The 72,089-nt window shown below is 41.2% G+C and overlaps 1 pseudogene; it reads left to right on the forward strand.

The window, feature by feature from the left end:
- Positions 1-25,191: 25,191 nt before the first annotated feature.
- On the forward strand, positions 25,192-26,052 carry LOC147431228 (homeobox-leucine zipper protein HDG2 pseudogene; annotated as a pseudogene).
- Positions 26,053-72,089: the final 46,037 nt, after the last annotated feature.

The raw sequence follows: 72,089 nt of genomic DNA on the forward strand, positions 1-72,089 counted from the left end.
CTCTCTCTCTCTCTCTCTCTCTCTCTCTCTCTCTGTGTGTGTGTGTGTGTGTGTGTGTGTGTGTGTGTGTGTGTGTGTGTGTGTGTGTGTGTGTGTGTGTGTGTGTGACTTACTCAAACATGATATGTGCAGTCTTGGATTGCTGACAAGGATGACTTCCTTCGACGGCGGACACAAGAGTATTGTGGAAGGGATGCGGCCCTAGCACAGTACCTTTCGAAGCTTTGCGAGGCACCAATAATAGTTTTTCACAATGGAATGTCACAAGGGTGTACAACAACAACTTACACATTAAAGACACTATCACGCTTCTTGGGTGGATCCGTGATGCCCAAAAGTGCAAATAAAGTCATTCGCTCTTGGCAGATAAAACCCGGATGAACTGTTAGAGTATGGCAAACATCTCATGATTCGTTACAAGGGTGATGTGCCAAAAAACAAAATTGAACCTTCAAAATCTTGATACACTTCAAGTAGCAATTGTATTAAGAGCATGTATTACAGAAATATTGAAGTTTTGTACAATGTTATCCACTCAAAGTATCTATCTCCACTTGTGGTTCACATACACCATTGTCTCTCTCCACGTTCGTTGACCTTCACGAGCACTGGAGTTTTTGTATGCCATTGATCTTTTAATTTTATTTTGTTGTAAATGTCTGATGGCTTGTGCTGTTCCTGAAGAGTCCAAGACTTCTTTTGCCTGCATTTGATGAATGATTCTATGATAGAACCATTCAAATAGTTCTCTCAAACTATTAGCCTTGATTAAAGAGCCGCCATGTCGTGTGTGCCTGAAATAGGCATTTCTGGCCATGTAATGAGACTTTTCCATCCCTTGGGTATTCCATATGGCCGGGTTCCCATACTTTTATATAAAATATGGTAAATGATTGAAAATGCTTTGCTGGATATGAAAACAGATTACTTAGAATGTTTTACACTCACATAATTACACATAAAAGAGAATCAAAATACACAACAACACCATGTAGTGAGTAATCTGGGTATCTGTCCATGCTGTCTTGAATGATTTCTTGAGAAGGTTGAGATTCTCCTTGAACTTGTTCATATCACCTTGTGACCAGTCATCTTTGTCGCACATCAAAAATAGCATGTCTATCGATCGCCAAACCTCAGCCTTCACGTTACGAGTAGTTGGTTCTTGATCTTTGACTGCAATATGTAGCTTTTTCCAGCTCTAATACTCTACCTTGCTAACATAAGATGTGTTATGTATTTTTCCATGCTTTGTTAGCTTTGGATCTCGTATTCCTTGGGGTTTAGATAAAAACCACCGTGCCTTCACCCCACCGATGGATGGTTTGCATGGGACATCCTTCTCAGCAGTTGATCTCTTTTCATCCCGCTGGATTTTCACATCGCCACCATGAAGCCCCATATCCGACAGTACCAATTCTAAGCAGTGCAAGGCCATTTGTTGCTCTGTTGCATTCTTGATTTTCCAAGCAAACCCGATATATAAGTAGACCAATTTCTCCACAATTCTACAAAGGGCATGCATTGTACAGATGTGGACATTCACAAGTGGTATTTTCAAAACCGGTCAAAAAGCAGGGTCCTCAATGTGATGTGTTGGAGCTTTTCTCCACCACTTTGGGTCCATGAGCTTTGCAGGCTCCATGCGAACAAACATGGTGACTTTTCCATTGCACCCATTCCACAATTATACATGCACTTTAATGTTTTGAGGTCACCTGCAAGATGCCACTGAACTTGAAAGTCTCCCCTTCCATCAAGGCATAGTACCTCTCCCTAGTTAGTCTGTTGATCAATCACCTCTGGAACATTAGTTTGATGGAACACCCAATATAGAATGTCATGATCTTCTTTCTTTACCTGCAACACAAAATAAATGACAGTTAAGTAGATGTGAACATTTGAGCTCAGCTGAGAATCTCACTTACCTCAAAAGCACCAAGCCACCATATGTTAGATTCTGATTGAACACTAAAATACAAAGGATCATCAGTGGGACACTTTGAGAGGGCTCTATTCATTAAATTAATAGTAACACGCTCTAGCTTCTTGTCTTTAACAATCTCACACTCGTCTAGTTTCAACACAAAATGTAATAACCCTCATGACTCTTCAAATGTGATGTTGTAAAACTCCACCATTCTCTTTTGCAACATCTGCAGGTCCATAAAAATATTATTGAACTCATCATATGTTATGTTTGCTCCACGGCCACTATAAGTTGCTTTAATATGAAACGGATGTCCAAGATATTCTCCCTGTGCGTCGTTAAGTTGAAGCCTCTCTTTCCAAACACTTGAGGCTAATGGTAAAAGTTTGGACTTTATTCCCTTCTTAACAAAGATGGATGAGACAGATTTCTATATAGCCGAATTTCCTCTTTTGCTTACACCAAGCGAATCAAGTGTGCCTTGTATCTCTTTTGGAGGCACTGAGTTCTCTGAAATAAAGCGGTCCACTACATTTTGTTGTAGAACCTTAAACTTCTTGTCATGTACTATATCTGCTGTTGCAAGGCTTCTACTTATAAGTGGCTTCCATCTCTTTCCTATATTGGCTTTGGGGTCAATGTTTTCCTTGTCAGGATAGATTGAATCTCTACATGAAGACAATGCATAAGTAAATAACAAAAAATTTACTTAACTAACACTCTTTAGACACATGAAAACAATGCATAACTAGAAAAACAAAATATTTACTTAACTAAGACTATTTAGTCAACCAAGAAGCATCACCTTATTGCTCGGATTCTTTTCTTAAGACCTCCAGATGCAACCTGCAATGTTTCAAGATTACACAATTTCTTCTTTCGGATACGACCACCCAAGATGGTGTCCTTCATTTGACAACTTCGTACCTTTCCTTTCAATTCCTGTACCTCTATTTTGTGTTGCAAAATGGTAACCTGATCTGTAGAATGCAAATGTGAAAGACAAACAATCTCACATTGTTGAGCTGGGAGAATGCCCTTATAAGTTTTAGCTTGCCTTGTAAGAGATTTACAATAATCCAGAAGGCTGTTTTCTCCATCCAGTAAAGGTCAATAAGCTTGTAGGATTGACAAATGCTGGAGACGCATTAGTCATTGGATTCTTAGGATAGAGAGAGTTTCTCATCCAGATATCTATGTGTTTAGCTCCCTGAGCTCTGAGCGTGTCTATGGATGCGCGAGGTATATGTGTGTTTGTTTTACTCCGCTTAATCAATGGTTGGTACTCGTTGTCCAAATCAATGTAAAGGTGATATTTGGCTCGTTTTTGCATAATATTTGTGCCATTTGAGGAGTGTGCCATTAGCCAAAGGTGCAGGTTTAATGAAAATTGTGTAGTTGCTGTGACTTCGTCCCTCCATGTTGACGAGGTTCATTCAATGCAACTAAAAAAATGATTATCCCTCAATCATTACAGAAGAATGTTCAGAAGGGTAAAGAATCTACTAAAAGTACACTTTTTGAACTTTTACCATGATAGACCCGCCTCTATTATTCACCATATTTTCTAGAGAGAAAGTGCGAAAAATACATTTTCTTAGAAGGACCTCCAAATGACCTCCAAAATTTTCTAATGGCATGCCATAGCATATGAGAGACGAAGGCTCAATACCAGTGATGAGTCTTGGGCATTTATGAGAAAGAGATTTTAGTTTTTCTACATGCCCTAGACACATGGAAGCACTATTTATTGGGGACTCCATTTATTTTATGAACACACCACCAAAGTCTCAAATATTTCATGACGCAAACCAAGATTTCCGACAAACAAATGAGGTGGGAAAATTTTCTTTTGCAATTTAATTTCCATATTGTTCACATTGCTGGTAAGCACAATCAAGCGGCTGATGCACTTTCACACGATGGCCAAAAGTTAATGTGGTGTCTATAGCTACTCACAATGATCTATCCTCTATGATAGATGAGTATGCTATTGACCCTGACTTTAGAGACATAATGTCAGCCCTTGCTTTGAAGAAGAAAGAGGAACTGTTCACCTTGCAGGATGGTTATATTCTCCACGGCAATAGGCTATGTGTTACCCATTCCCTTCATGAAAAATTTATGTATGAATCCCATGCTCCTCCCTGTGGTATTCAACCTACTCTTCAAGGAGTAGAGACGTATTTCTATTGGCCTACCGTGAAAGTGGACATACAAGAGTATGTTTCAAAATGTGTAGTATGCCAAAAGATCAAGGATGATAGAGGGAAGCAACCTGGATTACTCCATCCATTGCCTATCCCAAATGCACCATGGGAGAGTATATCCATAGATTTCATCTTTGGATTGCCCAAGTCTATCCATAGGAATACGGGAATATGGAAAATAGTTGACAAGTTTAGCAAGCCAGCACACTCTATTCCTGTCAAAAAGACTAATAAATCACACCAAATGGCAACTCTCTTCATATCTCAGATTTTCAAACACCATGGATTACCAACATCCATCATGTCAGCTAGAGATCCTAGAATGACCAGTAATTTTTGGAAAGGTCTCTTTGAAAATCTAGGAACAAGATTGAATTTCTCTTCGGCCTATCACCCACAAACAGATGGTCAAAGTGAGATAGCCAATCTTACGATACTCGATCTACTCAAGACTTATGTTATCGAAGTAGATCAATGCTCACAATCAAAAAAGTACTTAATTCTTGTAGAGTATGACTACAATAATAATGTACATACCTCTATAGGAAAAGCACCTTTTGAGATCATTGAAGGAAGACCTAAAATTCCCTTGCTACTCAAAGTACCCGAGAAGCCGTGAGTATAGCCGTGACCTCTACAATAATCTTTTCAAAATATTAAGGAGGCTATATCCATCTCTCAACAAAGGCAAAAAGCTGTTGCTGACAAGCACAAAAGGGCCTTAACGTTCAAAGAAAATAATTGGGTCTTGCTGAAGCTTCCTAAGGCTCGATTGAGGCAAACCACAGGCAAAAATTCTACCATCCATCAAAAGTAGTATGCTAAGCTAGCAAAAAGATACCAATGGTTCTTTCCAAATTTTGAAGCCTATCATTGAGACGGCCTACCAACTCAAGTTGCCCAGCCATTGGCTCATACACAATGCTTTTCATGTGAGCCTACTCAAGCCCTACGAAGGAGAGCCACCAAGTGAACCAATTATTGAAGACCCTTCCGAATTTGAAGACCAAGAAGAGGTACTACAACCCGAAGCTATCCATTGGCATGAAGACAAGCTACTACAACATGGTAAGATGTTCCAATGGTATTTTATCAAGTTCAAAAATTATCCTTTTGAAGATGCTAGATGGATGCAAGGAATATAGCTTAAGGATAGTATGAACCTTGTCAATGCTTACAATGCTACATTAGAGTAAGAAAATGTACAGATTTCTTTTAAATGACCCATGGTTTTGTCTTATAAGACTATTTCTCTGTTTAATTGTGCACAAATTTAAATAGTATGCATGCTTAGACTCATGTTTGTGATGACGACGTCTCTCAAACACCAAGTAGAATTTGTCACTCTACTTTGGGAGAATGAAATGGACTAAACAGTATACATGCTTGCAAGACCTATGTCTCCCACACCAAATGGATTAGTCATCCATCTTGGAAAGATGTCATAGGGTAAAAAGGGATCCTCTACCTCCTAAGTAAGATTGACTAATGACTAAGGCTTTATCTCTTCTAGCTCATAGTCGAGGAGGACGACTATGATTTCAGAGAGAGGTAATGTCATAAAATCTAATATCTAACCAACCCAAATGATTTTACTATATTAAACTGATCATTTAATTGTGGGAGAATAAACGGGGACAAGGGTTAAGATATAGATATGTGCTTATAGATGTATCTCAACACGAGGCCAATGGTAGAGGGGCCCGAATGAGAGATGGTCTATCAAAGAGGAAAGCTAACCAATGGAGCATAAGACCCTAGGGTTAGCTTCATTGAAGACCTCCAATAGTTAGTGTAAAAGTCCTTTGACCTTAGGTAAGCTAGGGCTGAGCTTGAGGTGGGAACCCAGCCCAAGCTTAAGGTGCTTGAGGTGCTTGTCCTACTTAATGACTAAGCTGCTTGTCGTGCTTGATGATTGAGATGCTTGAGGTGCTTGATGACTGGGATGCTTGAGGTGCTTATCATGCTTGAGATGCTAGGGTTTTACTTGAGGTAGGAACACGGTCCAAGCTGGAGGGGCTTAAGGGCCAAGCTTGTGGTGGGAACCAAGCCCAAGGTTGAGTGGATTGAGGTGTGCAAAATCAATGCCAATCCCTACAAGGAGGGGGCGAGTCCGACATGAGGGGGGATGATAGAGAACACACACACACACACACACTCACACAAGGCATGCATAGTACAAAGAAAGAAAAAGGGACACTTGTCAAGTTCCTCCTCATGTTGCCCTCATGGTGTGCCTGAAGCCTATTGGTTGGCCACCCAAGGGGTCCAATGATAATTTAAGAGATTTACTTAATTTTCTTTGCATTTATCAAGTCCTCTCCCTCAAAGGGAAAAGGGGGACAATTGTCCCGAGGGTACCCTTGTTGCTTGGTATGACTCCTGCTTATGATTGGCTAGGCCTGAAGGGGTCCAATGTGCTTCAAGCATGAGCTACAAGGGGGGGTCGACCAAAGCTAGTAGGCGGCTTGATTTGGGGGTATACTCTCCCACACACACTGACACACACTCTCATTGTGTGAAGTTCAAAGTGCAAGAGCTCCCTCTCCTTCTCCTAGCAAGTAGAGAGGTTGAGAGCCTACACCAACACTCTTGGCTATGGAGTGAAAATCCAACCAAGAGCCATGATTCAATGCTTAAGCTTTCCATCTTCTCCATCTTCATTACTATGCTATTATTTATGCTAGTAAGAAGAGTGATGATAAGTGAGAAACTAATTCTTTCTCCTATGCAATGTTTCTTCTTCCTCTTCCCTACCCTCATTCCCCACTAGCTCTCTCCACCTTCGAAGGTGTTTGAGGTCTTGGGACTGAGGCTTGGGATAGTTAATGCTTTCCACAAATTTTATGTTATGCTTGTGATGCATGAAGCTTTCCATCTTCATTGCATCGCCTACATCATAAGGAACACAAAGATTGTATTGTAACAAGTCTCGCTTAATGGGAAAAATCATAATACAAAGCCTATTGGAGGGGGGACCGGGGCTCCACATAAATCCGGTCCTCAATTGTTGTCATGTTCTCTAAATTCTCTCTCTTGCAAAAGTATTGTTCATGCCAAGTTAACTAATTGCTATGTTTATGCTGTTATCTTCAATTATGATCACCCGCTATGCTCACAAAGTAATTTTTAAAAAGTACTCTCATTAAATTTTTCTATTCTCAAGTTAATAGGCCAATTCCATTACAGAAACTTTTAAGTAACCTTTCAGTTTTACACTTACTTGATTGAGTTTTGTAGATCCTAACCAAGGGGCCTAAATCCTAGGAGAAGACGAAGAAAAGAAATTCTTTACCAACTTATAGAACTTGGCTTGGCCTAAAAATTGAATGTGTTAGGATTAAAATCCTAGCCACCAACAACTTACACAACTTTGGTTGATGGGGCTATCCTTGAAATAAAGTAACACACAGACACACGCAGCCACATCATGTGGAGATGATGATGTAGCATATTGTATGGACCAGCTCACAAAATGCAGAAGCTACTGATGACATCGTAGTGTGAATAGACAACCCTTTTGGCTACTTTCTTTTGGAACCAAATGCTTTTGAAACCTTTTCTTTTCATTTACTACTTTTGGATGTGAGGCCCAAGGCCTTTAAATAAACAAGGATCTCTCTCTCTCTCTCTCTCTCTCTCTCTCTCTCTCTCTCTCTCTCTCTCTCTCTCTCTCTCTCTCTCTCTCTCTCTCTCTCTCTCTCTCTCTCTCTCTCTCTCTCTCTCTCTCTCTCTCATGTTGCATGGAGAAGCAAAGAAAAGACACTTTCAGTTGTACCTTGTTGAAGCAATACAAATAAATACCATGAGGGGTGCCACAATTCGGGGCCAGTGTCATATGAGGGTGGAAATCCGCCACTTCATGTCTCTCACATGGATTCTCTATCTTGTATAGTTGGAAGGCAAGGAACTCTCGGATCTTTGAGAACACAATGGAAACCGATAAGTTTGTTGAGATAATCCAAGAAAGCAGGGGAGCGATCCACACCATTGGGAAACAAATGAACTCAGATGAATGGAACAGGGCTATAAGAACCTCAAAGAAGGACTCACATAGGTAAAGGTATCGGCTCCGGCGTTGTCGTGGGCAATGTATCTAGGATCCCTAGAAGATGTCATGGCTCGATACGAGCATGGCTAGAATCTGTAATTTATTGGTTATGATAATATAATCTACTCACCATTGTGAGTTTTGAAATATATATATATATATATATATATATATATATATATATATATATATGGCTAACATTTATAAGAGTTAAGAGGGAAGCATTAAGACCTAAAGACCAAGATCTAACTCACCATCAACGCTCAGGAAAAGATAGGTTCGCTTTATCCAAAGCCTGTTCAAAATGAAAAATGGCCGGTTCATTTGGGCAAGCAGGTTCTCAAGCCGATTCAAATTATGGAATTTTTAGTTACAATATGAGATTTTTAGTGTGGTTATCCCTCTCAAATTTAGATTTATCCTGCTCACCATCCTTGGGGATATTGCTGATGGAGTCTCTTCAACCTCAAATTGGAATGGGTATCCAAGACCTTCCAACTCTGTAGGAAGACTATTTATCTCCCACATGTTGCCTCTAAAACACGTAATGTCTTGAGTAACACATGCCCTAAAAAGCATTTCTTTATGAAAAGAGAATTGAATGAGGCATGTTGCAACTTTTTACTAAAATTGGAGCTTACATACAGCCACATAATATATGATGAAATCATACCATGCAGGCTATAGCATCCTTCCAACGTAGTTGTTCTGCTCAAACTCTGGATCCACTTTGTGAAGGAGTACGAGCGGAAGTGCGACGCGAGAGAGAGTGCGAGAAGAAGAGCACGACGATATGGTGAACTCTCTCTACTATAATGTGTAGAGCATAGTGAGTTCTTATTAGGTTTTAACAAAAGAATATGTGTACATACCTGGCGGCCCGCCCACTTACCTGGGCGACCACATTGGGCTTTATACCCCAACAACCTCCCACTTAAAGTCCAATGTGGTATTTTAAGTGTGAGAGAAGCTACTATACAAGCTAATATACAAGAGATGTAGAGAAGTGATGTACTACCCTACACCTAACTGCTTGCGAAAATGCGCAAAGCTCTCTGAGGGAAGTCCTTTTGTAAGTAGATCAGCAGGATTTTCTGTGGTGTGAACTTTGACAAGCTGAAGTTGCTTATCCTCGAGCATTTCCCTAATGAAATGATACTTCACATCCACATGCTTTGTCTTTGAGTGATAAACTTGGATTGCGAGCCAATTGTACAGCACTTTGACTATCACAATATAACACAGGCATCTCTTCTTTGATTCCCAAATCTGTTACTAGTCGATTAATCCAAATTGATTCTTTGCATGCCTCTGATGCTGCAACATACTCAGCCTCTATAGTAGACTAAGTAACACAATCTTGTAATCTAGAACGCCATGATACTGCTCCACCAGCCAATGTAAAGACATACCCTGACGTAGACCTTCGGTTGTCTAAGTCACCTGCATAATCTGAGTCTGTAAAACCCTTTACACTTAGCTCCTAACTCCCATAGCATATACGCATACTCTTTGTAGCTTTCACGTATCTCAATATTCCTTTCACTGCCTCCCAATGTTTCTTGCCTGGGTTTGACATGTATCGACTTACTACTCCCACTGCAAATGCAATGTCTGGGCGAGTAGCAATCATTGCATACATCAAACTACCCACTGCAGACGCATATGGAATCTTATCCATTTCAGCCTGTTCTTCCTCAGACACAGGACAATCTTGTTTGCTAAGTTTCACATATGGTGGCAATGGAACACTCAATGCCTTTCCCTTCTCCATATTGAAACGTTGCAAAACCTTGTCAATATACTCTGTTTGAGATAACCAAATCAACTTCTTTGATCTGTCTCTCTCAATGCGCATACCAAGTATATGACTTGCCTCACCCATGTCTTTCATGTCAAACGATTTTGCCATCTTTGACTTCAAAGCTGAAATTTCTTCCAAGTGCTTGCCAGTAATCAACATGTCATCCACATACAAAATGAGGATCAGCCAACTGCCATCCTTAGCCTTCTTTGTATATAGACAGTGATCGAACTCACTACGTTTGTAGCCTTGAGAAAGCATAAACTTGTGGAACTTATGGTACCATGCCCTTGGTGATTGTTTTAAGCCATAAAGACTCTTTAACAACTGGCATACCAAATCTTCCTTGCCTTGCTCAACAAACCCTTCTGGCTGCTGCATGTAAATTTCCACATCTAAATCACCATGCAAGAACGCTGTCTTGACATCCATTTGGTGCAACACCAAATCTAATATGGCAACCAATGCAAGAAAGCATCTCAATGTAGTCATCTTGACCACCGGAGAGAAGACTTCATCAAAGTCAATGCCTTGTTCTTGCTTAAAGCCCTTGGCAACAAGCCTTGCTTTGTACTTTGGCTGACTATCATGAGCGATGATCTTATACCTATAAACCCATTTACAAGGTAGAGCCTTTTTGCCCTGTGGTAATTTAACTAGCTTCCATGTATGGTTTTTATGCAGAGCTATCATCTCTGACTGCATGGCCAATTGCCAATTCCCGGAGTCCTTCATTTGCACTGCTTCCTTGTAACATGAAGGCTCATTGCAATCAGTCAACATGACATAGTTCATAGAAGGAACAAACCTATCAGGAGGTTGCGTGATACGTCCAGATCTACGCAAAATAGGTGGCTCAAGCTCAGCCACAACCTGTGGTTCCACTCTATCCTTTCCTTGCTCCTCTTGAGCCCTGACATTTTGTCTTGCACGTGCAGGTCCATCTTCTTGGAAGACAACTCTTCTAATCTCCTCAACCCTCTCTCGTTTAGAATGATATTTGGCTTCATTAAAGTGAAAATCATTGCTGCAGATAACCTTTCTGGATTCGGGATCCCAAAGTCTGTACCCCATCTCACCAGAATTACCATAGCCTAGAAAGATGCACTTTCTACTCTTTGGCTCAAGTTTGTTCCTAAATTCCTTTGGAACATGAGTATATGCCTCACAGCCAAAGACTCTAAGATGCTTGTATGAGGGCATTTTGCTTGACCATACCATCTTTTCCACTGAATCCTTCTGCAAAACCTTGCTAGGAGATCTATTTATAAGATGAACAGTTGTTGATACAGCTTTAGCCCAAAACCCATTTGGCAGTTGTGCATTAGAAAACATACTTCTGACCTTCTCTTGTATGGCCCTATTCATCCTCTCAGCAACACCATTTTGAGGAGGATTGTAAGGAGCAGTAAGTTCACGTTTTATACCTTTTGACTCACAAAAGTCTTGAAAGGCCTTTGAAACATACTCTCCACCATTGTCAGTGCGTAAGCATTTAAGCTTCTTGCCACTCTGATTCTCCACAAGTGTCACAAACGTTATAAAAACACTAAATGCTTCATCCTTGTGCTTGAGAAAGTAAACCCATACTTTCCTCGAGTAATCATCTATAAATGTCATAAAGTAAGAATCTCCCCCTAGAGATAGGTTAGGCATAGGTCCACACAAATCACTATGAACAGGTGCCAACTGTGTATCTCTTCTACTACTTCTATGCTTATGTAGCTGCTGTGTTTTCTTACCATACAGACAATGTTCACAGAATTCAAAATCATTAAATGACAAGCCAGTCAAATAACCAGAACGAGACAAGATTTCCATTCCCTTCTTGGACATATGTCCTAACCGGCTATGCCACAAAGAAACGTTCGGCTGCTCGGTTACATTGATTACATTTTTAGAGACATTTGATACATAAATCATGTAAATTCCTCCAAACTTTACTCCATGTGCTATTGTCATAGAACCCTTGGATATCTTCCACATGTTCTGTCCAAAAGTGGTGACGTAGCCAGCATCATCAAGTAAACCTGTGCTGATCAAGCTCTTTGTAATTGTGGGAACATGTCTCACATTCTTTAGCGTGAAAGAAGAGCCATTCTGAAACTTCAATTGAACATCTCCAACACTTAACATCTCACATGTCTGCCCATTGCCTAGCCGAACATGATCTTTAGTGGTCACATAAGAGGTAAACCACTCCTTGTTTGGAGACACATGAAGTGATGCCCCTGAGTCTATAATCCAGTCACTCAGTGAATTTCCATCAGATGCTGTAAGAAGAGCAGACTCCATTGTATTCTTCAAGAGGTAGATGTCTCCTGACACTAGACTGTCATCCTCTGCAACAGTGTTTGTCACATTTATTTCTTGAATCTTCACTGAGGACTTGTTCTTCTCACCATGGTCTTCAGATTTCTCTTTGCCTTTTTCTGCTTTCCATTCTCTGCAGTCTCTTTTCATGTGACCCTTCTTACCACAATGGTAGCATTCTATGTCACTCTTGCCTTTAGCACTGCGGGACTTGCTATGAGACTGATCCCTCTTTCCACCTTTGTACTTTTCTTTGGTCCTTCCTCTGACAACTAAGGTTGTTCCTTTGCCTTTGTCCATTGTCTTTCCGTTGGTTTCTTCAGTAAGCAGACTGCCTTCTACACCTACTATGGTCAAACCATCTGGAGGTGCAGAATTACTCAAAGCTGTGCAAAAAGTGTCCCAACTTTCCGGCAATGTGATCAACAGGAACATAGCTCTAACAGGTTCATCAAACTTGACACCTTGAGCTGACAACTGACTGTAGATGGTGTTGAATTCATTCAGATGATTGGACATAGGGGTCCCTTCTTTCATCTTCAAGTCAACAAGCTTCTTAAGCCAGTATACCTGTGAAGCTGCACTCTGCTTCTCATTAAGATCACTCATCTTTGTCCATGCTTGATAAGCCGACATCTCGTCTGCTACATTGAAGTAAAGGCTTTCTACCAAAGTCAGCATAATGGTAGAAAGTGTCAATTCATCCATTTCGCTCCATTCATCTTCGTCCATATCTTCTGGTTTTATCCCCTTGAGCTTTATAGGTTTTATCTGCTTCTTTTGTACCAACACGTGCCAAATCTGCTTCTTCCACAATGGGAAATTGGTTCCATCCAGCTTCTTGATATTGTAAAGAGCAGTGTCATGTGATCCAGCCATAACTACGCTTCACAGTAGTTTACTTTCTTGGGAAAAATTCGACAGAGTTTCCCTTGTAAACTGTCCTCTAAACCAATATCAACCTGTCAAATGAACCAAGAAAGCTTCAGATTCTGCAAAAATTTCGGCAGAGTCTCCTTTGTAAAATGGCTCTGGTGTACTCAAAAACAGACCAAAAACAACTCAAAAAACCACTGTCTCTCTAACACTATAAGCTGTGGGTAAACCTGTCCTGCACCTGTATTGTCTCTCACTGTCATGTCACTGTCTTGTAAGCATAGACTGCGACAATGCCTTAACGGCAGTAAAGCAAAGATGCAATCCCAACTGTCTAACTCACAGTCAATACATCCTAGCTGCCTATCTAAGGGTACTCGAGGGATCGCTCCAAGACCTGTATCACCGAAAGGATCTCAACATTCGAGAATCCCCCAGCTCAATAAAACCTCACTCGACCCTCAACAAAGGCTGCAGTAAATCTGACACTACATAGACTTCCCACAAAATCATACATCCACAAATTTCCCACTATATGCTGTAACCACTGCGGCGGTTGTTTGCTGCGTGACTCACAGCCAGCAAACCCTCAACAGACATACATCATCTCTGACAATACATCCCATGTGGAAGTACTTGCAATGTCAGGATGAAATCTGGAATATCAAGCAGCAAACACAAGCTACCTGATGAACTAGTGGATGTCGCCTACAGTCTGTGTGTAGGTGCGCCCGTGTCGTATGTGACACGCCTCCAAGAAGTGTAAGCCGTCCTTAGTTGTGTAGATAGCCACAAATCAGCACTCTGGAAGTGCAGATATCCTCAGCACTTGCAATCGTAGGCCGAAACCCCAAATTTGCAGAGTCGGATCTGCACCCGCCAAGACCACGTAGTCGAAAATGGCCTGCGTAGATCTTTGTCGAAGCCGAAAGGTGGCCGATATGACCTCATAATGAAATTCTGAGAACACCGAGCCCTTCGGGCGCACCCACAGGAATTGGGGCCATGTCTTCGCCTGTCGAATCTCACTTCAATCTGAGCAGGTGACTCTGGCTACGTGCAAATGCTGCCCCGAGCCTCGATCTGAGCTCTGATACCAGTTGAAGGAGTACGAGCGGAAGTGCGACGCGAGAGAGAGTGCGAAAAGAAGAGCACGACGATATGGTGAACTCGCTCTACTGTAATGTGTAGAACATAGTGAGTTCTTATTAGGTTTTAACAAAAGAATATATGTACATACCTGGCGGTCCGCCCACTTACCTGGGCGACCACCTTGGGCTTTATACCCCAACACTTTGTTCACATCCTCGTTACAAATCCTTGGGCTTGGCTGGCATTGCTTACAATCAAGGTCCAAACCAAATTCTTCAACAAGAAGAAGAGAAACTTCATGCATGCCCATGAAGAGGTAGGACACACCAAGTATAGCCCAAAAGACATCCATGTCAAGAAATCAAGTTGATGTATGAGCTGTAAGGTAGGATTACCTACTTCTCAAATATAAACACTTCCTCTTAATCTCTTTTTGTACCAAAATTTGTATCCAAATCAGCATCGAACAAAACACAATGCTGAAATTTATCACAAATGTGTTGTTGAGAAATCCGAGGTGACTTTACTACCACTATACAATGTCGCTTACAAGGCCATAATCCTCAATGCTATAACTTATATACACTCCACTTGGAAGAGGACCTGTTGACTTCCTCATGTTTCCCTAGTGCTCCTTAGCAACTCTTCAAACTTAATTGATACAACACGCATTGCCCATAGCTCCGTTAGATACACTATCAAAAATTGTCGGGCATGAGAAAATTAATAAACAATATTATAAGCATTAACAATTGTATCCAACTATTTCTACATTAATGTATGGCACCAAAGGTACACATGATCATCATTATTCACAAGACTAAAAGGAAAGTTGACCACCAACATGTATCTGCAAATTTTGAGTTTGGTTCTATTGTCCACCTCATTCATGTGATTGGCTCCGAAACCACAAGAAGTTTTGGACAGATTCTCACAATAATTCCCACATTATGACTTACCTCAACATCATGAGCTTCTGTGAGGGAGGCACCACATACCTAGCTAGGTACGATTGGGGGCAGGGGACCACCGGCCCCCCCAAAGGCTAATGATGTTATGTATTGTATGAAAAACACTGAAAAGGGATCCCTTTTCCTACATGAGAAAATTTCTAAATATTCTTGTGAACGATTCCATGGAGGCCAGCAGACTTGATCCAATGAGGTAAGATTCTTATGCTTGTCAAGCCAAATATGTGTTCCTAGATGGAAGCAATTACATCTCACGGGTAACACAAAAGCAATTTCTCTACAAGAGCGATCTCTAAGGAAAACTACCCAAGAAAGGCTTTCATCTTCACATGAGGTTGAGCCTCGAGGCATGTAAATTGGCAAGCTGAAAAAGACACAAAATTCAACATATTCAAAATTCGTCTTTGTTTGCATCTTTCAAGCATGATTAAGATTGTAGAGGCAAGCTTTTTTTTTTCTTCGTCTCCTATACAATTAACACGTTTCAATTGAAGAAATCTTAGAGAAGATGCCCATCAACAACTAAAAGCAACAACATCTGACATATCAACCTAAAGAAATGACATGTTTGTTCAACAGCCACTACCACTAAGTAGCTATCTCATTGTAAAGTCTCTCATCTACGTGAACGTCTTTCGTAAGGCCACAAGCCTTGAAGATGAAAGCATAAGCTGCTATAGATAGAGTGATGCCTTCCCTTTGCCAAATAGCCCAATGTTTCAAATATCGGATTAACATCTCAACAATGTAGAGTTCTTGATCACGGCCAGTGGCATTTATGTGGGTGAGAGTAACGAGGAACCATGCAGATTCCATACTAAAGAAGAGAGACAGAGAGAGAAAAAATCATGAAAACAAAACTGTATATGGCTTGTTGCTTTGTTTTTTCCAGAGCATGCCTTATAATCACTATTGGTAGCACATTAGCCTATGCTAGTCTTTGCTACCTAATGTTTTAAGTAGTTTCTTTTCAGAATCCGACCAAGGGGTTTAGATTTCCAAGGCAACACCAAGGGTTACCAATGAAATATTTGTTTATCTTTATTAATGTCTACTTTTATGGTTTAACAGGTCAAAGAAAATGATCGGGCCTTTTGAGACTGAAATTTTGGTAATGTACCTTTGAGGCTTGAAAATTGCCCTTCACTTCCGAGTAAGTATACGGTACTTTTTCACCCCATAGTGTTTCTGTAATTTGATTTGATTCCTTTCGGAATATTCTTTGATTGAGCTTTGCAAGTGGGATGCATATGCTACAATTCTTTCATCCACTTAGCTAGGCACATGACAAGGTCATGTATGAGCAAAAGATTCTGGGAAAGTAGTGTACCAGGTTCCATCTCTACATCTTATTACTCTCCCTATTAATTGTTAATTCTAATGAAATTAAGGGTTCACTCCCTGTTGAAACGGTTATAGGCCTACAAGGTAGAGCTCCACTTGGCACATGTCGTCACGAGGTGTGAAACATGGTCTAGGAACTCATGGAGTTCGATTCAACCGATGTGAACTAAGATTTATAAGGATCTTGCTCACTCATATTGCTGATTGTTTACAGTTACCTCCACACAAGCACTTTCTGTACTTGATTGGTGTCTTATTTCCTGACATCACTATAAGAAAGATATTTCGCATGTCGAGAATATGAGTCTCTGGGACTAACAATGGTGCTTCTTTCTTCAATTATGTGTCGTGATTTAGTCCCTAGGTGCTGGTCAAATCCATCTATTTAGAGCAATTCAAGCACAACATAATAAGAACAATTTTAGTGGCAAGAAATTGTCACCCAGTAAGACTTGTGAATGTAACAGGTACTATAAACAACATTAACAGATGGTTCTTTCAAGCTTTTTAGGCAGCACCTTTGCAAGCCTATTACGTATATAGCAAAGCTATGTCTTGTTAATAAAAATGTTTCATTATTTGCATTTAGATGTGAGTTATCTTCACATTCTATTATGGTCCAAATATTTTAGCAAGGCTATCGAGTAATTTCAGTGGGAACTATTTAATTTCTTTTAGAACATCTATTTACATCTTTATTTCCCTCATATTTCATGTATTCTATATCCTCCATAAGCATTGGCAAGACTTAGTACAAATTGTTAGTCATGGAAATGTAGGCTTGGATAGGTTTCTACTAAATGCATGCACACTAGGTGTTTTGGGCCCTAGTGTTTGGCAAAGGCATATTAGAGTGGAACGCAACTTCATGAATATGATCGCTTATGGATCTTTTAGCACCACAAGTGTAGTATCTCTATGGGGTTTATTGTGGATCTACCAACCACCATACGAGGTCAATGGTGTTGGAATTAGGGTTGCAGAGAAACGCACACATCTTGGAGAAGATGAAGGAAGCTCAAGGCACACAATAGAGAGTGTGTTACTTAGTGTGCAATAGAAAGATAGATAGCCCTAGAGTGATGGGCGTATATACAATGCACGGGGGAAAAAACCTCCTAAAGAGGGAAAAAATGCCCCGGCGGTCCTCGTGTGTTCACACACATCACTACCACATGTATATGGTAACAAATCCCCCCTGGAGTGATGCGGTGAATGAGAGCTGGCACATGAGTAAAGGGAAGTGCCATGCCCTAAGGACATGATCAGTCCACAAAGGGGATTAAGCCCAAAGCTTTGCGGAAAGCTTCAAGCTTCTCACAAGACAATGCCTTTGTGAAAAGATCTGCAAGGTTGTCCTGTGTTGGCAGCCAAGCTAATCTCTCCTGCTGAGATCCTGTCCCTGACATAGTGGTAATGCACCTCAATGTGCTTTGTGCGAGCATGAAAAACTGGGTTCCTCGGAACTGCCAATGCGCTCTGACTGTCAGTGTAGATAGTGTTGGCAGTGTCCTATCCAACACCCAAATCAGCCCCATAAGGCGTCTGAGCCATACACACTCAACCGTAGCTGTGAAGACTGCCCTCTCAGCCTCAAAACTCGAAGTGTCCACAATAGGTTTCTTCTTGCTCAACCATGATATACATGAACTTCCAAGCATGAAACAAAAACCACTTGTGGACACTCTTGTGTCAAAACAACCAGCCCAATCTGAGTCCGAAAAAGCATGTAAGACTGGCGGCAATGATCCCCCCTTGGGATAAAACAAGCCAAGATGTAAAGTGCCACTAAGGTAGTGGAAAATCCTCTTAACAGCCTGCCAATGCTTAGACCCTGGGCTATGCATAAATCGACTGACCTGTGAGACTGCAAACTGAATATCTAGCCTTGTGTTGCATACATAAATCAGGCAGCCAACAGCAGTTTGATAAAGAGTGACATCAGCAGGATCGCCAGCATCATGTAGACTCAACTTCAAACCTGTTTCCATGGGAGTGGCAATAGGTTTGCAATCCTCAAGTCCAAACTTACATAGCAATGTCTCTATGTAACTTTTCTGACACAAGGCAATACCACCATCACACTGCTTAAACTGTATACCCAAGTAATGATGCAACAGACCCAAATCTTTCATCTTGAAAGTAGCATTTAAATCAGCCTTAAATTCAGCAATATGTCTTTCATTTGGTCCAGTGATCAGCAAATCATCAACATAAAGAACCACAATGAGAAGTGCATCACCCTCACACTTTACATACAATGTGCTTTCTGTTGGACTGTTACGAAAGCCTTGTTTGACCAAATGAGTGTCAGCTTTCTCATACCAAGCACGAGGAGATTGCTTCAACCCATACAAAGCCTTCTTACATCTGCACACTTTGTCCTCTTGTCCTTTTATGACAAAATTGCGAGGCTGTGTTACATAAACTTCCTCAAAAAGGTCACCATTCAAGTAAGCAGTAACAATGTCTGATTGATGTACATCCCAACCAAAATGATCTGACAATGCACATATAAAATGCAGAGTAGTCATATGACAAGTGGGAGCAAAAGTCTCTTCATAATCTATGCCTTTTTGCTATGCATAACCCTTTGTAACAAGTCAAGCCTTATGGTGATCGATCTCACCATTCGTCTTGCGTTTCAACTCGTACACCCACTTCGTACCAATGGCCTTTTTTTCCAGGAGGCAAATCACATAAAGTCCATGTGTCATTTTCTCTAAGTGCATCATATTCTGATTGCATGGCAGCCATCCAATTTTTTGAATTCTGTGCTTCATCAAAAGATAGAGGCTCTTCAACATCATGTAAGCTAGACAGCCAAAGCATAACAATCTGATGTATAAGATGCATGGTGAGAGCCTGAATGAGTAGCACTAGACAGAGGTGCATCCAATTTAGTGTCACGCAAAGTGTGCACCAGCTATTTTGGCATACTCCTACAAATAGAAGAGTGGAGAGCCCTGCAAAATACCCAAAAATAGTACATTGCAAGCCATCAACAAGAAAAACTGTATTCCTGGCAACCATCTATGCACATACTTCCAGCCGTACACGTAAGAGAGAGACAGAGAGCGGGAGAGAGAGAAAGAAAGCGTGCAGGCGCACCTCCTAGATCGGAGTGCTACACCGGCACGGCGAGAGAGAAGAGAGAAGAGGAGAGAAGAAGGACACAAGCACTGGGTACAATCTCCCCCCGTGCAAGAGTGACCATTTTCCTCTTGCACGTATTTCATTTATAGATTTCTTAAATGGTCAAATTAAGTACAAACTGGCCGGCCGGTCATAAATGGCCAAAGCTCATAAAGATCACTTGAATAATAAAATGTACATAAAATATGATATCCTTTTGCAATAGCTTAGCTCGGTCAAGCCTTTTCCACCTGTCACAACTGCAATAAATAATAAGATATCAATTCCATAACATACCTCTCCATTGGAAAGCAACTATCCTCAGTTGCGAAGATAAAAATCTGCAAACAATACTTGTCAAAAATAGTGATTAGTATGTTGTGTCAAAACATCACATAATAAAAGAAAAATTTATGAAACTAAACAACATTAGCTTATGCCTATCGTCATCCACATACTACCTATTCTAGTGTCCCATACCACTAGAATAAGCAGTATATGTCATACCCTGATGAATCAGGATATCATTGGTCACACTCGTCATCAATCTCATAATGTCAAATCTCATCACATAAACATTTCCATAATAATCACCAGATATCAACTCCCAATCCAATTCCAATTCCACAGTATAAGTCCAAATCCAAATCACTTTCATTATGTACCCGGGTAACAAAATCATACCAGTTACAGTGGTGGCCAACCACTGCAGCATGATTTTGTGATTGGTATTGCCTAAATCGGCGAATCTACACCAATAAGACGTGCTGCCTAAATCGGCGAATCTGCACTAATGCTGCCTAAATCGGCGTATCTGCATTTAATATTGCTTAAAAATCATGAATTTGTTATTTATCAATGTGCTGCCTAAATCGGCGGATCTACACCAAGATGAGTATCTACACACTGCCCAAATCGACGAATCTGTGTGTCTGTGACCAATGGACTAGGCTAGGCATAGAAAAAAGTGAAAAAATAAATGACCTGTTTGATATGAAATGGAAATAGATTGGAATGTGGAAGCATGTTCCAAATCTTAGCAATCATCGCACACCAACTGAGCTCATGTAAGTAGTGGTATGACAAGTCATCTCAGTAAAGAGTCCAATCAAAGAAAGTAGAAGCCATGACATTAGAAACAATGGATTTTGCAACATAATGTAAACAAGTAAAGGAGCATTTGAAAAAAAAAATCTTGCCTGTGCTGTAGATATCTATAGGGGTATGAGAATATCTGGGGCTTGATATGAGAACATTGTATGTAGATTTATCTGCAAAACTTTTCTCAAAAAACAAAGCACTAAAAACAACCTTGTGTTAAATTCAACAACAATCTAATCATACACTGAATTTACTTGGCCAAAATCCGGAATATCTGGAGTCGATTGATGGTAAAACTGATAATTCGGGAGAGAATTTGTACAAAATGGGAACATTCATAGTGATAGACATACAGGGGACATGCCATGTTAACAGTGAGAAGTCGACATGAATGTGTGATATATCTGCTTACCATTGGCATGAAGAGTGGAAATATAGTGCACAAAGAGTGTGTGTAATTTAAAACTTAGGTAGACTTATTTGAAAAGAATGCTAAATAAATATAGAACACAATTATGAACATTTTAATAGCAATAGCAAGAACTTATCGAGTGTATGAGTAATTGCAGGGCAACTTGTGCTCAAAGAGTTCTGAGGCACTTAATTATTTTTGAAAGTTTTAATCAAAAAATTACTTTCAACTCAGTGACCATGTTCGACTAGAACGCTCTGGATAAGCTACAATTCTGAGGGTGGTTAGTGTATGACACTAGCATCCAAATGATATATGAGCCCTGCTTGTTGCATTGTTCAAATACCAGGTAGATGTGTGTTCTCTGATGTTTTTTTTTTTTAATTAATAAATTTATATATATATACATATATATATTTAATGCAATTAGTGGATTATTATACATTGCATAATAGTGACTCGAATTGTGACAATATAACATGATGGACTTCAATTATCATAACAGTAGAGGGGGTGGCGGGGGGTTGTGAAGAGAGAGAAATGAAATGAAATGTTATAGTAACCGTCTGTAAAATACCAAAATTACCTATGAAAATAAAGTGAGAAAATCCTTGTGGATCTAATCCAATACCTGGGTACAAAAATAAAATGAATGACTATGAAAAACTAAAACTAAAAAGTTTGAAATCATCACAAGAAAATGCAACATCGTCATCCTGAATGCCCGACAGAAGATGTTGTCCGAAAAGCTATTGCATCGGTCGCTGAAGAGCTTCGCCTATGTCCATTGCTATAAGGAGAGGGAAGATACAGAGAGAAATTAAAGGAATTGTTACATTATTCGTGTTCCAAAGGCGTATGGGACGAAATTGATACAATCCGTATGGATCTACTACAATGTCTGGGTACAAAATGAAATGAAGTAAAGCGAAAGATTAAATTAAAAGACTAGAGCTAAACGATTGAAATCGTCAGACTGAAACTCATGATTATCGTCGTCGTCCCGTGGATACCCGTAGTAGCAGCCATTGTGTGTCAAAGTATGGCAGTGGCCACGGAAGAGCTTCTGCAACGTCTGCCATCGGTACCCCTGTCGTCACTTCCTGTTGTTGACACCGCTAACAACCTGCAAGCGCCACCGTCGAGCGCTCTAACACCTTGTCCTCCATCACTTCTCGTTGCTATCCATTGTTTGATGCTACCGTTGCTATTGTTGGGACAGCCCTCATACTGGTGGTACTGGTGGCAACTAGCTGGTTGCGCGAGTATGTGCCTACGAAAAAATGTAATGAATTGGATCAGAATAGGTTTATTATTTGATTTGAGGGTTGGCTTTCTATAGGAACACCTCTCACTCTTGCACGGGGGGAGATTTCACCCAGTGCCTATGTACTTCTTCTTTCCTCTCCCCTCTTCTCTCTCGCCGTGCAGGCGTAGCACTCCGCTCTAGGAGGTGCACCTACACGCGTTCTGTCACTCTCTCCTGCTCTCTATCTCTCTTTGTCCGTGTATATTGTCGATTATGTGTCAATGTGGCTGCCAGGTATGTCGATTAGTCTATTCTATGGTTTGTGGTATGCTATTCGGGTATTTTGCAGGGAACTCCATGCTTTCGGCTGTAGCAGTGGTATCAGAGCATAGGCTACGGTCGGATGTCTACAGTAATCATCACAACTACCAGAGCTAAGTCTTTTTGTTTTCTTCTTGATATTTATACTTGTATATGAGATGCACAAGCATGGCTTGATTGTTTAGATCTTTTTGTACTAATAATTGCATGTGTAATTATGTTAATTAGTTTTAATCATTTTAACCATATTGTAAATTACATATATAATAGAGAAAATAGATCCTTTAGAGTGAAAGTGCTATCAAACGCACAATAGGTGGTGAACTTAAAATTTTGTGGCTGCTTCTCGTCGTAAGAAACAATCGCTTGAGAATCTTAATAAACATGTTTTACGAATAGTCAAAAGAGATCTTTGACGTCAAATCATTGAAAAAACTTATCTTGGTGAGAAACTACGCCAGTAAATTATTTGTGGCTCAAGTTTGCTGTGTCAAGGGATCAATGTTGGTATGGTCCAAGTAGACGATGTTGACCAAGAACGATTGCCGTGATGGGTGACGACATTGTGCATACCTGCAATGGCAAGAATAAGTGCCGAGTTTCCTTTTTGCATGTGCATCACCTTCAAGAAGTGGTGATGAAGGTGCCAAATCAATAGGATGAGAAGCATCCAGATAGTGGATATACTCGTCTGCATGACTGAACTGAGCTTCGAGGCCATATATCGAGTGTATTGTGACCGAGTGATTGAGTGAGAAATCGCTGCGAGTGAGAACCATTTAGTACTGGAAGAAATCAGTCCTATCCAAAAGGGCAAGCTCAACCACGACTAAATGCGTGTGAGACTTTCCGATGCATGTACTGAGAAGGTCATTCTGCTTACAGACGAAGCTAAGCTAGTGATAAAGGCATAGCATGACAAACCGCTAAGCTAGTGATGCAGCACAGAACCAAGGAGGAGTGCCAGTTACAAGATTAGTTGAGGGCGGCATGCATCAGCTCAGCCTCACACACATTCTTTAAATATATACATATATATAGTGTTCTCAGCCAGTTATTCCGACAAGCTGCACCTGCATATCTCTCTCTCTCTCTCTCTCTCTCTCTCTCTCTCTCTCTCTCTCTCTCTCTCTCTCTCTCTCTCTCTCTCTCTCTCTCTCTCTCTCGCAAGATGGTGCCAATCTGTTGTAAATCATTGCTACCCACACCTTTCTGGACGCAACTCCCCAGCCTTACCAACTCATGCCGCCAGAGCACGCTTTAGCTGCCTTCGTGACCATGAGCTTCGGGGCACCCACAGCCGTACACCACTTTCAGTCCTCCAACTGCCCCCTCCATCCCTTGCGCATGCAGAACAGTAGCCTCACTCTCTCCCTCTCCTCGGCTAGTTACCATGCAGCATGCAGCTATGGCCGTGCGTTAACAAGCAACTCTGGTCACCTCACAGCCACACGTAGGCGCATTCAAACTCTCTCTCTCTCTCTCTCTCTCTCTCTCTCTCTCTCTCTCTCTCTCTCTCTCTCTCTCTCTCTCTCTCTCTCTCTCTCTCTCTCTCTCTCTCTCTCTCTCTCTCTCTCTCTCTCTCTCTCGGTCGCGTCCTCAGCCTGTAACCTCTCTCTGTCTCGGTTGTTGGACACACCGGCACCCCACGTTACTCTCTCCCTCCTCAGTTGTTGGATGCCAACACTGGGCTGTGCATCACCCCGCCATCATCCAAACTGAGGTCTGCACCCTGCTTTGCTCATGGCACCCACAACCACACACCCACAAAGGGCATGCAGGCGGCTAGTTGCCATTTTTTTTTGTCTCTCACACACTCTCTCTTTTGCTACGGCCGCCACACGCTTTCAGCTCTTGACCCCTTCTGCCAGCTTTTCCTTTGACAACCACCAGTTCTCCCTCTCTCTCTCTCTCATGTGTGCGCATGGAGCCATCCATCTTTCTTCCTCTCATCTTCAACCATCCCGCGCCCCACTTCTCATCACTCGGTGGCCGCATGCAGTCTCCAACCACTCCATTGCGCCTGTGATCGTCTGCCAACCCACCCTTATCGTCCCGCTTCTCTCCCTCACTTGATGCAACCACTCTCTCTCTGAACGAATCAGCCAGATCCACATGAGCTCTCTGCTCTCCTTGTTGGCAACAAGGAATGGGAAGCACCACTATTGCTAGTTCCTACCATCGAAAAACAGACGAACTCCTTACAATATTGTTATCACTGTGGCAGCAAGCCTTCCATGGCGCGCGCTGATCAGCTATAAGATCGAGGTTGCGTAAGTACGTGTGACCACCAGAGATGTAGCACCAAGCTAGTGCACCTCAGATTCGCACGCCTCGTCCACTAGCAGCTAGTGCTCATTTGACAGCTCCGACAGTAAAACCATGGCCTGGACCACTCTCTATTACTGCAAAATGCATGTCTTGGTGCTCCAAGGGTTTCTTGTACATGCAGCAGTGTGGGCTCCGAATCTCGATCTAATTTTTTCTTTGAGAAGCCCTTTGTTGTTGAGCTTGCTCTCGAAGAACTTTTACAAGTTGCCCAAGCTTCTGAATCCTTTTGGGTTCCTCATCCTTCCTATTCCACCACAGGTGATCCTCTCGAATGTATTGATCATGATGTTTATGTCCAGCGATTTCCTTGTGGCAATTGGCCCTACACCTACGGGGCTACACTCCGAGAGTACTTGCCACACTGGCCTTGTCATCATGAATTCTCCCTCCCTTGTTGAGACCCTATGGATGTGGAACGCTGGGTAGAAATGTTCCCTTCCATTATCTCTCGAGTTCACCCTGTTGAGATCCTTTCTACTTATGGCGCCATTCAGCTGATGTACTCAGAGTTTCAGCTGCATACCCAATTGGTTCCCACTCGGGAAAACTACTTCTTGAGATATTCGAAGCGCGTAGGCCATCTATGGGTTGTTGCAGATGTTTTGATCGATAGTCTACGTGGGAACCCACCCACGATGCAGAAAGCGCCCTTCTGGCTGTGTTATTGAGGAGATGCCCAGTGGATATTCCAAGGTCACGTGGGTAGAGCATGTGGAAGCTGATTCTAGAGGGGCTCACAATTTGTACCAATCGTTTGTTAACTGCAGTATGGGATTTGGTGCTCAATAGTGGCTATGCACATTGCAAAGGCAATATGAGAGAATTGGAAGTATCTTAGCAAATAATGTACCAACTGGATATATCAATGGCCATGTGTGGAATACACTAGTCATAACTGCTTCACTTATTTAAGAATGTGTTCATTGACTAACAATCGAGGTATTTCTATAAGCACTCTGAAACCTATTGCTAAAAATTTCGTGCAACTACTTCTTGCGCAATCAAAACAATACCGCTCACAAAAGAAAAATATCATTCTATCAGCAGTATCGGTCAGTGTTTCATTTAAATTGAATGATTTTTGAAACTGGATAAGCAAAACCAAGGGTGTTTGATGTTGACGCTTCTGCATTTTCCTACGATGTCCCATCTTTTCCCCTATTCTCTAAATTTACACCGTGTCTCACAAAATATTGAACGACATTATTGGTTTGTCCTAGCTAATATATATTCTTTGTAAAATCATCTACAAATGCACCCACATTCACTACTCTATTCACTCCAAGTCCTTACAAGGACACGATACTTCATAAGAAGCTAATAATTAGCCTGCTATCATGTTTGCAAGAATTTTATAGATATGTAGGTCAGTTGTTGTCACTCTTCCTGTTGTAATTTTTCAACCGTTGTATAAGGCTTGCAACGCTAACAATTGACAGCTAGGTATTCTCATTTAGGATCTTCATTATTCGCCTTTTTGTAGTTAAACTCTCCCACTTTCAATCCTAACTTTGCATCCGTTTTACCATTATCAACTTTGACAATTTGAATGTGCGGTTTACTTATTTTTGGCACCTTGTCTTTTAGTAATACTTTTGTAGATAACGTTCAACTACATTGCTACAATCAGAGAACCTCAAGGTATGAATTATGACTACATCCCTCTAGATAAATTCTCCCTGATAAGTAAGCTCCCTCCCTATATAACTTTCATTTGAATGCAATATTACCTAATTCCCCACCCTAGTCCTTACTCCACGTACTTTCTTATTCAGGCATCAAAAATAATAATAATAATAATAATAAATTTTAAAAAAATCACCTTTTCCTACATCTCCTTATCTAACAATCCTCCAGTATAATTTAGATTGAACAAAATTAATACTTTTTCAAGTTAATGTCTTTTGAGGGATCACTTTTACAGATATTCTCATACCCACCCACCTTTACAACAAGTAACTTGGGTATCATCAGACAATTTTCGACAATAGAGCCCTTCACTTCTTTCAATTCTGTTACAAGTTGTCAATGTACTTATATTCATTGAAACGTCATATATTGACATAACTGATTAGACAGCTACTTAAATCAGTCCTGTTGTTTTGGGATATTGTTTTCAATTGGTTTAAACACTACAGTCTACTCCAATTTGATATCAAGCAGGTAATTTATGATGTTGTTTTTTTATGCTTGGTCTAGTCCATTGGTCACGTACACACAGATCCGCCGATTGAGGCAGTGTGAAAATGCTCATCCTAGTGCAGATTCGCCGATCTAGGCAGCACAACAAAAAACTACAGATTTACACCTTTTAAGCAATACCAAATGCAGATTCGCCGATTTAGGCAGCATTAGTGCAGATTCGCCGATTTAGGCAGCACGTCCTATTGGTGTAGATTCGCCGATTTAGGCAACACCAATCACAAAATCATACTGCAGTGGCTGGCCACCACTGAAACTGGTACGATTTTGTTACCCGGGTACATAATGAAAATGCTTTTGGATTTGGATATTTGGATTTTGGATTTGAAACGGATGTATGTTGGTGAATATTTGGACTTGAATTTTTGTGGATTTTCGTGACAATATTTATGGAATTGGATTGAGATTGATGCGAATTGATTAGGATGAGTGTGATCAATGATATCCCGATTCATCAGGGTATGACATATATTGCTTATTCTAGTGGTATGGGACACTAGAATAGGTAGTATGTGGATGACGACAGGCATAAGCTAATGTTGTTTAGTTTCATAAATTTTTCTTTTATTATGTGATGTTTTTGACACAACATACTAATCACTGTTTTTTACAAGTATTTTTTGCAGATTTTTATCTTCGCAACTGAGGACAGTTTCTTTCCAACGGAGAGGTATGTTATAGAATTGACATTTTACTATTTATTGTAGCTGACAGGTGGAAAAGACTAGACCCAGCTTGGCCTATGCAAATGTATTTGTATATCATGTATATTTTATTATTCAAGTGCTCTTTTATGAGTTTTGGCCATTTATGACCGGCCAGCCAGTTTGTACTCACTTTGACCATTCAAGAATCTATAAATTAAATACGTGCAAGAGGGAAATGGTCACTCTTGCACGGGGGGAGATTGCACCCAGTGCCTGTGTACTTCTTCTTTCCTCTCCCCTCTTCTCTCTCGCCGTGCCGGCGTAGCACTCCGCTCTAGGAGGTGCGTCTACACGCGTTCTGTCACTCTCTCCTGCTCTATATCTCTCTTTGTCCGTGTATATTGTCGATTATGTGTCTATGTGGCTGCCAGGTATGTCAATTAGTCTATTCTATGGTTTGTGGTATGCTATTTGGGTATTTTGCAGGGAACTCCATGCTTCCGGCTATAGCAGAGGTAACAAAATCATACCACCTACAGTGGTGGCCAACCACTGCAGCATGATTTTGTGATTGGTATTGCCTAAATCGACAAATCTACACCAATAAGACGTGCTGCCTAAATCAGCGAATCTGCACTAATGCTGCCTAAATCGGTGTATCTGCATTTGATATTGCTTAAAAATCATGAATTTGTTATTTATCAATGTGCTGCCTAAATCGGCGGATCTGCACCAAGATGAGTATCTACACACTGCCTAAATCGACGAATCTGTGTGTCCGTGACCAATGGACTAGGCTAGGCATAGAAAAAAGTGAAAAAATAAATGACTTGTTTGATATGAAATGGAAATAGATTGGAATGTGGAAGCATGTTCCAAATCTTTGCAATCATCGCACACCAACTGAGCTCATGTAAGTAATGGTATGACAAGTCATCTCAGTAAAGAGTCCAATCAAAGAAAGTAGAAGCCATGACATTAGAAACAATGGATTTTGCAACATAATGTAAACAAGTAAAGGAGCATTTGAAAAAAAAAATCTTGCCTGTGCTGTAGATATCTATAGGGGTATGAGAATATCTGGGGCTTGATATGAGAACATTGTATGTAGATTTATCTGCAAAACTTTTCTCAAAAAACAAAGCACTAAAAACAACCTTGTGTTAAATTCAACAACAATCTAATCATACACTGAATTTACTTGGCCAAAATCCGGAATATCTGGAGTCGATTGATGGTAAAACTGATAATTCGGGAGAGAATTTGTACAAAATGGGAACATTCATAGTGATAGACATACAGGGGACATGTCATGTTAACAGTGAGAAGTCGACATGAATGTGTGATATATCTGCTTACCATTGGCATGAAGAGTGGAAATATAGTGCACAAAGAGTGTGTGTAATTTAAAACTTAGGTAGACTTATTTGAAAAGAATGCTAAATAAATATAGAACACAATTATGAACATTTTAATAGCAATAGCAAGAACTTATCGAGTGTATGAGTAATTGCAGGGCAACTTGTGCTCAAAGAGTTCTGAGGCACTTAATTTTTTTTGAAAGTTTTAATCAAAAAATTACTTTCAACTCAGTGACCATGTTCGACTAGAACGCTCTGGATAAGCTACAATTCTGAGGGTGGTTAGTGTATGACACTAGCATCCAAATGATATATGAGCCCTGCTTGTTGCATTGTTCAAATACCAGGTAGATGTGTGTTCTCTGATGTTTTTTTTTTAAAATTAATAAATTTATATATATATACATATATATATTTAATGCAATTAGTGGATTATTATACATTGCATAATAGTGACTCGAATTGTGACAATATAACATGATGGACTTCAATTATCATAATAGTAGAGGGGGTGGCCTGCAACGTCTGCCATCGGTACCCCTGTCGTCACTTCCTGTTGTTGACACCGCCAACAACCTGCAAGCGCCACCGTCGAGCGCTCTAACACCCTGCCCTCCATCACTTCTCGTTGCTATCCATTGTTTGATGCTACCGTTGCTATTGTTGGGACAGCCCTCCCAGCTCGTTTGTTGTCGACGCCTACTAGAAAATCCTCATACTGGTGGTACTGGTGGCAACTAGCTGGTTGCGCGAGTATGTGCCTACGAAAAAATGTAATGAATTGGATCAGAATAGGTATTCTTTGATTTAAGGGTTGGCTTTCTATAGGAACACCTCTCCCAACGAGTCTTAGCCTACACTGTCCGCGAGAGAGCCGGATTCAGGAATGTATTTTGCAGCTGTTGTGATCAACATCCTCACAAGCATTTATGGCCTGTTTTGCGCTATTTGGGAAGGCGGAGGAAATAGTACGCTGTGGGATTTTTCCACCCTTATACAAATGATGGTGAGAGAACGAGAAAGGTCAAGTACTGCAGGGTATGTCGAGGCTTGAGACGGGGTGGAACCTGTGGTGGGAGAGCTTGTGCAGCTTGCCACTTGGCTTGAAAGTCAAGAAGAATTTCTGTGATGCCGTAATGAAGGTGATTACTGTGGGTGTAAGGCAGGTATGGAAACTAGGGGAGTTGAGTGCATAGAGGCCGGCTCATGGAATATGAGAGCTGCAGCCATATGTGATCAGCAGCCGAGGTGCATGCAAAGGGGAATGTAAGGAGGGTGAGGACTAGAGTTGGCTATGTGGACAAGGTCCGCCGCAAGTTATGCATGGGTGTGAGCAACATCAGTTGCATGCCAAAGCAAAGGTGAGGAGCTATGAAATGTTAGATGTGCACTTGGGGGCCGCACTTTTCATTGTGGCGGCTCTGGTGTCTATGACGGCCACCTCCCCTCGAGGTTCAATGCTAGCCTCAGGAGGAGTGTTAGTTCCCTCATGCAACCTTTAAAGGTGATGGCCTTGGTACGCATGCAACCAGGTGTGGGTGGTTGAGAACTATAGAGAGAGAAATAGGGATAAAGAGATTCAACCTGTTTTATTCGTGCAGCCACCAAAATTCGAAAGGTGTGGTAGGGGTAAGGCGCTAGAGACCATGAGTGGTTGAAGGAAAGGAGTGCCCACAATTGTTTTTGCATGCGCAACACTGCAGTCCGTGGGCTTGAAATGGGGTTCAGTGCATGCCTCGTGGCTCGTCTGATCACCGTGCCGATGCGTGTGGTTGTTGAGATCAGATTGGATAAAATGGGAACGCCACGCTAGGCTGCATGAACAGACGTGCTAGCTAAGGGTGGTTGAGCAAGGGGTGGGAAGCCGCCGAAAGTTGGTAGCTAATCTATGTACTGAGGTGTAGAACAAATGGGTGGGAGAGAAAAGCCGCATGGCAACATCTAGTGTGAATGGGAGCTAGAGTTTCTCTGGCTGCAGAGTAACCACAAACCATGCATGTCAACGTAGGTTCAAGTCAACCTTGGAGGGTTGCATCGGCGCCTTGGCATAGCTTGCTAGATTTCAATTTACTGCATAGTCAGGTAGAAATTGGGAAACCCTTTGCGTTGTTGATGGTTTCTCCTTCAGACCTTCAAGGGAGAGCTTGATAAGAGTTTCTGCTCTTTCATCGCGGACTGGGTCTATGCAGGGACGCAATGTGGTGCAGCACACTAGTAAGAAAGACCTCTGATGCCTTGCCAGGCTTCGTATCGTTTACGACGATGCAACTAGCTGTCTCAAAAGCCATTCACCCACCTGCTTTGCTTCACACCGGGCCCGGCTCAGCAGACATTTCCTTTAGTTTTTTTTTATTAAAAAAATCCTACAAATATTTAAAGTCTTCTTGAGGTGTTTTTATTTATTTATTTCATTTATAAGGTCTCCAGAGATCGTTCCTATGGTCGTATAGAGTTTCCTCTATACCATTTCGCAACCATGTATAAAAGTGGTTATTCCCTTTTTTCGCTTAACTAACAACGTTTGAGTTAAAATCGCATTGGAGAAACTACGGAGGCCCCTTTGGATATTTCCTACAATGCAAAAGCTTCTCTACTTGTTCTTCTTATCTTCTTGCACTTGTTAAAAGCTCTTCTATTATCGAGCTTTCTACCATGGTCATTCATGTGCAAGGTATTGAAATTGCAACTAAGCGTATGCATAAACAAATTAATCCTAATATTCAATCAGTAGGAGTTTTGCCTTGCATGCATATACTACAAAGTAATTAATTTCTCTATCACGCGGTGGACAGAGCTACATCTAGCTATGGGTTGATCTTAAATCAATCAAGTATATAGCAATCAAAGTATAATCATAAAATTTAGAAAAGAAAAAAAAAGTGGCAACACTTATCTTTGACAGTTGTTCATGAAGTTTATTATACTCATAATTGTTGCATAGCCAAGAGCGTAGCCACAGCTCTGATACCACTGCTACAAATAGAAGAGCGGAGAGCCCTGCAAAATACCCAAAAATAGTACATTGCAAGCCATCAACAAGAAAAACTGTATACCTGGCAACTATCTATGCACATACTTCCAGCCGTACGCGTAAGAGAGAGACAGAGAGCGGGAGAGAGAGAAAGAAAGCGTGCAGGCGCACCTCCTAGATCGGAGTGCTACACCGGCACGGCGAGAGAGAAGAGAGAAGCGGAGAGAAGAAGGACACAAGCACTGGGTACTATCTCCCCCCGTACAAGAGTGACCATTTCCCTCTTGCACGTATTTCATTTCTAGATTTCTTAAATGGTCAAATTAAGTACAAACTGGCCGGCCGGTCATAAATGGCCAAAGCTCATAAAGAGCACTTGAATAATAAAATGTACATAAAATATGATATCCTTTTGCAATAGCTTAGCTCGGTCAAGCCTTTTCCACCTGTCACAACTGCAATAAATAATAAGATATCAATTCCATAACATCTGCTACAAGCGGGAGAACGTGGCTGCCCTGCGAAATACCCAAAATAACACAATAAACAGCATAAAACAGACTAATCGGCATACCTGGCACAATCACGTGGTCGCATGATCGCAAGATACACAAACAGAGAGAGACTGAGAGCGAGAGAGATTGAGAGAGCACGTGCAGGCGCACCTCCTAGAGCGGAGTGCTATGCCGGCACGGCGAGAGAGAAGAGAGGAGAGATGAGAAGAGCAACGCAGACACTGGGTGCAATCTCCCCCCGTGCAAGAGTGAGCATGTCCCTCTTGCACGTATTTAATTTATAGAAAAGTTCATGCTCAAAAATGAGTTACATCCAATTCACACTTGGGCATAAAATAGTCCTGGCTCATAAAGAGCTCAATGTAACAATTAATAGTTGTCTACATCTTGACTTATAATTAAACCATAAATACTAAGTCTTGCCAAAGAAATCCAATGGTGGCAGTTTTATTCCGAATAACTGCCATCGCTTTATTGTCTAGCACGTGCCAATCACTGATCTGCTCACACAACACCCAACAAGTGATCATATTCCACAATTCAAATCAACAATGCAATGCTTCATCAAAATATCAAATATTCCACAAATATATCATCAAAATATCAATTTCATTACATACCCCGGGGTTGAAAAGCAATTGTCCTCAATTGTTACCAAAACCAAACTAGCGACAGTGGTGGCCAGCCACTGGTAGAGTGGTCTAGTAATTTGGTGTTGCCTAGATCGGCGGATCTACACCAATGGTTGTGCTGCCTAAATCGGAGGATCTGCATTTTGAATTCGTGTTGCCTAAATCGGCGAATCTACACTAGTGCTGCCTAAATCGGCGGATCTGCACTTTTAAAATTCATGTTGCCTAAATCGGTGAATCTACACTAGACGAGAGGCACTGCCTAAATCGGCGAATCTGTGTCTCTAGGTGTGTGGTATGCAAGTATCAAGTGATGGTAGTGCGGACTTAGCGATTGTTAAGAAATCCATTGACACTCTTCCAAAGAATGGTTTTTGTATTTTACCAAATATCTTCTGTACTAGTTTCCTCTGTGGGTAGTGGTCATGTCATGATCTAAAATTATTTCTGGAGTCAGAATTTCTTCATCGTCCTCAATGAAGGGGGGGTCAGCTATGGTAGGGGTGTCGGGAATAGGTCCCTTGTGTGGTCTCAACAAACTGACATGGAAGGAGTTGTGTATTTTCCAATGTGAGGGAATGCCCAAGCGGAACGCATTTTCATTTATTTTATGAAGAATTGTGAGTGATGTGCAATCTTTTCATTCTATGCCTAACACATATGCTCACGATCCACATTTTGCACGTGCTTGGTTTGAAATAACTCACAACAATGGTCTTCCTTATGAACACTACACAGTGGCAAATGGTTATCTCTATTTTCAGCAAAAGCTATGCATCACAACACCCTTCAAGGAACTAGCAATGACTGAAATGCATGCACCACCATATATGGGTCACCGAGGAATTCAATCCACACTCACTGCATGTCAAGATCTTTTTTTTTGGCCTGGAATGAAGCATGATATCACAAAATTTGTTTCAGAATGTTTGATATGTCAAAGAGTTAAACGTCATCATGGTAAGTCTTATGGTCTATTAATGCCTCTCCCCATCCCTGCTGGCCCTTGGAAACAAATCTCCATGGATTTCATCACAGGACTCCCTACCACATCCTCACACAATGACATGATATGGACCATAGTTGACCGTTTTAGCAAACAAGCATACTTTGTACCCTGCAAAAAGACATTGTCTGCACCACAGGATGCAAAGCTTTTCCTCCAAACCATCTTCCCTTATCACGGCTTCCCCAAGTGTTAGGAAATAAGACGTAGCTAAATAGATAATTGAGTAGATTACTTAATGGAGAGAGACAGATTTATATACACGAGATTATACAGTAGAGAGAGAGAGAGAGTACACACGATATACGTGGTTCACCCAATGTGGGCTACGTCCACGGGAAAGCAGCAACTCAATGGCTTTAGTATTTCAAAACAAGAAGTAGTTTACAAAGGGATTATACCCTTAATGGAGCTCCCGCCTTGCTTCACTCTCACCACCTCACACTCACCTTGTTGCATCAACTTCACACTATGAAATGTGTGTAGAAATGGCCTCCTTTTATAGGCCAAAAGGGCTGCCCTCTCTTATGAGAGACAGTCATGTGTAGCCGCCCTTGTGCGAATAAGTCCAAATCGGACCCTCCAATCCGCCCATGTGTGGCCGCCCTTGAGAAGACAAGTCCGCTTTTGAATTCGGCCACCGGCCACCGGCCATTGACTTCCGACCACCGGCCATTGACTTCCGGCCACCGGCCAACCGACCGGTTGTTTTCCGACCACTTTTCGGCCGCCGTCCGGCCATAATATTCCGGCGAAAAAGAATATTCCGGCAAAAATAAAGTCTCGGGGGCGGAGGCCCCCGAGGCCTTTAAAGTTTCCCCTGATTCTTGTCCGTTAAAATTTTGGTTTCCAGTGAGTGATTTTCCTTCACGCACGATGGCTTCTCCTCATAATGGGGGCCTTACAATTGTGCGCTTTAACCACAAAAAATTACAAGGGTAAATCAGGCTCCATACTTAACAATCTCCCACTTGGAGACTGATCTCCAAACCAAACCTGTGACTGCTTTCCATTCTCGCTTCTTATCCTTGAATGCCGATTGAAGATGAGCAAAAGCTCAACTTCTCCTTGTTGACCACCTTTGTAAACATGTCTACAGGATTTTCACTTGTATGCACCTTTCATAGCTTTAGTTGTCCCTCTTCCAAAAGAGTGCGTATGAAGTGATATCGCACCTCAATGTGCTTTGTCCTTGAATGAAAGGCTGAGTTCTTCGCAAGATCGATAGCGCTTTGGCTATCACTGTACAAGACACAATTGTCTTGTTTGAATCCAAGATCTTCTAAGAATCTGTGAAGCCACATAATTTCTTTGCTTGCCTCCGTCATTGCTACATACTCTGCTTCCATGGTAGAAAGTGAAACCACTTTCTGCAGCTTTGAAGCCCAGCTTACTGCTATGCCTCCAACCGTGAACACATAGCCAGTAGTGCTCCTTCGAGTATCTTTGTCACCTGCCATATCTGCATCAGCATACCCTTCTAGAAAAATATCAGTTCCTCCAAAATACAAATTATTTGTTGTTGTCCCTTTTAGATACCTAAGTATCCACTTCACAGCTTGCCAATGCTCTTTACCTGGGTTGTCCATGAACCTACTCACAACTCCCACTGCATGTGCAATGTCTGGCCTTGTCCATACCATAGCATACATTAGAGAACCTACCGTTGCAGCATATGGAACTTTAGACATATAGGCTATCTCCTCTTGTGTCTTTGGACACATATCCTTCGTTAGTTTAAAATGACCAGCCAAAGGTGTAGAAACTGGTTTTGCATTTTGCATTGCAAACCTTTCTAGTACCTTCTTGATGTAATCTTCTTGAGATAGCTTTATTGTCTTCTTCGTCCTGTCCCTTTATATTTTCATACCAAGTATCCTCTTTGCAGCACCTAAATCTTTCATTGAAAAAGATTTAGACAGCTCCTCTTTTAGGTCTTTGATGTCCTGCATGTTAGCACTTGCAATCAGCATGTCATCAACATACAACATTAGGATGATGAACTTCCCATCTCCCAAATTCTTCGTGTAGACACAGTGATCCGAGTTGCATCTTGTGAATCCATGATCCAACATCCATCGATCAAACTTCAAGTACCATTGTCTTGATGCTTGCTTTAAACCATACAAGCTCTTCTTTAATCTGCAAACCATTTTCTCCTTACCTTTTACTTCATACCCGTTTGGTTGAAGCATGTAGATTTCCTCCTCTAAGTCACCGTGAGGGAATGTCGTATTTACATCCATTTGCTCGATATTTAAATCATGAGCAGCCACAAGGCTTAAGACAAGCCTAATTGAGTTCATTTTTACAACAGGAGAAAATATTGCATTGAAGTCAATACCTTTCTTTTGAGAAAACCCTTTTACCACAAGCCTAGACTTGTACCTTTTCTTCCCACCTTCTTCTTCCTTGATCTTGTACACCCATTTGTTTTGAAGTCCCCACTTACCTTTAGGCAACTCAACCAACTCCCATGTTTGGTTGCGATGTAGTGAGTCCATCTCCACTTGCATGCTCTTCGTCCATTCTTCTTTGGATTCATGTTGCATAGCTTCTTCATATGATTCCGGATCTCCAGAATCTGAGATCAAGAGATGGTTGAAGGAAGGAACAAACCTTTCTGGAGGTCTACTTGCTCTTGTAGATCTTCGGGGAATAGGTTGAGGCTCCTCATTTGGTTGACGTTGTTGCACATTGTCACCGTTTGTAGTCCTTGAGTCTTCACCGTCCTCAAGCTCCATGTACTCATCACGTGTTTCTTTTGTTTGTTTTCTTTCCAAGTAATCTTTGTACATATTTTGTTCGTTAAAAATTACATCCCTACTCCTTAAGATTTTACCATCTTCAGGATTCCATAGGTGATACCCAAAGTCTCCTTCTCCATAGCCAATGAAGAAACACTTTTTGGACTTTGCATCTAACTTTGATCTTAGGCTTCTATCTATGTGCATGAAAGCCTCACACCCAAACACTTTGAGAAATGCATAATTCACCGGTTTACCTGTCCATGCCTCTTCTGGAACTCCCCCATCCAATGCCGTTGAGGGTGACCGATTGATTAAGTACACAGACGTACTTACAGCTTCCGCCCAAAGCTCAAGCGGTAGGCCTGCATGTAGCCGCATGCTTCGTGCTCGTTCCATGATTGTCCTGTTCATCCTTTCCAAAATCCCATTTTGTTGAGGTGTCCTTGGGGTTGTCCTTTGCCTCCGAATGCCATTGCTAGCACAAAAGCTTTCAAAAGCTTGGCTGCAATATTCGCCTCCATTGTCGGATCTGATGCATTTAACCTTGGTACCTGTTTCATTCTCCACAAAGGCTTTCCACCTTTGAAATATGGAAAATACATCGGATTTATTCTTCATGACATAAACCCATGTTTTTCTAGTCGCATCGTCTATGAATGTTACATAGTACAATGAGCGAGCAAGTGATGGTGTACTTGCAGGACCCCAAACATCAGAATGAACCAACTCAAGTTTTTTATTTTTTCTTTCATTTCGTGATTTTTGAAATTTTACCCTCTTTTGTTTACCATAAACACAATCTTCACAGAACTCTAAGTCCACTTCTTTCAAACCTGGTAGAAGCTTCTTTGTTTGAAGGATTTGCATTCCTTTGGCACTCATATGCCCAAGTCGGTAGTGCCACACCGCACTGTCAACTTCTGTAGTTGTTGCACAAGCTGAAGGTTGCGTGCTAACAGTACAAAAGTAAAGTGTACCGACTTTTTCACCCTTGGCAACCACCAAAGATCCCTTTGAGATCTTCCACCGTTTGTTTCCGAATGCAATGTTGTGACCTTCATCGTCCAATTGTCCTGTAGAGATCAAATTTTTGCGAAGAGAAGGAACATGCCTAACATCTTTAAGCTTCCATTCATTTCCGTTAGCAGTTTTGACAGAAATTGTACCTTTGTCGACAATCTCACAAGCTTCATCATCTCCCAAGTATACATACCCAAAATTACCTTTGGTGTAGTCTTGGAAATGTTGCTTGTGTGGTGTCGCATGGAATGAAGCCCCGGAATCTACTATCCAGGAATTAGACACATTGTCTAATGAGAGAATTAGAGCATCTTGCTCTACTTTACCTGCCACATTGGCCTCCGATGTTGGCTTGTTGTCTTGAGACTCTGTCTCCTTCTTCTTCTTGGACCAGCAATCCTTCTTGACGTGGCCCCTCTTGCCGCAGTTCCAACATTCAAGAACTGACTTTGTGCGTGACTTGCTCCGCCTTGAGCGATCACGACCCTTTTGGTTTTTGAACCTCTCCTTAAGCCTTCCTCTTGTTTCCACTGATAGTGCAGCACTTGATGATTCTCATGTGCTTCTCCTTCGCATTTCCTCGCTTAGGAGAACACCCACAACATCATCAAACTTAAGAGTATTTGTGCCAGAGATAGAATTACTTACAGCCATCACAAGGCTGTCCCAACTATCCGGTAGAGATGATAGTATAAGGAGAGCTCGCACTTCATCATCGAAATTGATTTTCACTGATCGAAGTTGACTTATGTTTGTGTTAAAGTCATTTAGGTGTTCTGCAACTGAACCATTCTCTGCCATCTTTAGATTGAACAAGCGCTTCATAAGAAATACCTTATTGGATGCCGATGGTTTCTCGTAGAAGTCGTCAAGTGACTTCATCAAGTCCTCCGTGGTCTTCATCTCCGAAACGTTGAAGGCCACCGTTGACGCCAAGCTTAACCAGATTGGTCCCAGTGCCTTTTGATCAAGGACAATCCATGCTTCATCTGCCATTGTTGCGGGCTTCTTCGCAAGACCGCCTAGTGGCAAATAGAGGTCCTTCTGGTAGAGATAGTTTTCAATCTGCATCTTCCAATGTTGGTAGTTTTTGCCGTTGAAATTCTCAATCTTGAGCTTCCCTTCCTCCGCCATAACTCCCACTCAATTCAAGGAATCCTTTCCTTGAGATAATTTAGCTACGAGCAAACCTTGCTCTGATACCAGTTGTTAGGAAATAAGACGTACCTAAATAGATAATTGAGTAGATTACTTAATGGAGAGAGACAGATTTATATACACCAGTTGTTAGGAAATAAGACGTAGCTAAATAGATAATTGAGTAGATTACTTAATAGAGAGAGACAAATTTATATACACGAGATTATAGAGTAGAGAGAGAGAGAGAGAGAGAGAGAGAGAGAGAGAGAGTACACACGATATACGTGGTTCACCCAATGTGGGCTACGTCCACGGGAAAGCAGCCACTCAATGGCTTTAGTACTTCAAAACAAGAAGTAGTTTACAAAGGGATTATACCCTTAATGGAGCACCCGCCTTGCTTCACTCTCACCTCCTCACACTCACCTTGTTGCATCAACTTCACACTATGAAATGTGTGTAGAAATGGCCTCCTTTTATAGGCCAAAAGGGCTGCCCTCTCTTATGAGAGACAGTCATGTGTAGCCGCCCTTGTGCGAATAAGTCCAAATCGGACCCTCCAATCCGCCCATGTGTGGCCGCCCTTGAGAAGACAAGTCCGCTTTTGAATTCGGCCACCGGCCACCGGCCATTGACTTCCGACCACTGGCCATTGACTTCCGGCCACCGGCCAACCGACCGGTTGTTTTCTGACCACTTTTCGGCCACCGTCCGGCCATCATATTCCGGCGAAAAAGAATATTCCGGCGAAAAAAAAAGTTGCCCCTGATTCTTGTCCGTTAAAATTTTGGTTTCCGGTGAGTGATTTTCCTTCACGCACGATGGCTTCTCCTCATAATGGGGGCCTTACAATTGTGCGCTTTAACCACAGAAAATTACAAGGGTAAATCAGGCTCCATACTTAACACCAAGGTCATTCTCTCCGACCATGATGGACGCTTTTGCAATCATTTTTGGGTCGCCCTAGCCAAAAACTTAGGCTCTAAAATGGATTTCACATCTGCATTTCACCCTGAAAGTAATGGTCAAGCAGAAGCCACAAACAGTACTATTATGGACCTTCTTCAATCTTATACCACTGAAAATACTGCAAACTGGGACCAACACCTCCCTATGCTTCAATTTGCTTACAATAACACCCCTCACTCCTCCACAAACCGTGCATCCTTTGAAATTGTCTATGGAAAGAAACTCCCTGTCCCTGTATCCACTATTAGCATTGATGTCCCTGCGGCTGACACTTTAACCAGAGATCACACAAACATTTTACAAGAAGCCACAGCTTGCATTAAACGAGCACAAGAACGATACACTGCACAAGCCAATAAGAAACGAAGACCTGCACCTTTTAAAGAAAATGACCTTGTTTGGCTTAGAATAGAAAAACGACGCTTAAAAAGTGTAGAAAAACATCAAAATTATATATATACATATATATATTTAATGCAATTAGTGGATTATTATACATTGCATAATAGTGACTCGAATTGTGACAATATAACATGATGGACTTCAATTATCATAACAGTAGAGGGGGTGGCGGGGGGTTGTGAAGAGAGAGAAATGAAATGAAATGTTATAGTAACTGTCTGTAAAATACCAAAATTACCTATGAAAATAAAGTGAGAAAATTCTTGTGGATCTAATCCAATACCTGGGTACAAAAATAAAATGAATGAGAATGAAAAACTAAAACTAAAAAGTTTGAAATCATCACAAGAAAGTGCAACATCGTCATCCTGAATGCCCGACAGAAGATGTTGTCCGAAAAGCTATTGCATCGGTCGCTGAAGAGCTTCGTCTATGTACATTCCTATAAGGAGAGGGAAGATACAGAGAGAAATTAAAGGAATTGTTACATTATTCGTGTTCCAAAGGCCTATGGGACGAAATTGATACAATCCGTATGGATCTACTACAATGTCTGGGTACAAAATGAAATGAAGTAAAGCGAAAGATTAAATTAAAAGACTAGAGCTAAACGATTGAAATCGTCAGACTGAAACTCATGATTATCGTCGTCGTCCCGTGGATACCCGTAGTAGCAGCCATTGTGTGTCAAAGTATGGCAGTGGCCACGGAAGAGCTTCTGCAACGTCTGCCATCGGTACCCCTGTCATCACTTCCTCTTGTTGACACCGCCAACAACCTGCAAGCGCCACCGTCGAGCGCTCTAACACCCTGTCCTCCATCACTTCTCGTTGCTATCCATTGTTTGATGCTACCGTTGCTATTGTTGGCACAGCCCTCCTAGCTCGTTTGTTGTCGACATCTACTAGAAAATCCTCATACTGGTGGTACTGGTGGCAACTACCTGGTTGCGCGAGTATGTGCCTACGAAACAATGTAATGAATTGGATCAGAATAGGTTTATTATTTGATTTAAGGGTTCGCTTTCTATAGGAACACCTCTCCCAACGAGTCTTAGCCTACACTGTCCGCGAGAGAGCAGGATTCAGGAATGTATTTTGCAGCTGTTGTGATCAACATCTTCGCAGGCATTTATGGGCTGTTCTGCGCTATTTGGGAAGGCGGATGAAATAGTACGCTGTGGGCTTTTTCCACCCTTATACAAATGATGGTGAGAGAACGAGAAAGGTCAAGACTTACTGTAGGGTCTGTCGAGACTTGAGACTGGGTGGAACAAGTGGTGGGAGAGCTTGTGCAGCTTGCCACTTGGCTTGAAAGTCGCGAAGAATTTATGTGATGCCGTAATAAAGGTGATTAGCGTGGGTGTAAGGCAGGTATGGAAACTAGGGGAGTTGAGTGCATGGCGGCCGGCTCATGGAATATGAGAGCTGCAGCCATATGTGATCAGCAGCCGAGGTGCATGCAAAGGCGAATGTAAGGAGGGTGAGGACTAGAGTTGGCTGTGTGGACAAGGTCGGCCGCAAGTTATGCATGGGTGTGAGCAACATCAGTTGCCTGCCAAAGCAAAGGTGAGGAGCAATGAAATGTTAGATGTGCAGTTGGGGGCCGCACTTTTCATTGTGGCCGCTCTGGTGTCTATGACGGCCACCTCCCCTCGGGGTTCAATGCTAGCCTCAAGAGGAGTGTTGGTTCCCTCATGCAACCTTTAAAGGTGATGTCCTTGGTACGCATGCAACCAGGTGTGGGTGGTTGAGAACTACAGAGAGAGAAATAGGGATAAAGAGGTTCAACCCGTTTTATTCGTGCAGCCACCAAATTCGAAAGGTGTGGTAGGGGTAAGGCGCCAGAGACCATGAGTGGTTGAGGGAAAGGAGTGCCCACAATTATTTTTGCATGTGCAACACTGCACTCTGTGGGCTTGAAATGGGGTTCAGTGCATGCCTCATGGCTCGTCTGATCACCGTGCCGATGCGCGTGGTTGTTGAGATCAGATTGGATAAAATGGGAGCGCCACGCTGGGCTGCATGAACAGACATGCTATCTAAGGGTGGTTGAGCAAGGGGTGGGAAGCCGCCGAAAGTTGGTAGCTGATCTATGTACTAAGGCGTAGAACAAATGGGTGGGAGGGAAAAGCCGCATGGCGGCGTCTAGTGTGAAGGGGAGCTAGAGTTTCTCTGGCTGCAAAGTAACCACAAATCATGCATGTCAAGGTAGGTTCAACTCAACCTTGCAGGGTTGCATCGGCGCCCTGGCATAGCTTGCTAGATTTCAATTTACTGCATAGTCAGGTAGAAATTGGGAAACCCTTTGCGTTGTTGATGGTTTCTCCTTCAGACCTTCAAGGGAGAGCTTGATAAGAGTTTCTGCTCTTTCATCGCGGACTGGGTCTATGCAGGGACGCAATGTGGTGCAGCACACTAGTAAGAAAGACCTCTGATGCCTTGCCAGGCTTCGTATCGTTTACGACGATGCAACTAGCTGTCTCAAAAGCCATTCACCCACCTGCTTTGCTTCACACCGAGCCCGGCTCAGCAGACATTTCCTTTAGTTTTTTTTTATAAAAAAAATCCTACAAATATTTAAAGTCTTCTTGAGGTGTTTTTATTTATTTATTTCATTTATAAGGTCTCCAGAGATCGTTCCTATGGTCGTATAGAGTTTCCTCTATACCATTTCGCAACCATGTATAAAAGTGGTTATTCCCTTTTTTCGCTTAACTAACAACGTTTGAGTTAAAATCTCATTGGAGAAACTATGGAGGCCCCGTTGGATATTTCCTACAATGCAAAAGCTTCTCTACTTGTTCTTCTTATCTTCTTGCACTTGTTAAAAGCTCTTCTATTATCGAGCTCTGTACCATGGTCATTCATGTGCAAGGTATTGAAATTGCAACTAAGCGTATGCATAAACAAATTAATCTTAATATTCAATCAGTAGGAGTTTTGCCTTGCATGCATATACTACAAAGTAATTAATTTCTCTATCACGCGGTGGACAGAGCTACATCTAGCTATGGGTTGATCTTAAATCAATCAAGTATATAGCAATCAAAGCATAATCATAAAATTTAGAAAAGAACAAAAAAGTGGCAACACTTATCTTTGAGAGTTGTTCATGAAGTTTATTATACTCATAATTGTTGCATAGCCAAGAGCGTAGCCACAGCTCTGATACCACTACTACAAATAGAAGAGCGGAGAGCCCTACAAAATACCCAAAAATAGTAAATTGCAAGCCATCAACAAGAAAAACTGTATACCTGGCAACCATCTATGCACATACTTCCAGCCGTACGCGTAAGAGAGAGACAGAGAGCGGGAGAGAGAGAAAGAAAGCGTGCAGGCGCACCTCCTAGATCGGAGTGCTACACCGGCACGGTGAGAGAGAAGAGAGAAGAGGAGAGAAGAAGGACACAAGCACTGGGTACAATCTCCCCCCGTGCAAGAGTGACCATTTCCCTCTTGCACGTATTTCATTTCTAGATTTCTTAAATGGTCAAATTAAGTACAAACTGGCCGGTCAGTCATAAATGGCCAAAGCTCATAAAGAGCACTTGAATAATAAAATGTACATAAAATATGATATCCTTTTGCAATAGCTTAGCTCAGTCAAGCCTTTTCCACCTGTCACAACTACAATAAATAATAAGATATCAATTCCATAACACATACCTCTAGCCTGCTCATTTTCAGCCCTTTCATCACATCAAGTACATCATGTACATCTGCATCAAATGCACAGTAGTCATACGACAAGTGGGAGCAAAAGTCAATGCACATAGAAAATGCACAGTAGTCATACGACAAGTGGGAGAAAAAGTCTCTTCATAATCTATGCCTTTTTGCTGTGCATAACCCTTTGCAACAAGTCGAGCCTTATGGCGATCAATCTCACCATCCGGCTTGAGTTTCAACTTGTAAACCCACTTCGTTCCAATGGCTTTTTTGCCAGGAGGCAAATCACATAAAGTCCATGTGTCATTTTCTATAAGTGCATCATATTCTCTTTGCATGGCAGCCATCCAATTTTCTGAATTCTGTGCTTCATGAAAAGACAGAGGCTCCTCAACATCATGTAAGCTAGACACATCCAAAGCATAACAATCTAATGCATAAGATGCATGGCGAGAGCCTGAACGAGTATGACTAGACAAAGGTGCATCCAATTTACTGTCACGCAAAGTGTGCACCAGCCATTTTGGCATACCTCTAGCCTGCTCATTTTCAGCCCTTTCCTCATCAAGTACATCATGTACATCTGCATCAGTAATAGGCTGATCTAAAACATTTTCAGAAACCCCCATCGGCTGTACATTTGCCTCATTAGAACTTACATTAGTATTTCCACCACTGAAAAGAGGCAACAAAGTGTCATAAATGTCATGTGAGCTTACATTACTATCTCTAGTACATGACAGCAAGGGCTGAACAGAATCTTCCACAAACACTACATCCCGTGAAACCAAAATACGTTTTGTTTGTGGATGATACAACCTGTAACCTTTGCTTTCAATACTATAACCAACAAAAATACATTTGACAGCCTTATCAACCAATTTTCTGCCCTGCACTTCTGGCACCAAAGCATATGCCAAACAGCCAAAAACACGCATGTGCTCAATAGAAGGCTTTCTATCATGCCATGCTTCATATGGAGTAATAGACTGCAAAGCTTTCATAGGACACCTGTTAAGTACATAAGTGGTACACATGATGGCCTCAAGCCAAAAAGAATGCGGAAAAGCTTGACTTTTGACCATACATCGTGCCATTTCCGTCAGTCACCTAATTTTCCTCTCAGCAACACCATTTTGCTGAGGTGTATAAGGCACTGTACATTGGTGTTTTATCCGATGACTAGCCAGAAATCCATTAAATTTATGAGAGATATACTCCCCCCCTCGATCGGAACGGAGGGTGCCCATAGTACATTTCGATACATTTTCAGCCATAGCCAGAAATTGTTTGAAGCACATAAAAACTTCGGACTTCTCTTTAAGCGGAAATACCCATGCATTTCTGGAGTACTCATCAATGAAAATCACGAAGTACAGGTAATTGCCCAAGGACGGAGTTTGCATGGGCCCACAAACATCACTATTGCACATGTTGCAACCTGCATGTGTCCCTAACTGAACCATCCTTTGGAAACTTAGAACGCTGCATTTTACCTAGAATACAGCCTTCACAAACGTGTTTGAGAGGTGATTGAAGAGACGGCAAGGAAGCAACCATATCAGATTTCTGCAAACGCAGCAAACTGGAAAAATTCAGATGACCAAAACGTGCATGCCAAAGTTTTGCATCTGAAATAGCCCTTGAATCTGCAACAGCATTTGCAAAATTTTTTCCACACTTGTCATACAAAGTGAGCTTATACAGCCCACGACACAAAAGCCCAGATACAACAATTTCATCACCAAAACTGAGATCGTGAACTCTACATCTGTCATCCACAAATTTGACTACAAGTCCAAGTCTAGCAAGTGCGGATACAGACAAGAGATTCTTCTGGATCCCAGGTACATAAAGTGCATCAACAAGTGTGAAGGAGCTGCCATTAGGAGTAGTGAGCACAATCTTTCCAACTCCCTGAACTGGATAAGAGGCGTTGTTGGCACAAGTGACTGAATTCCCATGAGGGACAGACTCGAGAGAGGTAAACAATTCACGATGTGAGGTAATGTGCTTTGTAGCACCACTGTCCAAATACCACACATCTGAATGTGCAACAACTGACAAGCATGCATCATGGACAACAGGATTGTAAGTGCACTCTGCGCTAAAATCCCATTCTGCATCAACATCAGCATTACAGTCTCCTTTCACAGAGGACTCAACAATGGCTACATTTGTAGTGCAACCACCCTCTTTCTTCTTAGCCTCTTTGGCCTTCAACTTAGGACACGACTTGATCAAGTGATCATTAGCTTTACAATAATGGAAACGCATCTTCTTTTTGCCCTTGTCACCAGAATTTCCAGACGAATTGCTTCCAGCAAAAGCATTAGGAACAAAAAAAATTCCACTCGCAGCAGAACCATAAGAAGTGGCTGCATTACTGTTACCACCCTTTCTTTGAGAAGCAATAAAAGCATGTTCAACTGCATGCTGCCTAGTCCTGTTTTTTCTAGAAAGTGACTCTTGCAACAGCAATGTGCATAATGCATCAAACTTGACAACTTCTGGATTTCCTTGGGTCATAAGTCTCCAAGTACTAGCAAAAGTCTGGTAAGAATCTGGTAAGGTATCAAGAACAGTCTGCACAAGGGAACTGTCTGAAATGACCTCACCTGTAGAGATAAGCTGCTCATTGATATCCTTGACACTAGCAAGGAAAGTGTCCATATCATCTTCCTCATGCATAATCTTCGACTCCAGCTCTTTACGCAGCAAAGCAATTTTAGCCTCATTGCGACTTGCATAAAGACCAGCCAAAATATCCCAAGCCTGTTTTGCAGATTTTATGGAACGGATGTGAGGTACAATGGTGCGCTTCACAGACAACTCAATTAATGCATGAGCCTGTGCATCCTTAACATCCCAACGAGCTTGTTCTACCATAGGCAAAACAACTCTAACAGCAACAATCCTTGCAGCAAGACCTACAACATCCTCAACATCGCCTACATCTTCAGAAGCAGGACGTACATCAATGCCCTGCACAATGTTCCAGACACCCTTTGACACAAGAACATGTTGCATCATATAAGCCCACAGAGGTTAGTTGTCCCCATCCAACCTTTCCTCAGCAAAGCAAACATCTTAAACACATCTGTGTTGTTGTTGTCAGCCATGGTAAATGTTGCACCTAATGTGAAAACTGCCCGAAAATAGGAGAAACGGAGCGGGAACAACACGTTCTATATAGAACAAACCGTAGAAGACTATAAGGCACTTGTTATGCTGAAAACGGCACTAACAGAAATTCTGCACAAAATAACGAAATCGCCTGTGCAGACCTGCCTGTAGTGGAAACGGAGGCCGAAATGAGCCCAAATCGAAAATCTGAGTAGACCAAGCTCTGCTAGCTCTCCCAAAGTATTTGTCGACCTGCGAACGCTTGCCAAAGCTCACTGAAATTGGAGAAAGTGAGCAGGCGTGTGCTAGAGTAGCTGGCGACTAAGCCCGGGAGGACACAACCTGCTCTGATATCAATTGTTGGAATTAGGGTTGCAGAGAAATGCACACAGCTTGGAGAAGACAAAGGAAGCTCAAGGCACACAATAGAGAGTGTGTTACTTAGTGTGCAATGGAAAGATAGATAGCCCTAGAGTGATGGGCATATATACAATGCACGGGGGGAAAAACCTCCTAAAGAGGAAAAAAATGCCCCGGCGGTCCTAGTGTGTTCACACACATCACTACCACATGTATATGGTAACTAATGGGTGCTCATGGGTGCCTGTAGATGGATCGTTTAAACTTAGCAAAGTTTATTTCAACCCAATTCATTATTCAATCTCTAAAGTTAACCAAATTGGTTATTGAGAGTCTGTATTGATTATGTAGATTACCTAGTCATATTGGGAGTAATTTTGAACCCACATTTAACATTTATTCTATAGGATTATTCATAAACAATTGGGAATACAAGTCAATATCAGTACTTCCAATCATCTAGAGACAGGTGGATAGCTTGCAAGTGTTAATCTAGTGCTAGCGGATATGCTAAGAGTATACCTTTAGCAAGAAGTAATCCAATTGGAAATGGTACCTCTCTAGTTTGGAGTTTTCTTATCATGATACAAAGCATGTTGTGGCTAGGTTTAGTCCCTTCATGCTTATGTGAGGTTTTCAATCTCTAACACTAGTTGTGGTGGGGTTGGCTATTGATGAGAAATGATAGAAATTCAAGGACTTAACCTGTGATGATGAGATATGTTGAAGGAAAGTTAAGAAGAGGTATTCCTACATGTTCTAGCACCTTCAAAAAGTCTAAAACTTGATCATTCATTTAGTTACCTCTTAGTTTTAGTAACTTTTTTAAAATACTCAAGTTATGAATTGAGTTATCATACTATTGTATTCATTTGGTTTTGGATATCAACCGTTTATCAAAATTATTTACAAAAGAATAAAAATGTAAACGGTCAAGATGTTCTTGTTGGTTTCATTGAACATCCTGCTTCTTGGAGCTATATATGGCTCACTCTACTCAACCTGGTTTCACCTATATATATGTATCTTGTCCTCAATGTAATCAGTCTTTGGGAGTGTACATGGTGTGTCTCTTGTCTTGTCTCTTTCTCTTTCTCTCTATATCTCAAGATGGTACCAGAGCGGGACAATCACTCAATGATTCAACTCAAGGTGACAAAACAGATTGTCTGTATGTAGTTCTCTTGTAAGATTCTTAATTGCTGCAAGTTTTATTTCTAAGGATTGATTCTTGCAGTTTACCATTCTTGTTTTGTGTAAAGAGGAATTTAATTAGTGTTTTGTGTAGTGTTATTGCTAATAGATATGGTGAATCGTTGACATTTACTTGTTAATCTGTATTTTGACACCCTCAACTTTGTCTCCATTTTTTAGGGTCTTTTGCTCAAAATTTGGAGAATCAAAAAAGTGTCATGGAGCATAGCGCAATGGTGCTTTTAACAAAAAATTGTTCATCTATTTGTGATCTTTGTTTTGAGTCCTAGGTTGTAGCAAACGGAGTTTGCAATAGAAAGTTATGTTGTTTTTAGTGAATCGAGCTTGACATAGGTTTCATCAAATGTATTGTTTTTCTATTTTTAGCATCAACCTTTTCGATCAAATTTGGTCTTTTACTATTCATATTGTGGCCGTCAATCTTGAGTCTCACATCACTCTATTTTGAGGACTCTTTTATTATCGATGTCTCCTTTTACCTGCTTTTTTGGGTGCCCTCTCTCGCCATCTTTGAACTTTCACAAATTGGAAAAATTCTCTTCATCTTTGAACTTTCACATATTGAAAAATCATAACCCCTATATTTCTCTCTTGTCCTTAGTCATGGCATTCTTTATATATGGTGCGTAAATTTTGTGATCTTATCTTATACATTTTCTTGTGATCGGATATGGTTATGACTACTCTCGTCAATGGTTTTCCTTTTCGCCAGTGTTTTGTTCCTCATTTTCAAGGGCAAGGATTTCCTGGTTGAAAAGCAAAGATATTTTTAATTCTTGAAGGTGATGAACTCTCTAATGTTGTTCTTGGAAATCATGTTTGCTTGCCTCAGTCTGTTGTTTGCGGGAGTGAATCACACCACCTATAAAGTGCATGCAAGACTACCTAGATCAACATAATGTCAATCGAGAATACAAATGACACAATAGGTGCATGGAGGCAATATCTATAGCTTGTCAAGATGAGATCATTCCACACATACAACAGTCTGGAAGGCCAACTAAACCAATATCAAGAATCTCACTGCTCTTAACTATACCACCCAACTAAGATACACACAAACGGAAGAAAACTCATCAAATCATACAGGAATCGTACAAAACTTAAGGAACACCATCCCTCACTAGGATACATCTGTCCTAAAGCCTTTACACTTAAAATCCTCACTCCAATCCCATCTACAAAAAATGAATATGAATACAAAGAAAACTTTTGAAAGTGTCTGAAACTGAAATCTATGAGTACCTATGTGTAGCTTATGTCACCACAATTCTAATGACTACTTGCATGCAAAAAATAGACATTGTTTGATAAACTTACGATCATAAATAGCTCGTAGAAGCACACGTGATCCGTTCCGCGTGGAATGCTTGGCGTTGCTGCGTAGCTCTCTCTGAGCCCATCAAAATGGTGCAGTCAGATCTCCAATGTAAGAGCGATCAAGAAGTAGCATTAGGATGAATCTCACACTCTCTCTCTTTCTCTCTCATACATAGTCGACAGCAGCTCAAAACTATGATTAAGATACAGTTCTCTTTACAAAATGACCTAGGTACCTTATATACTAAGGCTACCATAGGTTAAACCAAAAATAGAGTTTAATGGGTCAAATGGCTTTGTATTTACAATCTGGAAGTCCCATCGCACCCCGACTTTTGCAACTAGAATAGCTACTCATTACAAATGATTTTCTTAACCATAATCCACGTCAGTTTATAACTCTCAAAAAAAAGACTTTGGTACAAAAAATGAGTTATGTCATGCTGTTGACCCATGAGTAACACTCCCTCCCTTCGAAATCATGTCATCCCTAACATGACTTCTTTGTCAATGTTGGTGCGGTCTTTGTTGTCATTTTTACTTTTGTTTGCTCCACTGCTTGTACATTCTCTTTTGGATGCCTCTGTAAATTCTTTACTAGAATCTCTTTTGATGTCTAGTGCTTGTCAGCCTTACTAGAACTTCAAGAATGGCTAGATGCTTTGAGTCTTCAATTGTCTACCTTTTGTGTCTATTGTTCTTCATTGGAAACTTCTTTGTTCCTGTCAAGGTAATCAAAGTCGCATTTTCCATTGTTAGCTTTTATGTGATGTGTAAATCATTATACTACTTCTACTTGATACAAGACTTAATTAAAGCCTGACAAACCCCACTTGATTCCCCAAGTTAGTAACTTGCTTCAAAATGGCCTAAACCAAGGAATCTTCAAGGAAGCTTTATAGGTATGTGTGCATACTATAGACGCTTCATAGAAAAGTTCTCACAAATTGCGGGACCATTACATGACCTAACAAAGAAAAGCGTTAGGTATACATGGTCTGCTAAGGAGAACAATGCTTTTGAAACACTTAAAGAAAAGCTTATCTCTCAACCTGTGCTTACACTACCGGATCTCTCAAAACCATTTGAGGTCCAATGTGATGCTTGTGGTGATTTCCTTGGAGCTGTTTTACTCCAAGAAGGGCATGCCATAGGCTATGAGAGTCGAAGGCTCGACCCTGTTGAGCAAGCTCTAGGCATATATGAAAAGGAACTCCTTGCAGTTCTACATGCCTTAGACTCATGGAAGCACTATTTATTGGGGACTCCTTTCATTTTGCGAACGGATCACCAAAGTCTTAAGTACTTCATGACGTAGACCAAGCTCTCCGACAAACAAATGAGGTGGGAAAATTTCCTTTCACAATTTCATTTTCATATTGCTCGCATTGCTGACAAGCATAATCAAGTAGCGGATGCACTCTCAAGATGGCCGAGAGTGAATGCAGTTTCCATAGCAACTCACAATGATCTATCTTCAATGATAGATGAGTACGCTATTGATCCCGATTTTAGAGATGTGATTTCAGCCCTTGCATTAGGGAAGAAAGAAGAACCATTTACCTTGCAAGATGGTTATCTTCTCTATGGCAATAGACTATGCGTTACTAACTCACTACGTGAGAAAGTAATGTATGAATCTCATGCTCCACCGTATGCGGGGCATAGAGGGATTCAGTCTACCTTAAAGGGAATTGAAACATATTTCTATTGGCCTACCATGAAAGTGAACATACACGAGTATGTTTCTAAATGTGTGGTTTGCCAAAAGACAAAATTTGATAGAGGGAAGCAACTTGGATTGCTTCAACCCTTGCCAATCCCTAATTCACCATGGGAGAGCATATCCATGGATTTTATCTTTGGATTGCCTAAGTCTATCCATGGGAATACGGGAATATGGACGATAGTAGAGAGGTTCAGTAAACAGCTCATGTTATACCTGTCAAAAAAACTATCAAAGCCCATCAAATGGCAACCCTCTTCATTTCACAAATTTTCAAGTACCATGGCTTGCCAATGTCCATAGTGTTGGATAGAGATCCTAGAATGACCAGTAATTTCTGGAAGGGTCTCTTTGAGAATTTAGGGACAAGGCTAAACTTCTCTTCGGCCTATCATCCACAAACGGATGGCCAAAGTGAAATAGCTAACCTAACCATTCTCGATCTACTTAAAGCCTATGTAACGGAAGTAGATCAAAGATCCCAATGGGAGAAGTACTTACCCTTAGTGGAGTATGCTTACAATAACACTGTACATACTTCCACGGGAAAAGCACCTTTCGAGGTACTTGAGGGAAGATCAAAAAGTACCTTGCTACTTAAGGTACATGGGAAGATCTTCGCTGCAGATGAGTATAGCCGAGACCTACAAGAATCTTTCCAAAAGATTAAGGATGCTATCTCTATCTCACAGCAAAGGCAAAAGGCTACTGCTGACAAGCACAGAAGAGCCCAAGCCTTTAAAGAAAATGATTGGGTCTTGTTAAAATTTCCCAAGGCTCGATTAAGGCACACGACGGGCAAGAATCCTACGGGCCACCAAAAGTACTATGCTAAACTAGCAAAAAGGTACTATGGTCCCGTTCAGATTCTTAGGCCAATCAATAAGATGGCCTATCAACTCAAGTTGCCCAATCATTGGCTCATACACAATGCTTTCTATGTGAGCCTATTAAAGCCTTACAAAGGAGAGCCACCTCAAGAACCAACTATTGAAGACCCACCGAAGATCGAGGACCAAGAGGAGGTGTTGCAGCCCGAGTCCATTCTCCGACATGAAGACAAGGTACTAAGAGACGGTAAGACTATCCAACGATATCTTATTAAGTTTAAGAATTATCCTTTTGAAGATGCTAGATGGATGCAAGGCATACAATTAAAGGATAACCTAAACCTTGTCAATGCTTACAATGCTTCCCAATGAGTAAGCAAATGTACAAAATGTTAAAAATGAACAAATTTTTTGTCTTATAAGACTTTCTTTTTCTTTATTGTGCACAAAAATGAAGTAGTATGCATGCTTAGATCAAGTTTGTGGAGACGACGTCTCCCAAACACCAAGTAGATCTTGTCACTCTATTATGGAAGACTGATAGGACTAATGTGCAGACATGCTTGCGGCAGCCTAAGGCTCTCAAGCGACAAATGGACTAGTCATCCATTGTGGAATGATGTCGTAGGGTAACATAGGGATCTTCTACCCGGTAAGAAAAGGACTCATGAATATGCTTTATCTTCTCTACACCATAGTCGAGGACGACTATGATTTCAAGAGAGAGGTAATGTCATAATAATCAATATCTAATTCTCCTAAATGATTTTCTCATATTAAAATGATCATTTAATGTGGGGAAGTGCCTAGGGAGAAAAGGCTAGAATATTGGTTAAGCTAGCAGACCGGCCACAGTAGGGATCCAAAGGAGGGAAAATAGGGATCCAAAGGGGGGACCATCTGCAAAAGAGCCATGTGCAACAATGGGCTAAAAAGACCCTAAGGTTCAGCCCATTAAGACTTCCAAAATGCTAAGGTTCCAAAATTCAAAGGTTGTGTCCAAAGGGTTTAAGCTTAGGGGGAATTGGATGCTTTGTGTGCTCTCCAAAGTCAACACATATCCCTACATGGGAGGGGGCGAGCCCTTCTTCTAGGGGATGAGAGAGAAATCCACACACACACACACACAAGCTCCCTTTACACAAAGGGAATTGAATATGGAAAGCTTCATGCATCACAAACATAACATAAACTTCGTAGAAAGCATTAACTATCCCAAGCCTTAGTCCCAAGGACTCTAACATCTTCAAAGGTGGAGAGAGCTAGTGGAGAAAGAAATAGTTCCTCACTTATCATCACTCTTTGTGCTAGCATACATAATAGCATAGTAATGAATATGGATAAGATGGCAAGCTTAAGCATTGAAGCATGGCTCTTGGATGGATTTGCATTCCATAGCCAAGAGTGTTGGTGTAGGCTCTCCTTCTCACAAGCTTGGAGAAGGAGGTGGAGTTCCTCAACTTTCACCAAGTGAGGATCATCCACAAAATGAGTGTGTGTGTGTGTGTGTGTGGTGTATACCCCCCCAACACCCCCCTTGCTTGCTTGGGGTGCGTTCTAGCATTTCAACATGCTTCAAGCTCATTGGACCCCTCTCCCCCTAGCCAATCACATGCAGCATGCATTCAAGTACATGGGTAGTCTTTGGACAAGTATACTCCTTACCCCTTAGAGAGAGAGAGCTTGAAAACATCTAGATATTTTTTGGATGGAACTAGAAGCTCATTGAATCCATCTTTAGCTCAACCAATAGCATTCAAGCACACCATGTGGCTAAGCATAGGGAGAGTCTTGCCCCTTGAGAAAAGGGGTGTCCTTGGGTGAGTGGCAAGTAAAGTCAAAGATTCCCCTACCTTTGGGACTTTCCCCCTCCTTTGTAGGGTCTCTTTTTGACTCAATCACCTTACCCCCCATGCCTGGGAAGCTTCTCAAGCACCTTCCTCATTAAGTTTGTAGGGTATCTTTTTTACTCAAGCACCTTACCCCCCATGCATGGAAAGCTTCTCAAGCACCTTCCTCATTAAGTATGACGAGCACCTCAAGTACCTTAGTCATCAAGCATGACAAGCACCTCAAGCACCTTAGTCATCAAGCACGGCAAGCACCTCAAGCACCTTAGTCATCCAAGCACAACAAGCACCTCAAGCTTAGGTCGGGTTCCCACCTCAAGCTCAACCCTAGCTTGCCTAAGGTCCAAGGACTTTTAACACTAACTATTGGAGGTCTTTAATGAAGCTAACCCTAAGGTCTTTTAAACTCCATTAGATGCACGTTTCTCTTTGATTGAGTACCTCCTTTTGGACCCATATTGAGATGTAACCATCCCCCCTCTTGGTCCCCTGCTGAGATAAGTCTAGAAGCACTTATTACACATTGCTCTTTGGTAGACCATCTCGTTTTGCACCCGTATTGAGATGCAACCATCTCTCCTTTTGATCCCGTGTTGACATAGATCTAGAAGCACATGTCTCTACTCTAACTCTTACTTCCGTTTATTCTCCCACATTAATGTGATCATTTTAATATGAGACAATCATTTGGTAAAGTTAGATATTAGATTTTATGACATATCTAATACACCTTGGAGACCCTAGCCATGTGCCATAAGCAAAAGGGCTTGGAGGGGATGGGAGTTGGAGACCGAGACAAAGCAAGAAAGAGAGTGGATTGGGTGCAAAGAAAAGGGCCTCTCTCTCTCTCTGTCTCTCTCTCTCTCTCTCTCTCTCTCTCTCTCTCTCTCTCTCTCTCTCCATACGATGGGCCACACACTCGTAAGATTTACTTTGAAGGTTACAACACCCACAACAATTGGAGGAAAAAACATAGGTTTAGTATAATCCCACCTACACATTTTGAGATGTACCTCTAATTCAACTTTACTTTTACCAGCCATTGCTTATCACTTGTCAGAGTGAGTTGCAATGAATTAGAAACATAAAATATACAACATCCCCATGCTCCAGAAAAGCCATGGATGCAAAAAGGCTAACAATTTAACATCACAACTTTAAATTTTAAATTCAAGGTGAGAATATCTCCAAAGTTCAAAGAACCTAAATTAAAGTTTAGAGAATCTATAGAGAAGTTCAATGCAATAGCCTTAAAATATAGTAAGTTTGCCTATAAATTTTTTTGGAAAGAACATAGTATAGTTGAATGATTGAAAAGTGCTCGCTTTAGTGTAATCCCACCAATAGATTTTGAAATTTATCTCTAAATTTTAGATTTTAAGGTGAGAAAACCTACAAAGTAGAGAAATTGAGTGTAATATCCTTCAAATATAATAATAATTGTCCCTAAAAATTTTCATATGTAACTTTTCTTAGTTTTTGGGAGGAAGTATTGTGCCTCACCTCGATTTAATGCAACCCCCCTTACAAATTTTTGAGATTTGCCTCAAAAATTATAATTTGCCTTTAAACGCTTGCAAAAATCTATGCTTAGTGCAATCCCACCTATGACTTTTGAGATTCACCCTTGAATTCTGAGTCGATCCAAGGCAATAACAGGAAATCTAGCATAAAGATCTTCAAAAATAGCCAAGATTTGCCTAAGTTGCCTCTTGTCGTCCGCCTTTGCTATCTGTTGAGGTTCGCTCTTGGCATGGGCTTGCACACCTTCTGCCTTGGATTTGTCGCATTAAAATCTTCCAATTACGTCAATTCTCAATTCTGTAGATGTTGATGTTGATGTTGATTCTTGATTCTCGATTGTGGATTTTGTTGATCGTCGCTTTGTTGATTGTTGATTGTTGATTGTAAGACCAATGTTTATTCTCCCTCTCCCTTCTCTCTCTCTCATGCTAGTGTGAGAGACCTCTCTCTCTCTCTCTCTCTCTCTCTCTCTCTCTCTCTCTCTCTCTCTCTCACACACACACACACACACACACACACACACACACGCACACACACATGATGAATCACATGGACCATTCTCTATTTCATAGCACACACAAAATATTGCAATCAATAACTTCGCATTCTCTCTCTCTCTCTCTCTCTCTCTCTCACACACACACACACACATGCACACACACACACACACACACACATACATACAGACAAAGCACGGATACATGCATGCAACTATTGATCTTTGAGCATTAAGGCTGGAGAAAGATCATGTATGGCATGGAAGTTATGTGCACTCCTACAAAGGGAGGTTTATCACTCAAACCGTAGTTGTCTATAAGCCTCAACAGTTTTAACTAAGGCAAGCAGCACGATAATCCAAATTTCCATGGGTACCACCAACTAGTCAGGGAGAGTGAGACACAAACAATAGAAAGAGAGAGAGAGGAATTATCGGCAAGAAACCGGCGTAGTTTGAAAATTATGCTCTTTTAGGCATAGTAAGTCAGGTCATGGCCACGCAAATTGTAGTTGTCTATAAGCCTCAATGGTTTTAACTAAGGTAGGCATGACAATCCAAAATTTCACGGGTAGCAGCAAGTAGTGAGGGAGAGTGAGATGCAAACAATAGAAAGAGAAAAAGAGGAATGATCGGCAAGAAACCGGCGTAGTTTGAAAATTATGCTCTTTTAGTCATAGTAGGCCAGTGAGAAGCTACACACTATCAAAAATTTTCGGTTGATGTAATAGGCAACTAAGCTTCGCATGACCATAGCTTTAGCCCGGGGAGGTCACCTAATAAAAATGTAACCTATCACGTGAGTTCAACAGAAGGGTATTTAAAGTTCTCAAAACTTATAGAAATATATATACATAAGGACATTATTTTTTCAAATTTCAAAAAAAACTTACAGATTTTAAAAGAAAATGGTATCTTATATTCTTAACAAAATTCACAGATAAGGGGTTTTACAAACATGTCTTGAACGCACGTGATATGGTAGTCTTACACATAGTGAACCTCCCAAGAGCTTTAGATGACACATGGAGGGAAGTTCTTTATGGCCTTCAAAATGCAAAGTAAACCCACCCTTCAAATGGCTTTAGAAAGCAAAAGTAGTCACTCGCTGAAGTGAAATTTTATGGCCTTCCCAAGAACTAAAAATATTATAAATATAAAAAAAGTACTAAGTTTTCTACTTTGCATTTCTAGGACTAAGAAGTCTTCTCTCGTTTTCTACCTTTCATTTTTGCATTCCTTAAGGTTTCCTTTGCATTTCTTAAGGTTTCCTTTGAAATGAAGCAAAGTGTGACAAGTAGATGCCTTCTCCTTGCTCAACAATTTTAAGCTCCTTTAAATATAGTATAGAGGCCGGATCTTGATTCGTAGCCCTTGAAGCCTTGAGCTTGGCTCCTAGATTGGCTACTTAACTTAAAACGAAATCGTGGAAATTAAGGTGATGGAAGAAAAATAAATGAAAGCACCAAAAAAGAAATGAAAGCACCCCTTTGTTCATGCTGATTTCTCAAAAATCATTCATCTTCATTGTCGTGATCTTGTTTGTCACATGGACCTTAATGCTCATCCCTAGATGGAAATCTATGAGTTTTTTGCTTTTGGGAAACATAATCGTAAACCCTTTTCTCTCTCAAACATACCTCATTCTCATGATATATTGGATCTTATTCATACTGATATATGTAGACCTCTATCTTCATCAAGATCACAACATCAGTACTTCATTACGTTTATTGATGATTACTCACAGTATACAATTTTTTTTTTTGCTTAAACAAAATTCTGAGGCCTTATCTGTTTCAAACAATTTCACAAGGTTGTGGAACCTAAAAGTGGTTGTCGTCTCAAGAGGCTTCATATTGACATTTAAGGACATGGGTCCTACGGGCAAGGCCACCGGCACGGCCGCACAGCGTACGCTAGGGGAGGCTATAAGATAGGACGGTTGGGTGAAGACTAGCACACGCATTACCACCGCTCTTTCACTGGTATCCGAGCTATTTTTGGGAAAGGGGAAAAGCGGGTTTTATGTACATGCAGCGCGCTGCTTCCCTCCCATGATCCGTAGACAGTGATGTCTCCGTTGTGCAGTGAAAGAAAGGCATGGCATAGCTTTCTATGCGCAACGCACAAAGGCAGACAACGACAGCCGGTTGCAACCGCCCCACCTACGACCTCCTCTACCTTCATCGAGATCACAATATCAGTACTTCATTCGTTTATTGATTATTACTCATAGCATACCTTTTTTTTTTTGCTTAAACAAAATTTTGAGGCCTTACCTGTTTTCAAACAATTTCACAAGGTTGTGGAACCTAAAAGTGGTTGTCATCTCAAGAGGCTTCATATTGACATGTGAGAACATGGGTCCTACGGGCAAGGCCACTGGCATGGCTAGATAGTGTGTACACTAGAGGGAGGCTATAAGATAGCACGGTTGGGTGGAGACTAGCACATGCATTACCACCACTCTTTCACTTGTATCCGAGCTATTTTTGGGAAAGGGGAAAAGCGGGTTGCATGTGCATGCGGCTTCCCTCCCACAATCCGCAAACAGTGACGTCTGAGCTACTTGTGAAATTTATGAATTCACAGATGGCTCAAGCAGCCATAAGTGGTACAATTCAAGGAAACCAAGCTCGCACAACTCAAGGAGTCCAAGAGACAAGTACTTCAGAAGATGCAAAAGGTCGCAATGCATTTCTTAAGAATATCACCATTCCTGAGTTTCACAAGGAAGAGAGTGATCGCAACAAGGATGCGATCGGTACGTTCTTACACAAATGGAGTGATATTCATAGGTTGAGACACACCTTGGATATAAAGATGGATGTGGAAACAAGTCTATCTCTTAAAGGCAAGGCCTATAAGTGGTGGATGACATTTCCAATAGATGCTTGTCCTCCGTCTTGGGCTACGTTTCAAGCTTCTTTCTCCAAAGAGTTTTTGGACTCCAATGAAGAAGATAAGAATTGGTTATTGTTGGCGTGCGCCATAGTATAGTGGATTGCACCAACATAATTTGTCTAATCGAGAAGAGTATGAACTGGGTAGGGCATGTAAACACACAACAGACGCTTGTGCATGCCACGTAGAGGATTAGGATGAGAAATCTAACTAATTAGAGAGCTAATGACAAGGAGAACTACGAGCTAGCACACTACTTCTCTACCATTCGGTCTAATCTCGCACACACAAGAGCTTAATCATGCTCATAGCTCACTAATCAATCACTAACCTTTCACTAATCAAGCACATACACGCACATAAATAAGCATAGCCAAGCCCCACAGGGACACACACGGACTACACCGATCTACACACACATAAGCATGCTTGACAAGAGAGGGAACTTGATTAAAGAGAGTAATTAACACACGAAATCAGCCATGAATCATGTATTAATTAAGCACATATTACATCAATGCGTAGGTGAGAGACAAGGGGTTAGAGTTTAGCTAGTGCCGACGCCGAATACGCCAAGGCACACCTGTAGAGAACTTGACTCCTTAGCCATCTCCTTCTTCACAACTCCATAGCCAAGAGCTTGCTCTCTTTAAAGTAGATCTCTCTTAGTTGTGACTTTGAAAATTGTCCTTCACATTGGTGCATTTGACATACATACTTCCTAGGATTTTTAGAAGTGGCCGGGCGCCCAAATGGCCCGACTCACTTATCTGATGTCTACACTACCTAGGCTTCTATGATTAGCACCAATATTACCAGTTGGAACTCCCGTAGATCCCAATACATAATTACAATCCGCTCTTGCGGCTTTTTGACGGGAAATGTCATAACACAAAAGTGGCCGTCGTTGATGATCGTAACTCCTTCTGTTGCATCCGATCCTTCTCTTCTCCACATCTTCCAATGATCTTCACTTCATCTGCATCTTTAGCATCACATCCACATCCTGGTATCACCGTCGCTTACTAAAAGTAGTAAATATGGCATAGATCTTTATGGTAAAGTGTCGTTAACCATCATAGGTTAACACTCCCCCCATCCGATTTTAGCGCACGTCCCCGTGCGCTCCTGGTTGGCTGCATAGTGGGACGGTTGTTGTCGGAGGTGAGTGTTTATTCTGGTGGGTTCAAGGGTGGGTGGGTGGGATGTGCTTTATGGTGTTTGGAATTAGAGGTATAATTGTGAATTGAATCTTGGCTGATTGTAAGAGGAAAGTAAAAGTAAAATAAGGGATGTATTTACACTAGATTAGGGTCTTTATACCAGAATTCCAATGGGGAAAAACCACGTGGGAAAAAGTGCCCAATGGTATAGGCTCAATAGAAATTATTAATGTTCCTAGGCCCTGGGTGGCTTAATTTTGGTGAAGTAAGGTACATTAATAATATAGGCTACTGAATGTAATGTGCATGAAGATTAAAAGTAGCCTTCGTCAAGTGTTGAGTCTTTGTTGTCGCACAGTTGATGCGAGTTGTTGTCCTTGCTGGTACCTGTAAGGTGAGTGCATGGGTGGAACGCACAAAACGTGCCGAATGCAAATGTCCAATAAACGTGCCGAATGAAAATGTCCAATAATGGGACATTCTATATGGTTGCATAGATATATGCATGGGAAACAATATGTTGTGCGAGAAGAGTTTGAATGGGTACTTCCAGGAGTGAATGTAGCTAGAGAAGCAAAATTAAATTTGACTTCAAGAGCTGCGATTACTCACAAGAAGGGCTTTTGATACTCGAGGTTTTTTCACTCTGCTCACTGTGTATATGTGCGTGAGTGTTTTATTTGGACTACTCCGCCACTCCACTAATTAAAATAATAGACTTCGACTCTTATGCTCACCTACTCAGCATGAGCGACTTTATCTTAGAATATGCTCAACTCTTCCAGCTCGAGCTATAGTCTAAATATCTAGACTCATAGACCATAGAAATATTAGGACATGAAGCTTGGGTCTGATGCTTTGCTAATTTAGTGGCGCAGCTGCCCGACTCTTGACTCTTATGCCATGCTTTTTATGGTGACTTGACTTACTCTCGGGAGTTTTTAACCAAGTATTGGTCTTGAATTTCCGAAATCCCATCCTCAAAGAGAGGATTTGTAAAGGACGAGACCGGCAGTATTGTTTTCTTTTGCCACATTTGGTTGACCTTAGTTGTCAAACTTTCTTTTTGTTGTTGTTGTTGATCCTTTGGTTGAGAAGATTGGCTTGCTCCATTCTCTGTAACACTATTTTTAGCATGGCTTGATATTTTATGAGAGCTGGAGATGACTGCAATCTTCTTCGGGATGTGTTGCTCTTTTGGCACCCATTTGTATCTGCATCCTGTAATTAGCATATTTTTGCAGATATCCTTTGCCTTGACTGGAACATTGTCCTTGATTTTTCCTTCATGCTGAATTCGTTTGATTGAAGAAGCTTGACTTGGTATCTTTGGTAACCAGATTCTCCAATTCCCTTTATATTAACCTTGTGCTTGAAGAACTGTAGATGGCACTTCCCATATTTTTTGTGATGTCGTTTTGAGATGTACAAGAGTGCCATTTGTGGGATTATGTACTGATGAAGTCCGGTTGTTGTGAAGGCCAGTTGGATTTGAAATTCCCTGTGTACTTTTGTCGATCCTTGTTTGTTGGTCTCCTTTGGCGATATGAATATGAGCTTTGTTTCCTTTGTGGGCACTTGTTGAATCCAATATCCTCTGCATAAGCTGAGATCTTTGGTGTTGGTAACCAAATTTGCTTCTGACCTTCATAATAGCCTTGCTCTGCCAAGCTATATTGGGAGGCTATCCATCCCATTTGTGTACCTTTCTGCTGTTGGCTAGGATCCTCTACCCATATGGGGTCCTTTAATTTGATTTCTTCAGCTTTAACGTAGACCTTTGAAGACTTTTGTCGACGATGATTTCGCAGTGTAGGGTATTTTGGTTGAAAGACTTTCTTCGGAGTCGGCTTTGGATGTGGAAACGCATCGGTAGTTGATGTAGAAGCATTATCTTGAATCTCAATGGGTTGGGCTAAAGACTTTAATTGAAGAGAATACTTTTTTTGGTAGGACACTTGTGTGCTGACTTTAGCTTTGCCTTTGTCAACAGCCAATAATTTTTGAGCGGGCGTTGGATGGCGTTCGTGAGGTCTAGTCGTGATGATTATAATTGAAGATTCAGGTTTTTCTGCCAATATTTTTGCCCATTGCTTGGACAAAATTAAATCTCTACTCATTTTTGAAGAATCCACCACCACTAGGAATTTGTCTTTCATTGCCTTTGCTTGTAGTTTAAGGGTAGCTTCTGCAATACCTAAACTTATGACCTCAATTCCATGTGAAATGGAAACCTGTACCTGAATTTCATACAGTTCCAGCTTATCTAGAAGTAACCACAGCTCATAAGACATGACATTTATCGTGGCAGTGTAATCTATCTCTGCTGTGAATTTGAACTTCAGTTTTTCATGTGCCTCCAATGAGAAATCAATCTTCTTGTTGGCTGCCAGGTAACTGATGTCCTCTTTATTTCCTGTATTAGCCTTTGATCTTTGTGTCTTGGAAACTTTGTCATCCTGTTGTACGTTGAACTTCTTTGTTGTTTGACTAGTTGAAGCCTGTTCCAATTGCTTACTAGCTTCTTCTCTAGAGCCTTGTATAAGGTCCATATCTCGAGCTTCTTGTTGGTCTCCATTGCTAGTTGTTGATTTTGAAATATCGATTCTTGATTCCGGAAGTTCTCTGTCACTAGCTACCTTTTCTCGCTTTTCTAACTCTTGTAGTTCACTCAATGGTGACTTTGCCTCGTGTAAATCTTCTGAAGCTTGTGTAGCAAGATGTGGAGATTGACTCTCTTCTTTGGATGCAATGGTCACCGTGGCCTCTGGTTCACATTGCTCCATGGGTTGTTGTAGAGTCTCTTCTATAACATATTCACTCATATCCTGCATTGCTTGTCCTTGGTCGTCAATCTTCGAGATGGTCTTTTCCCTCTCTTCTGTAGGTTCTAAGGCTTCATCCACATTTTCTTGTAGCTTATCGTTTTCTTTGATTTCTTCAACCACCACTGAAGAGTTCTTTGTGGAGGAATTTCCTTGTGGAAATTCAGCTTCATACTTTGACTCTATCTGCTTGTCTTCCCGTTGTGACGTGGCACTAGGATTTGTTGTCACCTCTTCTAGAGTTGGCTTACCATTTTCCAAATCTTGGCTTTTTTCCTTCATGAACTCTGAACTGCGACCTTCTTCTTCATCACCTTTTGGTGGCTTTGACGTCTTCTCATTGAGGTTCTTTGAGCTATTTTGGATCAGTTTATTCAGTTGATCTTTCTTGAGAGCTTGATTCTCTATGATAATGTCGTTAATGCCCTTGACTTCAAGCAACTATGTCTTGAGCCTGTCTTTTGTGCTCACCGACAAGATCTATTTCTTTTCTGGAGACCTCGGTGGAGACTTTTGCTTCTATTTTCCTGCTATCACTGTCTGCACTTTGCTTTGAGCTTGCTGCTTCTTCTTTTCCAGGTCGAGTTTTGCGGGGCAGTCCTTCACTAAATGACCAATGGCGCATTGGTTGCAATACACATCTATCTCAACATTTGTATTATTTGGACGAGGAATCTCTCCATAATATTGTTGATAGTGGTTTCCTATGGCATCTAGATATAGATAAGACATCTCTTTCAAATGAATGTACCTGTAGATTACCACTAGTTTCGTATCTTTTTTTGTAATTATCTTGTCCTTGAGAAGCTGAAAACAGCTTCCATTGTTGCTTGTACACAAGATCAACTCACTATTCGTTCCTTCTAGCAGTTGTAATGCTAATTCCCCCATCATCATATGGTCTTTGACTTGGGGCTTCGGCATAGACTTAGGGCTATGTTGACGAGTTGATCTCGTCGAGGTTTGCACTGAGGGCAAAGATTGACCCGAATCTTTCCTTTCCGTTTCCCTGGATGGTGTTGTTGGACTAGGTTTAAGTATGTGACTTACACTGAGCCCCATGATGGTAAACTCACTCATATTTTTTACATCGGCTATTTTATAGTACCTACCGTATTTATCAACCACAATGATGTCTTGACTTGTTGGGTTCACAGATGTAAACCAATATAACCTTTTCTCTTTGCTTAACTCTCCAGGTCTGGGATCTAAGCATTTGTAGTATGTGACTTCTTTCCCAAGATCAAGAAACTTGTATAAGCCCACATCTTGTTGATCCAATTCAACCATACGTAGCTTGCTCGACCTTTCCCATTGGGCATTGTGAATTTCTGGTGGGCCTTCTTCAGGCTCAGCATCCTTCAATGCTTCTTGAAACTTCAATGGGACTCCATAATAAGACACGACTTCTTGCAAAGCTGTACTTCTTAATCCCACTTTTAAAGAGCTATGGTCTCTTTGTTGAATTTGAACTCCCCCCATCCGAGAGGGTTCCACATCTGATGATGGCATCTATTTAATGCCTAATGATATGACTTCTTGTGCTCTGTTAAGTAGCTCTTCAAACCGAGCTAGATCTTTCCGAATTTATGCTATCTCGATAGCTGATACTTCCAATGTAATTTCTGTTTGTGCAATTTGATGTTTTTGTGTTATGTCTTGTGCTGGTGCAGTGCACGAGACCTGTGTTGTGCCTTGTGGTGTGCCACTTGTTTGTGCAATGACATTTGTAGGGGTTATCCCCTCCCTGTTCGTATCAAGAGGTAGAGCCATAACTAGATGATAAACATTACCACCTTTGGATTTGTAGTCTTCTCCTCTTGGTCCAAATATTTCAGCTGCAAAATATTGGTTATTCTCTGAAGGAACTTCATAATTTGTGACAGCTCTATAGTAGCGACCATCTTCATCTAAATAGAGGGTACCAATTTTCTGTCTCCCATCTTGTGCTTTGTACAGAAGAACTCTTGGAGGATATATGTAGTAATCTGTAAGTTGATCTTTGTACAACATGTCTATTTCATTGTCGATGTCTTTTCTGTGCCTCATGTAAATTGATCCCAAACAATCTTCCATCAAATCTGGATGTGGGTGCAGTGTATTTTTGGCTATTTCCACCTCTGCATATTGACTTGTCTGAGTTTCTTCCGTATCTTTCTTTGTCTTGATGTACAAATTCCGATTTACATCCTCATAGCATGGCAATCCTCTGTAATGGCCAATTAAATAGATCCAAATTTGGTCTCTGGTAACTTCTATGGCTTTACTTGAAGCTTCGTCTCTGCTAGGCTGACTCCTGTTAGATTCCATTGCGTTCGTTTTGACTCCTTGTAGAGCTGGTGTCTCTGTGCTAGTAATTTTCTCTTGATCTCCTCTGTTTTTGTGGATGACTTTAATTCTTGAGCTTTTTGGATTGGTCTTTGCCCGTACTCTTGAATTTCCTAGCTTAATTGGTTGCCAAGGCCGTAACTAACTTGTCTGGCTGCTTGCCTTGCCTAGAGTTTTGTAGCAGGCCTTGATCTTTTTGGAGCACTGTGATAAGTTATGCCTCTTACCACTATATTGCAACGACTGGTCCCCTCGTAGCGATTCTTGGGTTGTACTAACCTCTGTTTCTTTAGCATTCAATCTGCAAAAATCTATTAGCCAGACAACCGTTTTCACAATGATTACTCAGTTTTTGATTGACTGTTGACAGCCACACTTGTGCCTTGAGTTCGTGCCTTGAGCTCGGAGATGACTCTCAAGTTCACTTTTAACTGAACTAGACTCAAGCTAGCACCAAAGAATTTTGCACAACGTATACTGATTTGCTAGCTAGAACCTTGCATTAAAGTTCTCCAAAACTTGCGACTGTTGTTGCAAAATCAAGGGTCCTTGTGTATGGTCTTACTACTACCCAATTCGTCTATGGACTCACAATTTTTACACTAGGCCCCGGTTTGATTTTACACCGTCCTGCGGGTGACCAGTGGTTTTCCCAATCTATAATTTCAATCTGCTAGTTTTAGCAGCCCTTAATGATCAATTAGAAGGCCTAAAGACCGAATCCGATTCCAATTTTCAGCTTTTCAATGATGAATAGCTCACATGCACTCGTGTCAGCTCTAGGTCAACTTAAGCGGTCAAATTCGGTGCCTGGGTTGAGTCTAAGTGGTGGCCTAACTGCCAAATTTCTATCGTGTACTTTGATTTTACTCTGCTCAGAGGCTTGCAAGTGTGTTCACTTATGAATGCCAATTATATGTGGACTGAGGGATCTAGAAGTCGAGACCAAGTCTAGAACTAGATACGGCTAATGATTTCGTCAATAAATAACTCGCTAGGCCTTCTTGTAGGCACTCAATTTCTTAGGTAACAATATCTCAAATGGCACTCACTAGTCGATGCAATGGATGTAATACACGGAAATCCAAGCCCAGAGTATATCCCACAAGCACAGCTTTCCAATCCTATGCCCTTGTCCCGGCCTAGATGAGAGATTTTATAGAGTCGAAACTCTCAATGCAATATGTATAATCGGTGCTGCCAAAAATGCTCCTGTAAGTGGCCAAAAATATGCACACTAAGCGCATCAATAATGGTCCTTAATGCTTGCTGAAGTAGCCCTGAACGGCAAGGAAGAGGCTGTCTATTGCTGACTCTCTGTCACAGTGTATATTCCAAGATCTTTACACCCTCTATACAGTGCTCGCAAAGAACCTAGTGATATGCAATGAATTGCTTGGAGCAAATTAACGGTGCAAGGTAGGGTCGGCAAGGCCATGGGTGGGCCAGCAACGTGTTGGTTGGGTTGGTGTTTATGTGCGCTACAAGCCAAGTGCAGGGCTCGACTGAGCCGTCAAAATTCTGCCAGCGCAGCAAGAGAGTACAAGCTGCGCAAACGTGATTGTGCGGGGCCGGCGTCGGCAGCCAAGGCGGGGCCAGGGAAGTGGGGTCGCGAGCTATGGGGCCTGGTTGCACAGAGACAAGGTGTATGCGGCTGATTGTGCGCGCCACTGCTGGGCTAACTCTGTGTGTGTGTGTGTGTGTGTGTGTGTGTGTGTGTGTGTGTGTGTGTGTGTGTGTGTGTGTGTGTGTGTGTGTGTGTGTGTGTGTGTGTGTGTGTGTGTGTGTGTGTGTGTGTGTGTGTGTGTGTGTGTGTGTGTGTGTGTGTGTGTTCCAGCGCTGACTGCAGGCCAACTAAGTGTGTGCCAGTGCGACTTCACGCAGAAAAAGCTGCGACATACATGGCAGCATGTGCAACGGGTATGTCTGTGGTGTTTAATGCACCATAATCGGCACTGATTTAGGCTGGGCCGGAAGCGTGTGTGTGTGTGTGTGGCGAATACAAAGGCTACGTGCTCGGCGCGTAGGATAACTCGTCAGGGAGCAAAAGCGTAGGAGTACTCGGGCGTAGGATGTCAAGTCGGGCAGCATGCGCGTAGGATGACGAGCCGGGGTGTGCGCATAGGACAACTCGGTGGCTGCAGCGCGTAGGAAGTCTCGTCAAGGAGCAAAAGCGTAGGTGAGTATTTTTTATTATTTTTTCACTTTTATTTTTTTTTTTAAATAAATAATTTTTTTCTTTAAAAATTTAAAAAAAAGTCAAACATAATACTAAATCACACCAAGAAATTGAAAAAAAACACACATAAATCAAAATATAAATACAAACACACACAAAAATGCAAAAATTACATTAAAAATTCCAAGAATCATACAATAATTCAAAGAATTAAAAAAAATAAAAAACATAAAAAAAATAATTCAAAGAATTAAAAAAAATCAAAAACACTTACAAAAATAATTTAATAAAATACACAAAAAAATCAAAAACACTTACAAAAATACCAAAATGAGCACCAATAATAAATTAAAAAACACAAAAAAAAATCAAAAAAACACTCAAAAAATCAAAACATGCACAAAATTAATAAAAATAATTCTTTAAAAAAACACAAAACACAAACAAAAATAGAAACACAGAAAAATAAATAAATACACAAATATAAAGTTTTAAAAAATCAAATCTTATCAAACAAAAAACTTAAAAATGTAAAAATTTTAAACTAGCACGCAAAAACACTCAAAAAAAAAAAACAAAAATTTCCCCAGTACTCCACAATTCACTCGAATTAGGCGATTTATCAATTTTCTGAGCATAGTTAGCACTTTTGAGTAAAATTAGCAAAAATTGCCAAAAATTACCAAAAATTCTCAAAAATCCTAGATCAGCCCAGCGACCTAAACATTCCCAATCAAGCAATCGAAACACCGAAATTGATCACTTACTTAATCAAAATCGCACAAAACATCATTCTTTAAGCACACAAATCGTCTCAATACTGCGCTTAAATGAACACAAAAATCACCCTTTCTTGCACGATGACCAATCGCACTCAAAACAGCATTTTGCATCAATCAAACATAAATTAGAGCATCCAAATCTCAAATTTAATCAATCGTTAACACGCTTTTTGCATCAAATCATGCACATAAGCATACATAATCAAATTTGACCGAATTTCGACAGCATTTCGGCGTCACAACGGAATTAGAAAAACATAACCATAGCTCATTGACAACCATAAGCAATCACATGCTTCTCATAAGAAAATTGGACTCCAAAATAGCCCCAAATTAGGCACTTCTGCCTACACACAAGCGGGCATAAACCGCACCTAGTTTTGCATTTTATGAATGCACATGGTTCATGAACCAAACCTGCACATAAAATCAGAAAATTAGCATTAATTTCAACACCTTAATTAGCCACAAACTCAACGATTAAGCACTTGATTAGTGCCCAACACACTAGTGTGTGTGTGTGTGTGTGTGTGTGTGTGTGTGTGTGTGTGTGTGTGTGTGTGTGGATCCCGTAAAATCACCTACACACAACCAACACAAAAATCAATCTGTAGCATCGTTTAGCATGAATGTAAACACATAATCCTCATGGACATGCATCAAATAATCAATACAAATTAGCACCTTGCAAAATGCCCAAAAAATTAGTGAATGAAATTAGAGAAAATTAGTGATTAATAGGTGATTTCGACTACGATTTGCGCACAATTGGAGTAGGATATGAGGGTGTGGATCACATAGGCATGTTGTCCATACACCCAACTCACTTTCTACTTGTGTGTAGCACAAAAAACACTTATCACTCAACGGGAAATTAGCATCAAAGTTAGGGAAAATTAGTGAATTTGATGGTCAAAATTAGTGATCAAAATCAAGAACTAATGAAGTGTGTGAGTTGTTTTGTGATGTTATAAGCATAATCAATGCTAACCCAAGCACTAATCACACTAAAAACCACTCAATTAATCAAAACACCTAATCTAAAAAACTAACAAAATTAATGAAAATTAGGGAAATTAGTGTCTCCTAATCACACCAATGACACCTCTAGCTTAGGCAATCGCTCCCCGACAGCGGCGCCAATGTTGGCGTGCGCCATAGTATAGTGGATTGCACCAACATAATTTGTCAAACCGAGAAGAGTATGACCCGGCTAGGGCATGGAAACACACAACAGACGCTTGTGCGTGCCACGTAGAGGATTAGGATGAGAAATCTAGCTAATTAGAGAGCTAATGACAAGGAGAACTATGAGCTAGCACACTACTTCTCTACCATTCGGTCTAATCGCACACACACAAGAGCTTAATCATGCTCATATCTCACTAATCAATCACTAACCTTTCACTAATCAAGCACATACACGCGCATAAACAAGCATAGCCAAGCCCCACACGAACACACACGGACTACACCGATCTACACACACATAAGCATGCTTGACAAGAGAGGGAACTTGATTAAAGAGAGTAATTAACACACGAAATCAGCCACGAATCATGTATTAATTAAGCACGGATTACATCAATGCGTAGGTGAGAGACAAGGGGTTAGAGTTTAGCTAGTGCCGATGCCAAATACGCCAAGGCACACGTGTAGAGAACTTGACTCCATAGCCATCTCCTTCTTCACAACTCCATAGCCAATAGCTTGCTCTCTCTAAAGTAGATCTCTCTTAGTTGTGACTTTGAAAAGTGTCCTTCACATTGGTGCATTTGACATATATACTTCCTAGGATTTTTAGAAGTGGTCGGGCGCCCAAATGGCCAGACTCACTTATCTGATGTCTACACTGCCTAGGCTTCTATGATTAGCACCAATATTACCAGTTGGAACTCCCGTAGAGCCCAATACATAATTACAATCCGCTCTTGCGGCTTTTTGACGGGAAATGTCACAACACAAAAGTGGCCGTCGTTGATGACCGTAACTCCTTCTGTTGCATCCGATCCTTCTCTTCTCCACATCTTCCAATGATCTTCACTTCATCTGCATCTTTAGCATCACATCCACATCCTGGTATCACCATCACTTACTAAAAGCAGTAAATATGGCATAGATCTTTATGGTAAAGTGCCGTTAACCATCATAGGTTAACAGTTATCATGGGATGCATGCCGCATGTTTGGCCTCTCTCTCACACAGTACCTTTCAAACTATCGAGAAATCATATTAAAACTAGGAGGTCTATATGAATTCCAAAAAGATACGGGGTTTTAATAGGGGTCTTGACAAATACTATCGTCTTCGTGTCAAGACCCAACATCCAAAAACTTTGGAAGAAGCCATCGGTCATGCCCAAAGATATGATGATGACCAAGAGAGGAAAGGAAATGTTCCCTACTCTAAAAATAATTTTGCTAAGAGAAATGCGGCTAAGAGCCAATGGCGAGGTAGATCTCCCACACTTTCCAAGAGGAATAAGAGATAATCTACCTCTCCACGTTCACAAGAGGCTAATAAGCCTAAGCAATCACGAGATACTCCACGTGGGTCTCTCAGCACACTGTTGATTTAGAGTGTGCAAAAAAACACAATTTGTGTTTTAGATGTCTTTTGGACCAACATAGCAAGAAAGATTGTCCTCTTTTGCAAGGCAAACAAAAGGCCATGCACATGGTGTAACGCCTCTCATTAGATTCATTTCCTAAATTTTGTGTTGTAGAGGTTCTGTAGAGTGCGCAGGTGATGGAGAAGGTAGGAAAGAAGACTACACACACACCAACACACATCGAGACACACACACACAATCGTTACCCTACAGCAGCCATTCAACGAGCTGCTCTTCTCTTCTTCTTCTCTTTTGAACTATTATCCAAAGTATATTTACAACATAGTATAGTCAGTGTCCAGCTGCCCATAGCACAATGGACATATTCTTTAACATCATATTCTTTAACACTCCCCCTGAAGCTCAGAGTGAGCTTGCATATGATGGATTCCCAATGCTTCACAAAAGTAGCAAAACT

Source organism: Adiantum capillus-veneris, chromosome 21 (assembly GCF_014529385.1).
Source record: "Adiantum capillus-veneris isolate H3 chromosome 21, ASM1452938v2, whole genome shotgun sequence".
In the NCBI taxonomy this organism is placed as follows: Eukaryota; Viridiplantae; Streptophyta; class Polypodiopsida; order Polypodiales; family Pteridaceae; genus Adiantum; species Adiantum capillus-veneris.